This window comes from Pipistrellus hanaki, assembly GCF_964339955.1.
Source record: "Pipistrellus hanaki genome assembly, chromosome: 15".
NCBI lineage: Eukaryota > Metazoa > Chordata > Mammalia > Chiroptera > Vespertilionidae > Pipistrellus > Pipistrellus hanaki.
In genome coordinates, this window is record NC_140517.1 from 47,192,305 (window position 1) to 47,261,901 (window position 69,597).

At 53.3% G+C, this 69,597-nt stretch overlaps 4 protein-coding genes across 4 annotated transcripts; all 4 read right to left on the reverse strand.

Annotated features, from left to right (window-relative positions):
* Positions 1-11,068: 11,068 nt before the first annotated feature.
* On the reverse strand, positions 11,069-16,518 carry LOC311633896 (kallikrein-9-like; the record flags this gene model as incomplete). The annotated part of the gene is made up of 5 exons (XM_084906902.1): positions 11,069-11,221; positions 11,541-11,677; positions 13,779-14,011; positions 16,052-16,220; positions 16,407-16,518. 5 exons carry the CDS (start codon positions 16,516-16,518, stop codon positions 11,069-11,071), a joined length of 804 nt encoding a protein of 267 aa, XP_084763028.1.
* A 3,785-nt stretch (positions 16,519-20,303) lies between these two features.
* On the reverse strand, positions 20,304-26,340 carry KLK10 (kallikrein related peptidase 10). Its single transcript, XM_084905348.1, has 6 exons — positions 26,242-26,340; positions 25,643-25,759; positions 24,704-24,884; positions 23,415-23,689; positions 22,871-23,004; positions 20,304-20,918 (listed from the first exon to the last, which is right to left on the reverse strand). Exons 2-6 carry the CDS (start codon positions 25,743-25,745, stop codon positions 20,766-20,768), a joined length of 846 nt encoding a protein of 281 aa, XP_084761474.1. The 5' UTR covers positions 25,746-25,759; positions 26,242-26,340; the 3' UTR covers positions 20,304-20,765.
* Positions 26,341-29,320: 2,980 nt separating this feature from the next.
* On the reverse strand, positions 29,321-43,021 carry LOC311633897 (transmembrane protease serine 9-like; the record flags this gene model as incomplete). Its single annotated transcript, XM_084906903.1, has 13 exons — positions 42,872-43,021; positions 42,567-42,622; positions 41,660-41,819; positions 40,497-40,756; positions 38,897-39,030; positions 37,762-37,899; positions 37,543-37,598; positions 36,276-36,531; positions 34,470-34,551; positions 33,666-33,822; positions 32,208-32,473; positions 31,215-31,351; positions 29,321-29,473 (listed from the first exon to the last, which is right to left on the reverse strand). Exons 1-13 carry the CDS (start codon positions 42,898-42,900, stop codon positions 29,321-29,323), a joined length of 1,884 nt encoding a protein of 627 aa, XP_084763029.1. The 5' UTR covers positions 42,901-43,021.
* Positions 43,022-55,336: 12,315 nt separating this feature from the next.
* LOC311633480 (kallikrein-13-like) lies at positions 55,337-65,423 on the reverse strand. Its single transcript, XM_084906228.1, has 6 exons — positions 65,375-65,423; positions 64,763-64,828; positions 61,876-62,065; positions 61,149-61,417; positions 58,962-59,098; positions 55,337-56,326 (listed from the first exon to the last, which is right to left on the reverse strand). The coding sequence occupies exons 2-6, from the start codon at positions 64,818-64,820 to the stop codon at positions 56,138-56,140; spliced, it is 843 nt and encodes a 280-aa protein (XP_084762354.1). The 5' UTR covers positions 64,821-64,828; positions 65,375-65,423; the 3' UTR covers positions 55,337-56,137.
* Positions 65,424-69,597: the final 4,174 nt, after the last annotated feature.

Sequence of the window (69,597 nt, forward strand, 5' to 3'; positions counted from 1 at the left end):
CATGACCTCCAGGTACGGGATCTGCATGCAGGATGGTGAGTGGCCTGAACAAGGAAATGGGTGAGGAGAGGGTCCCTAAGGCAGGCTCTGGAGTCTTGCAGGACCCTTGACCAGGAGCGCTGCCCAGAAATCAGGTTGCAGGTGGGAGAAGAACAAGGACTCAGAGGCAAGGAGCCACACTGGAGACGGGATGTGGCTGAGGGGGGGGGGACAGGGAATGATCTCACTCCTTTGTGAATATAATGAACAGCATCAACTGATGAACAGGGACAGATCCAGAGGCAGAGAAGCATCGATCCGACTGCCAGACCTCAGAGGGAAGCTCGGGGAGGGTGGGCGAAAGGAGGAGATATCAACCAAAGGACTTGTAGGCATGCATATAAGCCTAACCAACGGGCACGAACACAGGGGGTGGGGGGGGGGTGAGGGCATGAGCAGGGGGGGAGGGGGTGGTGAGTTGGTTTGGGGGTCAATGGAGGGATGAGGACACATACCTTAGTCAACAAAGAAATTTTAAAATATATATATTTTATTGATTTTTTACAGAGAGGAAAGGCGAGGGATGGAGAGTTAGAAACACCGATGAAAGGGAAACACCCATCAGCTGCCTTCTGCACACTCCCTACTGGGGATGTGCCTGCAACCAAGGTATGTGCCCTTGACCAGAATCGAACTTAGGACCCTTCAGTCCGAAGGTTGATGCTCTATCCATTGAGCCAAACTGGTTAGGGCATCAATAAAGAAAATTAAAAAAAAAAAAAAAAAAAAAAAAGAATCAATGGAGGTGAGGGAAGTGGATAGGGGGACATCTGTAATACTTTCAACAATAAAGATACATTAAAAAAAAGAAGAAGAAGAAGAAAGAAAGAAAAAATAGGGGAAGGAGACAGAGACACAGAAAGATCCAGAGAGAGAGAGAGAGAGACACTGACTCAGACTGAAAGAAGCAGAGACCACAAAGATGTCTGAGAAATACGATCCCAACTAGGTTGACACACACTTGCCATAACCTACTCCCTTCCTCACATCCTCACACCACAAGGGCCCCAGAGGCCCCCCTGCCTGGAACCAGCACTTTCCCTCTCTCTTATTGTCCCCAGATCCTGGCTACGTGCGGAGAACATTCTCTTGTTGTTCTTTTTCTCATCCACCTCCTCCCTTCAGTTGCCCTTCCCATCACCCCAATCTTGCTGCCTCTCTTCCTCTCCTTCATCACCTGATGGGCAGCCCAGGAAGGGCCAAGCCCAGGTCTGATTAATCTCTGTTTCCCCAGAATCGCCCAGTTCAGGATATGTTAATTGAATGAGGGAATGCCTTTCTCAATATCCTTCTTTTCCTAGTGAACTCCTCCTCATCCTTCAAGACCCAACCTAAATACCACCTCCTTTAGGGAGTCCTCTGTGATTTCTCCAGGCATGCGGTGAAGCCACCCACTGCCCATACTATCACGGGAGGGCATCAAGGAACGCGGAAGGCCGATGGACCTTGGGTGTGAGCAGGGCTAACGCCAAGCACCATTGGTCTGTTGAGATAGTGGCTGCTCTCGAAGCAATTTTTGGACCTAATAGCCTCAAAGGTCTTGCTGATCTTTACTGATCTTTATTGATCTTAGAGATGGTGTGTCTGCTACCTGTTTGCTGCTTTAACTGAGGGCAAGATAAAAAGCAGATAAAGCCAGGGTTCGGTGTGCCTCTTCAAGAGAGAGATCTCCATGTCTCCCCCTCACCCCCACGCCCTCTAAATTCATATTTCTTGTTCAGTGTTTTCATTTGTGCGTCGGCTCCTTCTTCAGATCCTGAACACCCTGCCACACAGGCAAAGTCCATCTTTTCCTCCCCTGAGCACTCACCACCTCTTCTCCTGGCCACGAGCCTGATTGACAAGCTGGGTCTGGGCTCCCTTGGAATGCATCTTCACAAGGACGTCACCGTCTGGAACATGAATTCTGGACCTGGACCACCTGGATCTGAATCTTGGAGCTGTCAATCACGAGGTGTGTGAACTTGAGCAGGTCTATGGACCTCTCTCGGCCGAGGTCGAAGGGGGATTGATTCACACGTGTGAGGACCATATGGGCACATTGTGAGTATTACCCGCCTAAGTCTGTCCGTCTCCTACAGAGCCCTGCCCTGCCCCCAGGACTGCAGTGGTCTTAACTTCCTCCCCAGATGAGCAGGTTTTGAGGATTGAATACCCACTGGGTGCCTGAATACCCACTATGTGCTAAGAGTCAGACTAACTGCTTTAAGAACTATGCATTCTTGTCTTGACAGCTGCCTGTATGGACTGTTTACTCTGTACCTGGCAGTTAGATAAGCATTACATGTACTAGTATATACTATCTCATTTACTTCTCACAAGAGTCTTTTTCATCTCAATGTCACAGGAAGTGGGGATGGGAATTAAGGTAGAGCCGTCAAGGAATGTGGTCCACGCTACACAATAAGTGACAGGAATCCATTTCCTTCTAGAAATGGCGAACTCCTCCTTATCCTTTAAAACCGCATGCAGCCCTAGCCGCTTCGTCCCATACAGCAAAGGGTTGCCTGTTCAATTCCCAGTCTGGACACATATGGTTGGGTTTTGAGTTCAATCCCAGGTCGGGGCGTGTAAAGGAGGCAACTAATTGATGTTTCTCTCTTACATCAATGTTTCTCTCCCTCTCTCTCTCAAATCAGTAAAAACATACCCTAGAGTGAGGATTAAAAGAAGCAGCAACTCATGCAATGCCTCCTCATCTGAGAAGACACCCCTGACTCCTTTAAGAAGAGACCTGGCCACCTGGCCAGTGTGGGTCAGTGGTTGAGCATCAACCTAGGAACCAGGAGGTCATGGTTCAATTCCTGGTTAGGGCACATACCCAAGTTGTGGGCTCCATCCCCAGTAGGAGGTGTGCAGGAAGCAGCTGATCAATGATTCACATCGTCGATATTTCTATCTCTCCCTCACCCTTCCTCTCTGAAATCAATTACCTATAGTAATAAAGGCATAATATGCTAATTAGACTGGACGTCCTTCTGGACGAAGCTGGGGCTGCGAGAGAAGCCCGGGTCCCAGATGCTAAAAGGAAGCCATGCTGGCAGCCGGGAGAAGGAAGGCCTACTCTTGCACAAATTTTGTGCATTAGGACTCTAGTATATATACTGAGTGGCCAGATTATTATGATCTCTGAACTCATAGGAATCTGGCCACTCAGTGTGTGTGTGTGTGTCTGTGTGTGTGTGTGTGTGTATTAGAGGCCTATGAATTTATGCATGGGTGGGATCCAGCCAGCCTGGCCAGGGGGAGAGGTTGGCCAGCCTGCCTGCTGGTCAAACTCCTGGTCGAGGGGACAATTTGCATATAAGACTTTTATGATATAGGATATACACTGAGTGGCCGCATTATTATGCACTCAGAGATCATCATCATCTGGCTACTCAGTGTGTATATGAGTCATTGCCTGGCCGATGTTGCTCAGTGGTTGAGCATTTTCCTATGAACCAGAAGGTCATAGTTTGATTCCTGGTTGGGGCACATGCCTAGGTTGCAGGCTTGATCCCCATTAGGGGGCAGGCAAAAGGCAGCCGATTAATGATTCTCATCGTTGATGTTTCTATCAGTCTTTCCTTCTCCCTTCCTCTCTGAAATCAATAACAATACATCAACCTATGAACCAGGAGGTCTTGGTTCAATTTCGATCAGGTCACATGCCCGGGTTGCAGGCTCAACACCTAGTGCAGGGTGTACAGGAGGCAGCCTATCAATGTATCTCTCTCTCTCTCTCTCTCTCTCTCTCTCTCTCTCTCTCTCTCTCTCTCTCTACTTTCCTCTCTAAAATCAATAAAAATATATTTTAAAAAATGTATCGAGTGGCTTCTGTGTACCAGGTACCGTACGAGGTGCTTAGAAAAGCACAGTGAATACATCAGACTCCCTGCCCTCATGGACGGGGTGAGAGGAGGAAGGAGTGCAGATCTTCAGGGAGTAAACAAATAAATGAGATCGTTTCTGCTATGAAAAGTGCTCCAAAAATTAATAAATCAATAAACAAAGCCATAGATTGGTGACTTGGGGGGCAGGGGAGAGAGAACCCCTTTCACCAGGGCAATCCTGGAGGGCCTCTCTGAGGAGGGCTACCGCATGCCAAGAATGTAAGCTTTGCCTGTCTCCCTGACCTGAGAGTAGCAGCTCCTTGAGGGTTAGGGCCCAGTCATCCCTAGGAACCTGATATGGGACAGGGTTCCATAAACTCTCGGGACATGACTAAAGAAAAGGGTGAATTGCCTTGCAAAATGAATCCAAGTGTTCGAGTCCCCGCCCATGTTGCTTCTGATCCTCCCAGAACAAACGCAGCGGATGCTTCATTATTGTTTCCTGGGTGTGCTCACGGGAGCGGGGGAGGAGTCTGTGCAAGGGGCTGTGCACCTGTCATCCGTGGAGGGGGCAGACACGGTGTGGTCACCGCCGTGTTCCCAGCCCAGCCCTGGCCTGCCATCCAGTAAATGCTCAATAAATTGGAGTTTGGATGGGGACACAGGGACCCCCTGTGCTGGATGGAAAATTCCTGTTGTGCCAAAACCGGTTTGGCTCAGTGGATAGAGCGTCGGCCTGCCGACTCAAGGGTCCCAGGTTTGATTCCAGTCAAGGGCATGTACCTTGGTTGCGGGCACATCCCCAGTAGGGGGGTGTGCAAGAGGCAGCTGATCGATGTTTCTCTCTCATCGATGTTTCTAACTCTCTATCCCTCTCTCTTCCTCTCTGTAAAAAATCAATTTATATATATATATATATATATGAACCAGAAGGTCATAGTTTGCAGGCTTGACATATATATATATATATATATATATATATATATATATATATATATATATATATATATATATGAAATTCCTGTTGCTCCTAGGTGCAGATGGTGTTTCTGCTCCAAACGCCAGGCTAAGTGGAGATTTGTTAGGCTTTCCTGGACTCAGTATCATACCCCCCCCCGCCCCCACTCCCACGCCTGGCATAGGAACATTTACCCAGAGACATTTTCCAAGAGATTTCCAAGAGAGAAATGAACTGATCAATGATTCTCTCTCATCATTGATGTTTCTCTCCCTTCCGCTCTGAAACCACCAAAAATATTTCTTTCCAAAGTCTCTTACAATGTCAATATGTTTGCTAACAAATCACGAAATATGGTTGAGAGTTGACCTACGAACCAGAAGGTCGCGGTTTGGTTTGTGGTTGGGGCACATGCAGGCTTGATCGGGGGAGGCACAAAAGGCAGCCAATGATTCTCATCACTGATGGTTTTATCTGTCTCTTCTTCTCCCTTCCTCTCTGAAATTAATAACCATGGTTTCTGTCATAGCAGGAACTATCTCATTCATTTGTTCACTCCCTCATGATCTGTGTCCCCTTCTGTTTTTTTCTTTTAATATATTTTATTGATTTTTTACAGAGAGGAAGGGAGAGGGATAGAGAGCTAGAAACATCGATGAGAGAGAAACATTGATCAGCTGCCTCCTGCACACGCCCCACCGGGGATGTGCCTGCAACCAAGGTACATACATGCCCCCGACCGGAATCGAACCTGGGACCCCTCAGTCTGCAGACTGATGCTCTATCCACTGAGCCAAACCATTTTCGGCCCTTCTGGTTTTTTTTTTGTTTTGTTTTTTGTGTTTTTTTTTCCAAGCAGAATCTCAAAGCCGTTGTAGGTCAGGGGTCTGGAGGACTGAGCTGGACTTGGGTAATGGGCAGTGAATGAGGGGTGGGAATGGAGGCCTGGTGAGCTTGCGATGGCAGCACTCAGTTGGTGAGGGGAATGCCATTGGATTTCACAAGCACACGGAACCATTCTCCCCCCAATCTCAGTGGGCTTCTTTGCGGGAGTGGAACCACAGAGGTGAGGAGAGTTCCTCTGGCCTTGGAGGAGGGTACGGAGGCAGGGTGAGGTCTCCTGGGTTCGTGGCCCCAGGAAGGCCAGTGACTGGCACCCTGTGACTCAGAGCCAGCCCAGCGCCTGAGGTACAGGCCCAACTGGTATTGGGTGGGCCCGGACAGGGGAAACCGTGGGAGGGAAGGAGGAAGTGGTTCAGGGATGCTTCAAGGAACTTCCTGCGGGGGGGTGAGAGGGGTAGGACGTGGGCTGTTCCCACCAGCTCTGGCGTGTGTGAGGGGGGTGGATGGGGGACCACCCTGTGCTTTTCTCCCCGGGACACAGGGTCCCACATGTCGTCACCAGGAGCTGTTTGCAGATCACAAAGTTATGGGAGAACTACGTGGGTGGGATTTGAAAGATGAGACAGGGGGGGCGGAGAACCAGGACACAGGCTTTATTGGAGGAGAAGGACCCTGCCGGGCTGCCTTCCAGAGGGAGAGAGAACACACGTGCAGGGGTGAAGGCGCCTTTTGAGGGGAGGAATGGGAAGGGGTGGGGCTTAGGGTACTCGGCACGCGCTGATTGGTGGTTTCATACAAGGCACATGATTAGGCACTTAGATACTTAGGAATCAGGAGCTTAGGGTATTTGGTGGCTTAATGTATAGTTCATGTAAGGTGCCTGGTTAGGTGCTCAGGAATGTCCAGGCTGCAGGTGCAGGTTATGTCATACTCCACCCATCAGTTGGGGGAAGAAAGGATCTAACAGGATTCACCCAGTGCTCATGGGAAGACTTGGGATGGTATCAGAGCTTTCTATGACTCGCTCGGGGATAAGGAGTGGTATCCAAAGTTCCGTCTCTCTTAAACCCGTCCTGGAGAATGTCCGGCCAGGGCTTCCATAGAGCGAGAAGGGAGGAAAACTACTAGTAAAGGTGAGTCACCAGTAGTCCCTAGGCTGGCAAACACATTTTGTGATTTCTTAGCAAACGTATGGGCCTTTCAAGAGACTTTGGGAAAATGTTTTTATTGACTTCAGAGGCAAAAGGGAGAGAAACATCAATGATGAGAGAGGATCTCTGATCAACTGCCTCCTGCACGCCTTGCACTGAGGATCAAGCCCGCCACCCCGGGCACGTGCCCTGACCCTGGGAATTGACCCTTGACCTCCTAGTTCCTAGGTTGATGCTCAACCACTGAGCCACAACGGGAGGACTTCAGAGAGCTATTTTAATGGAGACGGAAAATTTACCCATTCAGTGAACCACAGGTGACTTGAGTTAAACTGATTGGCTTAGATAAGTTTCATTTCTCAGAATTTGTATTTTAACCCTTTGTACGCCTCAAGCATCTGTAAATGTTTTAAAACCGTTTTGTTGTTTTTTTCCATGAGAATTTCCAACGGAAAAAATATGAAAAAACACCCATATTGTGAGTAATATATTTATTTTTATAATATTCATTGCACATTGACTTTTTAAAATTAAATTCATAATACCGTGGCATGTGGGGATGGTTTCCGTGTTGGATGCGTGGCAGTTAACCGGTGAACAGATTATTAAGATAAGCTTATTGGAAACTAGATATTATCATTACAAAGGCAGACAGTTTCTTTGTTGTTTTTTGCTTTTTCCTCAATCCGTGGCGGTCTCGCTTCCTGACACGTCCTCAAAATTTTGGGCTCCGATAAGCCCATAAAATTTGCGTATAGGTTTGGGCCAAGTTTTGCTGATGGGGATGAGGTTGAGGTGGGGGTGGGGCATGTTGGTCGTGGGGGTGATGGCTGATGGGGGGACTGGAGGGTTTGGGGATGAGAGCGGACCCTCTGCTCCCCCATCACCTCCCTCTGCTCATTCCCCCCATCTGAGGCCCTCCCCATGCAGGCCCTACCTGGCAGGGGTCCTGGCCTTGGTCCAGGCCCGCGCACATCATGTTGCTGGTGACCACGCCCGGGTAGAAGACCTCACACTCCCGGGGGCTCAGGATGGTGACCCTGGAGCAGCTCAGGCCCTTGTTGTACCTCACTGATGGGAGAGAACAATGGGTTCTCCTGGATCCAACCCCAGTGCTCCGGGGCCTGGAGTCCACACACCCAGACTGTTCCCATCCCAGGTCCCAGGCCCCCAGCTCCTCCTCCCTCAGACCCAGCGGTCCAGGCCCCCAGTCCCTCCTCCCTCAGACCCAGGGGTCCAGGCCCCCAGCCCTCCTCCCTCAGGCCCAGGGGTCCAGACCCCAGCCCCTCCTCCCTCAGACCCAGGGGTCCAGCCCCCAGCCACTCCTCCCTCAGACCCGGGAGGTGGGGCCCCTCAGCTTCTCAGACCCAGGCCCCCAGCTCTCTTCTCTCAAACGTCCTCTGTTAAAGACTCAGACCCCAGTTTCTCTTCCCTGATGGGAAAGTCCATTTCACTCTTTCCTCAGGCCTAACCCACCTCAGGCCAAGCATCCATTCGGGTTTTTAATATATTTTATTGATTTTTTTACAGAGAGAAAGGGACAGGGAGAGAGAGTTAGACACATCGAAGAGAGAGAAACATCCATCAGTTGTCTCCTGCACACCTCCTAATGGGGATGTACATGCCCTTGACCGGAACTGAACCTGGGACCTTTCAGTCCGCAGGCCGACGCTCTATCCACTGAGCCAAACCGGTTAGGGCCATTCGCGGTTTTTGAACACATGGTTTTTGTTGATTTTAGAGAGAAAACAAGGGCGAGGGAGAAAGAGAGAAACGTCCATCAGCTGCCTCCTGCTCGCCCCCTACTGGGGATGCAGCCCAGAACCTGGACCTGAATCCTGAAGGGAATTGAACTGGTGACCTTTTGGTGCGTGGCCCCACGCTCAACCACCAGAGCCACACCAGCCAGGGCTGCTCACTTTTTTTTTTTTTTTACAGTGAGGGTCTGTGAGGACCCCGCTGTGACATCTATGAAGACACCAGGACACAACAGCTGAATGCCTGGAGCCAAGCTGCCTTCCAAGGTGCAAATGGGCCTTAAACTCTGCCCCCCCAGCACCTTGGTCTTCTGAGCCCACCAGTGCCTGACAGCAGGAGGGAGAGGGGTGGATCGCCACCCCCGGGGGTGGATGAGAGAGGAGACGGGCAGGAAACCCCACAAAGGCTCACACAGACCACGGGTGCCCTCGGGCCCTCCTCACCTGCACAGACTTCCAGCAGCGAGAGTGGGAACATCCAGGAGCCTATGGCAGCAGCAGGAGGCGGGCGGTGGGTGGGTGTCCCATGCTGAGGCCTGGGGGAGGGAGAGCATAGGAGCCTGAAATCCTAGTAGGGTCTTGGGATTGGGAGGGGAGAGGAACAGAGCCTTTTCTGAAGGGGCTGAGTTAGAAGGGGGCGGGGGGCCGCAGATTCCTGAATCCGAAGAGAGAGGAGGGGAGGGTGTCTGGGATTTTTAAGTGACCAAGGAGAAGGGAGCTAGTATCCCGGATGCCTCCTGAATCTCAGGGAAGCAGAGCCTGGGGCTCAGATTCCCAGGTCGGGTCCGGAAGGAAAACGGGATCTCAGGTTCAAGCCCTGGGCCTGAAGGAGGGTCCAGAGGCCAGGGGGGCGGGGTCACCTGCTGGGTTCATCTGATTCTGACCCAGAGGAAGAGGAGGCCCCAGGAGCTCAGCTCTCTGCCTGCTTCAGGGATCTGGAGCCTTTTAACTGGGAATCCCCGCCTCCTCCAGCCCTGGGCTGGCAGAACGCCCCTGGGCTGCAGTGAGGAGGGGCTGAGGGAGGAGGGGCTGGATTCTTGGGGTCCAGAGGCAAGGGAGAGGAGCTCAGAGCTGTGACTCCTGGGTCTGACACAGAAAGGACTGGGGGCTCAGACGTCTGTCTGGGTCTGGAAGAGGCCAGGGCTTGGGGGCGTTGAACCCTGGGCCTGAGAAGAGAAGGAGGAGGATGTGGGAACTCCTGCATACAAGGATGAGAGGGCTTGGGGCCTGGGCTTTGGGACTGGGGGAGGACAGGGGGGCTGCTGCCGGGAATAACCCCAAATAGAAGAAGTACAAGTCTTCTTGGTCAGGAACCTGAGGGTGGATCAGCCTTGCCCGCCGTGCCCTGAGAGGTCTGGCCTGGGCAGGCAGGTTTGGGAGGCACCATGACCTGGCTTCCCCTTCCCCTGGGGGTGACGGGACCAGCCTGACGGAACCCGGGAGGCTTGCTGCAACAGGGCTGATGGGGAAAGATCTCAGGCAGGACCCACTGAGGGCTCAGGGGAAATTAATTTAATACTAGAGGTGCGGGATGGGGGCCGGGGAGGAACTGTGGGAGGGCTCCAGGGCTTGTCCAGCCTATCTTGCCCATCCCCATCAGCTGGACCCCAGATACAAGCTAACCTACCCATCTGAGCGTCTTCCCCTGGTGGTCAGTGCACGTCATAGCGATTGGTCCAACGGTGGAACAGTCGGAAACTTAGTATATTAGGCTTTATTATATAGGATTCTTACTGATAGTAGGACAGATAGTCCCCATCATCCCCCCTCCCCCATTGGCCTCCTCTGGTAACCTTTCCCTATGGTTCCTCCAACACCCTCTCCTTGCCCTTCCTCCGTCCCACGACCCAGGCAGAAAGCAGAAAGGGCTCCATGCCTTTATTGCAAAGCCATCCAAGGGATCTGAAGACATCCAGACCCTCCCCCTCAATTCCTCCCAGATGGTCCAGGGCAGGATGCAAACTCAGGACATGCCTAAAAGCAGGGCTGTGAGGGGCGGGGCCAGACCCTCCCTGCTCGAGCCAATGGGGGAAAGCTATAGCCTTCCTGACATCATGGGGGGCGGGGACTCTGATGATAGAGGAGGGGCCACAAGGGCTGGAGTCCAGCGGAGGCCTCTCATTGGGCAATGTTCTGAGGGGGCGGGGATATTTGGTGGGTGGCCAGCCTGGGGCGGAGCCACCAGGTGATGCTATGCCCCAGGGTGGTGCCAGTCCTTGCTGATGCAGAGCCTGCACAGAGGATAGAAGTGTCTTTCAGATCCATTCCCGAGGGGGCAGAGCCTGAGGAACCAGAAGGCTTCTCCAGGACAGCTGAGGGCACTGGTGGAGGAGACCCCTGAGGCTGGGACCCCTTTATCCTACACCCCCTTATCCTGCACCCCCCTCCGCCTCTGGTCATCCTAGGCATGACCCTTATTCTTATTTTTTATTTTAATTTCTTTATTGATTAAGGTATCACATATTTGTCCTCAGCCCCCCATTCCAATCCCCCTTCCCTCAGGGCTCAGTGTTTTTTCATCGTCTTTCTGATCCACTTCACGTAGTGGCAAACGCTACTGTAGACGGCGGGATGCTGTGGTCGGGAGCAGAGCCCAGAGCCCCCAGACACCACCCCAGCCAGAGTCCCATTGCAAACCAGCGGGCCCCCAGAGTCGCCCTGTGGGTGGGAGAAAAGAGAGGAACTGTTAGGCCAGGCTTATCACTAGCATGCCATTGCACAGACCCCCCAGACATCCAGCTCTCCAGGCCCTCCTCTCTCAGACCCAGGAGGAAAAGCTCGCAGCCTTCACCCCTCCCTTGGACCTAGCATTCTGGGGCCCTAGTATCCTCTTCCCCCAGGACTTGGAGCTCAGACCCCCTAACCCATCCCCTTGTTTAGATCCAGAAATCCTGGTGCTGGCCCCACCGTCCTCTCCCAGGACCCAGAGTCTTAGCAGAATCCCCATCCTCCACCTCCTCCCCAGAGTAGACCTCACCAGGCAGGAGCCGCGGCCCCCCTCCCACAGGCCAGCACAGAGAGTGCGCTTGAAGATGTGGTCTGGGTATGCCCACCGGCAGAGTCTGGGCTCCAGGATGCTGATGTTGGCACACTGCAGTGTGAGTGGGTACTCCACTGTGGGGGAAGGAGGTCACAGAGGGTCAGCAACTATACTCATCTCACTCAGCTCACAACCCCTTTCTTCTAAAAAGAAATTTTGGGAAAAAAAATTGATTTCAGAAGGAAGGAAGAGGGAGAGAAAGAGAGAGAGACATCAATGAAGAGAGAGAATCATTGATCAGCTGTCTCCTGCATGCCCCCTACTGGAATTGAGCTGCAACCTGGGCATGAGCCCTTGACCAGAATGGAGCCCAGGACCTTTCAGTCTGCAGGCTGAGGCTCTATCCACTAAGCCAAACTGGCTAGGGCTGCACATACAACCCCTTCCTTAAGGAGGATCCATGGAGCCACAGCATCTGCTTCTCCAAGAAAGGAGAGACAGCGACAAAGAGAATCGTAGCCTGAAACAGAAACAGACATTTCTGAAGAGGGAGAGAGACGCACACAGAGAGACAAGAGACAAGAAGAGATGCGTATATAATTTACACAGAGAAAAACAGAGACCTTGGCAGGAGCTAGAGACCTTTTAAGGGGGAAAAAAATTATCAGCCTAACTGGTTTGGCTCCGTGGATAGAGCGTTGGTCTGGAGACTCAAGGGTCCAAGGTTTGATTCCGGTCAAGGGCATGTACATTGGTTGCGGCCACATCCCCAGTGGGGGGGTGTGCAGGAGGCAGCTGATGGATGTTTCCCTCTCATCGATGTTTCTAACTCTCTCTCCCTCTCCCTTCCTCTCTGTAAAAAAAATCAATAAAATATATATTTTAAAAATTCTCAAAGGAGGCCATGCAGAAACAGAAATGGGTCCAGGGATACTCAGTGAGAAGGCCCTGAATTAAAGGGGAGGAGACGCTCATAGGGAGAGGTTCATTAGTACAGAGAGAGAGAAAGATTTAGAGCAGCGGTTCTCAACCTATGGGTCGAGACCCCTTTGGAAGTCAAACGATCCTTTCACAGGGGTCACCTAAGACCATAGGAAAACACAGATACTTACATTATGATTCATAACAGTAGCAAAATTACAGTTATGAAGTAGCAACGAGAATAATTTTATGGTTGGGGGTCACCACAACGTGAGGAACTGTGTTAAAGGGTGGCGGCATTAGGAAGGTTGAGAACCACTGATTCAGAGGTACTAGGTAGAGGAGAAGGAGTTACGGCACATAGAGATAGACGTGGATATAAACACACATATATCAATATATATTGTATAATGCCTGGGTGCCAACTCAATACATGCAGGGGCTTGGTGGGTAAATAGAAGTGGGGTGCCAGGCACCATTGTGGTTCAGTCTGCAGGGGCCACCTCCACTCTCTCTCTCCAGCAATGGTCAATCTCTGGGAAATGTGGGTCCAGCATTGCCCGTTCTTTCCAAGTGAATCCAAAAACTCGGCTTTTCTGTAACATCTCCCGGGTTTCAGATGCTGGCAGCAACAAATTCAGACGTGATTTTTCAAGACTCTCGGAAAACCAGCACTAATGTGGGAAGCCAAATGTGGCTAACAGGTCCTTGATTTCTGACTCTGAGAATAGAAGGCCTTATCTAGATTCTCAGATACATGTATTCTTTCACATTTAAACACCCTGAAATCAGGAGGTGTCTTCCAGTAAGTGGGGTATCATAAGGGTCAGTGGAACCCCTCTCTCCCATTTTCAGTGAAGTAATGATGCACCTTGTAATTCACTAGAGGCCCATTGCACGAAGATTTGTGCAATAGGCCTTCCTTCCCCTGGCTGAGGGCACTGGTTTTCCTCTGGCACCCGGGACCCAGGCCTCCATTCTGGCTGCAGCGGGGAAGCCAAGTCTCTTCAGTCTTCAGTCTTCTTTAATCTTCAGTCTTCGCTCTGCACCTGTGCATGCAAATTAACCCACCATCTTTGTTGTGTTAATTTGCATACTCACTCCCGATTGGCTGGTGGGCGTTGTGGATGTACGGTCAATTTTGCATCTTTCTCTTTTATTAGTGTGGGTAGCATCTTAGATTTGATGGAATATAAGGGTGGAGAGATAGATTAATAGATAGAGGGTAGACATGAAAAGGCAGAGACAGAGAAGGAGGAGGGATTTGGACCTCAGCGTGAGACGTAAGGGAGTGTCTCATGGCCAAGGCTGTACCTATGGGGCTGGACACGGCCCCCCAGCCCGAGATGAGGCACTGGGTGCCCGGGGAGACGCAGGTCTGGCTGATGTTGAGGGGCTGCACGGCAGGTCCCAGGCGTGCCTTCCTGGGCAGGCGGATCAGCATGACGTCATCCCCGGGGTGGGGGAAGAAGTCCGTGACCCGGAACAGCTGCTCTGGGCCCTCCCTTTTCTGGAGGTGGTGCTCCCCGAGGCGGACCCACAGATACCTGCTGGGACAGACCTCAGGTGTTGTGTTGCTTTCCACAAGGTGTAGATATCCTCTCTGGATCCCCATCCTATGTGCAACCCAAGAGTGCTGTGTGATTTTAGGCAAGGCACACACCCTCTCTGGGCTCCTGATCTCCCAATCCATCCCTTTGTCTGCCTCTGCTGTTGTAGTTCTCTGTCAAAAGCTCACATCATTTCCTAAATCCATGCCAACGGAGCCACCTTCTTCATTGCCCCACCTGCAGCCTTGCTGGTGATCTGGGTTCCCTGGCACCGTGTAGGCACCCAGGGACTCCACCTACCACACAAAAACAGCCCCACCCCTGGTGGTTCTGTGGGAAGTGGCTGGTTGGTGGGGTATGGAAAATCCCCAACTTTGGGGTCAACTGTGGCCTCGGGCTTTTCCTGACTGCCATACAGCTAACCCCTCAATGCATTTCCTTCTGAGGTTTGATCCCATGTTTTCTCACTGCAGTTTTAGTTCACGTCTTCTCCTCTGGGTTTATGTTCTGGACAACAGGGGACCTTCTGGTGGTCTACACAGCCAACCCCCAACCTCTGACCTTTCACGTGAGGAACCAGACTAATGTCTGAGAACTCCAAGTTTGAGAAGGGTGAAGTTATTTCTATCTCTGTGCTGGAGCTCTGTGTCTGAGAAATTAGCCTTTTCCCCATCACCCAAACTCATCCTTGCCTCTCAATCCCTTCTACCTCCATATCTCTTCATCTTTGGGGCTGAAATCTCAACTTTGCTCTCCTAGCCTGGTGTACAGACCTTGAGCTGAAAGAGGCCCCATCATGGAGCAATGCATGATGGGAAATTCCCACATAGCATCCTGTAGCAGCACCTGCTCTTCATTCCTGGAGGGAAGAACAGGGTAGGCAGCCCCTTTCCAGAGAGATGCAGACAGGATTTCTGCCTCAGGTCCATTCTGGGATTCCATTAAAATGCCCGGGACTCTAGGATTCTAACCCCTTAGGAATCTACAAATTCTAGAATTCTATGAGGCTCAAGTTCTAGAATGTCATGAGTCCAAGATTGTACTGTTCTAGATTTCTCTCTAGATGAAAACTCTGGGATTTTAAAATTATCTGAATTAAACCTAGGATTTAATGAGCCTAGAATGTTAACATTTTGGGACAACCCGGTGAGAATATCATCATACTAGAATTCTATGAATCTATTGATTTTGGAAATTGAAAAATACAAGGTTCAAATAATCGGAGACTCTAGAATTCCCTGAATTAAAAGTGTGGAGGTTTTAAGAATCTGGAATGATAGCACTCTAGGATATTAAATGCGACAAATTCTAAACATTTATGAATATAACCTCCTAGAATTTCCTTGTTTCAAGATTCCGGAATGTTACAAATCACAGTATTCTAGGGCTCTGTGCATCTGTAGTCGATGAATTAGCCTGAATACGATTCTAGTGTTGCTCTATCCAGTACAACTAGTTCAAATTAAGATGTGTCATACGTGTAAAATGCACGTCCGCTTTCAAAGGCTTACCCCATAAACAGTAAACAATGACGTTCGTAGATATTTGGTACTGATTACATGTTAAAATAATATTGAGTAAAATAATGAGTACGTAGGTAAATCCATTATCAAAATGAAATCTTCTTGTTTTTCTTTTACTTTTTGCAACGTATCTACTAGACACGTGAAACTTAAATGGCTAGCGTTAGATTTCCTTGGCAGCGCTGCTCTGGACTTCTACGATTCTAGAATTCTCTGAGGCTCCTGTAGAACCCCGTGGATCCAAGACTTTAGGAGTCTGAGGTTCTGGATTACCCTGGGCCAGAGTTGAAGATTCAAAGAAGAGTGTAAATTTCCAGTCTTTGACCCTTAGAACCAGATTATTTGAGATTAGAATTGAGAAAAAGTTGACTCTTGGTCATTCCGAGTTCAACTTCCAGGAGCAGAAATAGAGGCTCAGCCCTCCTTGTCCACCACTCCCTCCCTCCCCTACCAGAGGCCCTTGCCCCCCTCACCTTCTCTGATCCCCGGCGCCCTCCCCAGAACTGTCACTCACGGCCTTTGGCAGTGGGCAGCTGTGAGCAGCCAGCGGTCACTGATGAGAGTCGCCCCGCACAGTAAGCGGTAGGGGTTGCCCGTGACATAGAAGAGGCCTGCCTGCCAGGGCTGCGAGTTGGGGTGGCATTCCTGAGCCCCAATGGCTCTGGTGTCTGCCCGGCTGTTCCCTGTGGGAAGTGGAGGAGAGGGGAGGTAGAGGGAGTCAGTGAACAGCAAGATGGAAGGGCTGGGGAGAGAAGCAGAGATGCCTAGAGGGCAGGCACAGGAGGCTGGGGTGTGCAGGGCCACGTGGAGAGGCTGCCGGGGCCCTGGAGAGTCAGCAGGATGGACAGGGTGGACGGCAGGAGCCTCACCTGCCAGCAGAGAAAGCAGAGCACAGACAAACCCCAGCTTCATGACCTCTGGGTGCCTGGGTCCTGGCGTCCGGCTCTGCTGTCCCTGCTTCTTTATGGTTAGCCATGTCATCGCCTTCCTCCTCCCTGGGGCCACCCTGTGATTAATTGGGGTTGGGAAATGTGGCTGGGGGTGGAGGAAGCCCTGGGGCCTGGACTGGATGCCTTGAGAAGGAGGCTGGGCAGGGGGATCCCCTGTTAGCAAGAGCTGATTGCCTGCCTGCTAGATCGGGGCTTGAATACTTGGGGGGAGGGGGGGAGGGGTGAGGACATAGAACCCTCCTGGGTGTTAGGACCATCAAATCTAAGATGCTACCCACACTAATAAAAGAGAAAGATGTAAATTGACCTTACCTCCCTGATGCTCACCAGCCAATCAGGAGTGAGTATGCAAATTAACTCCCCATGACCTCCAGGTACAGGATCCTCATGCAGGATGGTCAGTGGCCTGAAGGAGGCAGAGGGTGATGAGGAAGGTGCCTAAGGCGGGCTCTGGAGTCTTGCAGGACCCGGGACCAGGAGAGCTGCACAGAAATCAGGCTGCAGGTGGGAGAAGAACCAGGACTCAGAGGCAAGGAGCCACACCGGAGACGGGATGTGGCGGAGGTGGGGACAGAGAAAGAAATCATAGGGAGAGGGTGACAGAGGCACAGAAAGATCCAGAGAGAGAGAGAGAGAGAGAGAGAGAGAGAGAGAGAGAGAGAGACTCTGACTCAGACTGAAAGAAGCAGAGACCACAAAGATGTCTGAGAAATACGGTCCCAACTAGGTTGACACACACTTGCCATAACCTACTCCCTTCCTCACATCCTCACACCACATGGCCCTGGGTGACCCCCCTGCCTGGAACCAGTACTTTCCCTCTCTCTTATTGTCCCCAGATCCTGGCTACGTGCGGAGAACATTCTCTTGTTCTTTTTCTCATCCATCTCCTCCCCTCAGTTGTCCTTCCCATCACCCCAATCTTGCTGCATCTCCCCCACACCTTCTCATCTGATGGGCAGCCCATGAAGGGCCAAGCCCAGGTCTGACTCATCTCTGTTTCCCCAGAATCACTCAGTTCACGCTCGGCTCCCGGGAGGTTTCAGAATATGTTAATTGAATGAGTGGATGCTTTATTTTATTTTATTTTATTTTATTTTATTTTATTTTATTTTATTTTATTTTATTAGAGGCCTGGTGCACCAAATTTGTGCACAGGGCATGTGTGTGTGTGTGTGTGTGTGTGTGTGTGTGTGTGTGTGTGTGTGGAGGGGGGGGCGGGTGTCCCTCAGCCCAACCTGCACCCTCTCCAATCTGAGACTCCTTGTGGGATGTTTGACTACCCATTTAGGCCCAGGATCAGGTCTAAATTGGTAGTTGGACATCCCTCTCAAAATTTAGGAAGGCCAGCGCTCCCAACCACTTGCCTGCCTGCCTTTCTGATTGCCCCTAACTGCTCCCTTGCCAGCTGGATATCCCCTAACTGTCCTCCCCTGCAGGCCTGGTTGCCTCCAACTGTCCTCCCCTGCAGGTTTGGGTCTCCCCCCCGCCCCACAACTGTCCTCCACTACAGGCCTGGTTTCCCCCAACTGCCCTCCTTTCAGGCCTGGTCCCTCCCAACTGCCCTCCCCTACCGACCATCTTGTGTCCACATGAGAGCAGCCATATTTGACCACATGGGGGCAGCCATCTTGTGTGTTGGAGTGATGGTCAATTGCATATCACTCTTTTATTAGATAGTATTGTTTAAGGTATCACAATTAGTAGTACATATATCTCATTTTCTTTTTCCCCATTGACCGCCTCCCAGCCTCTCCTACTCCCTCCCTGCACTTGCCCTCCCCCTTTCCCCTGGTGTTTTGTGTCCATTGGTGTGCTTATATGCATGCATACAAGTCCTTCAAGTTGATCTCTTCCCCCTTCCCCCAACCTTCCCCTGACTTCCCGCTGTAGTTTGGTAGTCTGTTCGATGCTTCTTAGCCTCTGCTGTATCTGTTTTTGTTCAACAGTTTATAATGTCCTTTATATTCCACAAATGATTGAGATCATGTGGTAGTTATTTTTCACTGCCTGGCTTATTTCACTTAGCATAATGCTTTCCGGTTCCATCCACGCTGTTGCCAGTGGTAAGAATGCCTTCTTTATTTTTACAGCAGCGTTTCTTAAGACCCTTCTTTTCCTGGGGAAACTTGACCTCATCCTTCGAGACCCAACCTAAATACCACCTCCCACAGGAAGTCTCCTGTGATTTCTCCAGGCAGAGTCCATCTCTTCCTCCCCTGAGCACTCACCACCTCTTCCCCCGGCCACGAGCCTGATTGAGAAGCTGGGTCTGGGCTCCCTTTGAATGCATCCTCACAAGGAAGTCACCGTCTGGAGTATGAATTCTGGACCTGGACTACCTGGATCCGAATCTCGATGCTGTCACTCATAAGATGTGTGAACTTGAGCAGGTCTATGGACCTCTCTCAGCCGAGGTCGTAGGGGCATTGATTCACACGTGTGAGGAGAGTGTCTGGCACATTGCGAGTATTACCCGCCTATATCTGTCCATCTCCTACAGAGCCCTGTCCTGCCCCCAGGACTGCAGTGCTCTTAGCTCCCTCCCCAGACGAGCAGGTTTTGAGAGCAAGGACTGAATACCCACTGTGTGCCTGAATACCCACTATGTGCTAAGAGTCAGACTAGCTGCTTTAAGAACATCTTGACAGCTGCCTTTGTGGACTGTTTACTCTGTACCTGGCAGTTAGATAAGCTCTGCATCTCAACGTCACAGGAAGGGCGTGGAAACTGAGGTAGAGAGTTCAAGTAATTTGCTCAGCGTAGTAAGTGACCCATATGCATGCCCCGTCACAGGTGAACTCCTCCTTATCCCTTAAAACCCAGCGCAATGCCTCCTCCTCCTCTGAGAAGACTTCCCTGACTCCTTGGAGAAGAGACCTAGGCTGCTCCTTGGGGACCACTGTCCCTCTTTCTGTTACAGCATTGATAAATTGGTGTTATTATTATTTTTTTCGTTCAAGAGTGTACTGAGTAGCTTTTGTGTGCCAGGCACTGTACCAGGAGCTTAGGAAAACCACAGTGAAGCCCTAGCCAATTTGGCTCCGGGGATAGAACATTGGCCTGTGGACTGAAGGGTTCCAGGTTCGATTCCAGTCAAGGGCATGTATATTGGTCGTGGGCACATCCCCAGTAGAGGGTGTGCAGGAGGCAGCTGATGTATGTTTCCCTCTCATCTATGTTTCTAACTCTCTATCCCTCTCCCTTCCTCTCTGTAAAAAATCAATAGTATATATTTTAAAAAATAAAGAAATTTAAAAAATTGTTCCCCTACATTTCAGAGGGAGGCCCCTTTTTGGGAACTTAGCGATTAAGGTGAGGAGCATTCCCCTGGCCCCAAAGGCTGGGGTGGAGATGGGGTGATGTCTCTTGTGTCCCAGTGGCCCCAGGAAGACAAACAAGGTACCAAATGGCTAAAAGCAGGGCTAGCCCTAACGGGTATGGCTCAGGTGATAGAGCGTTGGCTTGTGGACTGAAGGGTCCCTTCCTCTCTGTAAAAATCAATAAAATATAGTTAAAAAAATAATAAAAGCCAGGCCAGCTCCTGCTGTCCAGGACCGACTGGTGTTGGTTGGACCCAGGTGTGGGACATAATGGGAGGAGGGAAGGAGATGGTTGGGAGGGTGGGGAGGTGTTTCACAGAACTTCTGAGGGGAGTGGGCCATGTGACGTTCCCATCAGCCCTGAGGAATGGGGACACCTGGGGTGTGTGTGTGGGTGGGTGGGGGGTGTGTGGAAAGAATAGGATTGGGGACCACCCCTGTGCTTTTCTCTCCACAACCCAGAGTCACACACGTTGTCACCAGGACCTGTTCACGGATCATACCGCCGCCACATGCTGTGTCATGCTTTATTGAGAATGACCATCGTGATCTACACACGGACACACATGCTGTGTCCCGGTCTCCTCACAACACGTCTACGAGGTAGGCACTTCTTTGTCTTCATGTCCCAGGTGGACACGGGAGCCCAGAGAGGTTTCTGGCTTGCCCGAGGTCACACAGCAGAGAAGCAGATAACCTCTCAGAGGCTGGCTTCCTGGCTCTCTCTCTCTCTCTCTCTCTCTCTCTCTCTCTCTCTCTCTCTCTCTCTCTCTCTCTCGAGCTCCCGCTTCCTGCACTCCAGTGGGGAGGAGGAGGAGGAGGAAAGAGGAGAGGATGGGTGGCAGAGCTTTGGGTGGGGCGAGGGGGGACCATCCAGCGACCATACAGGGAGGATGTGAGACGCGGAAGGAGTCTCGGGTCAGGAAGGATGTGAGATGGGGAGGGAGCAGCAGGGTCAGTTGGAGCGGATGGTTTTCTCGATCCAGGAGGTGTATTTGCAGATCTGCGTGTAGACGGCCGGGTGCTGGGCCGAGCCGCAGGGGTAAACGCCCCAGGAAAGGATGCCCTGCAGGGTCTCATCGCAGACCAGGGGACCCCCGGAGTCACTCTGGGGGGAGAAGAGGGAGGAGAGGTCGGATACATACACCAGTGTGAGGGAGACTGCGGTCGTGGTGGGGGAGAAAGAGGCTAGGATAGAGAGGAGGTTGGGGTGGGGCTGGCACTGGGTAGAAAGTGGGGTGGGGCCCTAGCAGGTTTGGCTCCGTGGCTGGAGCATGGGCCTGTGGACTGAAAGGTCCTGGGTTCAATTCCAGTCAAGGGCACGTGCCCGGGTTGCAGGCTTGATCCCCAGGAGGGGGCGTGCAGGAGGCAGCCGCTCAATGATTCTCTGATTCTTTCCCATCGTTGCTGTTTCTCTCTCTTCCTCTCCCTTCCTGTCTGAAATCAATGTATACACTGAGTGACCACATTATGATGATCTCTGAACGCATTCTGGCCACTCAGTGTCTATCCTATATAATAAAAGGCTAATATGCAAATTGTCCCCTCGACCAGGAGTTCAACCAGCAGGCAGGCTGGCCAACCGCCCATGTCCCCTCCCCATGGCCAGGCTGGCCGGACCCCACCCATGCATAAATGCATGCACCGGGCCTATATATGTGTCTATATATATACATGCGTTCAAAGATCATAATAATCTGGCCACTCAATGTATATATATTTTTAAAAATAAAGTGGGGTGGGAAGGCGTGGCTTTGATCGTGGGCTATGGATGTTGGATCCAGAAGTGAGAATGGAGGTGTGATGGAGCTGAGATTCTAGCTCCTGACAGGGAAGGGGGTGGAGACAAAATTATATAGAGAGATGGGGTGGGGAGTTAGGATTGGCTTGGGGATGGGGATGAAGTTCAGGATGGCCTGGGAAGGGGGCAGGCCTGGGGTCAGCACTGGATGTAAGAAGATGGGCCTGGTTTGGCTCTAGCCGCTAGAGCATCGGCCTGTGGACCGAAGGGTCCCGGGTTCGATTCCGGTCAAGAGCGCATGCCTGGGTTGCGGGCTCGATCCCCAGTAGGGGGCGTGCAAGAGGCAGCCAGTCAGTGATTCTGTCTCACCATGGATGTTTCCATCTCTCTCTCCCTCTCTCTCCCTGAAATCAATAAAAAATTTATTTTAGAAAAAGATGGGCTTGCCGAAACTGGTTTGGCTCAGTGGATAGAGTGTCGGGCTGCCAACTGAAAGGTCCCAGGTTCGATTCCTGTCAAGGGCATGTATATTGGTTGCGGGCACAACCCTGGTAGGGGGTGTGCAGGAGGCAGCTGATCGATGTTTCTCTCTCATCAATGTTTCTAGCTCTCTATCCCTCTCCCTTCCTCTCTGTAAAAAATCAATAAAATATATTTAAAAAATAAATTAAATTAAAATTAAAAAAAGATGGGCTCAAGGAGGTAGGGTAGGGCGTGAGGACGTGCATGAAAAGGGGGCTGTGGCATAAACCTGACCAGCTCAGGGGTGGCTATAGGGCAGGCCGACCGACACAAAGACTGCAAGAAACCTCATAGGATGGGCGGATCGCCAGTTGCTAACTGGGCAGGCCATCGCGGGTGGTCGTGTCCCAGGCCTTCAGCTTCCTTAGCAAAGAAAGACACCCATCTTCACCTTCCTCAAAGCCTGCCCATCCTTCTCATGCATCTACAATAAGGTGACCAGACGTCCCGCAGTCCCGATTTTTAACAATTTGTCCCGCATCCCGTGGTGTTTTAAAAAAGTCCCGATTTCCATGGCGGTCTCCCTTTCTGGCATGTCCTCAAAGTTTTGGCTCCGATAACCCATAAAATTTGCAAATAGGTTTGGACCACGTTTCGTTGACAGGGATGAGGCTGAGGTGGGGGTGGGGCGTGTGGGGCGTGGGGATGATGAGGGCCTGGGGGGTTGGGGATGAGGGCGGACCCTCTGCTCCCCCATCACCTCCCTCTGTTCACTTCCCCCTCAGACCCAGGAGCCAGGACTCCAGCCCCTCCTCCCTCAGACTCAGGGGTCCAGGCCCTCCCCGCCCAGGCCCTACCTGGCAGGGGTCCTGGCCCTGGTCCAGGCCCGCACACATCATGTTGCTGGTGACCACGCCCGGGTAGAAGACCTCACACTCCCGGGGGCTCAGGATGGTGACCCCGGAGCAGCTCAGGCCCTTGTTGTACCTCACTGATGGGAGAGAACAATGGGTTCTCCCGGGTCCAGCCCCAGTGCTCCCAGGCCCGGAGTCCACACACCCAGACTGTTCCCATCCCAGGCCCCAGCCCCTCCTCCGTCAGACCCAGGAGTCCAGGCCCCCAGCCCCTCCTCCCTCAGACCCAGGGGTCCAGGCCCCCAGCCCCTCCTCCCTCAGACCCAGGGGTCCAGGCCCCCAGCCCCTCCTCCCTCAGACCCAGGGGTCCAACCCCTCCTCCATCAGATCCAGGAGTCCAACCCCTCCTCCCTCAGACCCAGGAGTCCCTGCTCCCAGCCCCTCCTCCCTCAGACCCAGGAGTCCAGGCCCCCGGCCCCTCCTCCCTCAGACCCAGGAGCCCCGCCCCAGGCCCCTCTTGCCCAGGATAAAGGGCCCCAGCTCTTGCCTCTCCGGTGGGCCGTTGTGCCCCAGCCAGCCACCTGGCACTGGTCGCCAGGCTGGGCGCAGCGGTAGGGCATGCGCAGGGTCTGAATTCGCTGCCCGAGCACGGCCGGCCGGGCCAGCTTCAGCAGCATGAGGTCGTGCTCATCCGTGCGCCTGGGCAGGATGGGGCCTGAGCCGTGCTGGTACTTGGGGTGCACGATGGCGCGCGTGGTTCTGCGCAGCTGCTCGCCCTGCAGGAGCAGCAGGTGGTCGTCCCCAACGCGAGCCCACAGCGGCCTGGGGAGAGAAGAGCCACAGGGAGGCAGAGCCTCTGTGAGACGGAAACAGGACTCTGAGTCCCTGGGAAAGAGGCACACAGGCAGTGGGCTGGACGCCTGGGTCTGAGGGAGGAGGGACTGGGGGCTGGACGCCTGGGTCTGAGGGAGGAGGGGCTGGGGGCCTGGACCCCTGGGTCTGAGGGAGGAGGGACTGGGGGCCTGGACCCCTGGGTCTGAGGGAGGAGGGGCTGGGGGCCTGGACCCCTGGGTCTGAGGGAGGAGGGGCTGGGGGCCTGGACACCTGGGTCTGAGGGAGGAGGGACTGGGGGTCTGGACCCCTGGGTCTGAGGGAGGAGGGGCTGAGGGCAGGGACACCTGGGTCTGAGGGAGGAGGGACTGGGGGCCTGGACCCCTGGGTCTGAGGGAGGAGGGGCTCAGGGCCTGGACCCCTGGGTCTGAGGGGGGAGGGGCTGGGGGCCTGGACCCCTGGGTCTGAGGGAGGAGGGGCTGGGGGCCTGGGCTCCTGGGTCTGAGGGAGGAGGGGCTGGGGGCCTGGACCCCTGGGTCTGAGGGGGGAGGGGCTGGGGGCCTGGACCCCTGGGTCTGAGGGAGGAGGGGCTGCGGGCCTGGACTCCTGGGTCTGAGGAAGGAGGAGTGAGTCGAAGAAAAGAACTGGGGACATGGGAGGGTCCCTGACCCCACCTTTCTGCCTCCCTCCACAGGGATTCATGAAATGAACAATTTCTTTTAGTGCTAAATCATTGGCCGCTGTCTGCTGCATGCATCTCTCTACACCTGAATGGAACCGGGTGGGAAGGACTCTGGTGCAGGGAGGTGATGGATGGGCCCCAAGATGCCGAGGACCGCACTGCCCCCTGGCGGCCACTGCGCAGCCCAGCTCGGCCTGACCCCGCGCGCAGCCGGGACAGCACCAGACCCTCCAATGCACCCCGGGCTCCCCCCCCCCCCCGCCCCTCCCTCGGGTCTGCCTCCACCGCCACCCCCGCGCCGTCCCGGGGAGCCCGCTCCCTACCGGTTGGCCCCGCAGTGCGCGGCCGTGAGCACCCAGCTCGGGGCCACCAGGACCCCGGCGCAGTGGAACGCGAGGCCGCGGAACAGGGACACCTGCCAGGGCTGCGAGCCGCGCTCACACGGGGCGCTGGCGGCTTGGAGCTCCAGAGCCGTGGCGTTCTGGGGGGGCACCGCCCCTGCAGCTGGGGGGTGGGGAGGGAAAGGAGGGGGCGATCAGAGCAGCCGGCGGCTCAGGGCGGGCAAGGGCTGGGTCTGGGGTCCGAGCCGCGGCCAGGACGGGACGGAGCAGGGGGTGGGGGGTGTCTAGAGGGGGCGCAGGCAGAACCCGGGAGAAAGTGGAAATTGGGGGGCGCGGGGAATGCGGGGGTGACGCGGGAACCCTGATGGAAGTGACGGGAAGGAAAGGGACGTGGAAGGGGAAGGAGGCGGGGGCGGGCGGATGGAGACAGGGCACCCGGCGGGTTGGGATGGGTCTGGAGGGGCAGGGAGGGGCGGAGGGGGCGGGGCTCCGACCCGGGTAGCGCGGGTTGCGGGGTATAAGGCGTGGGAATAGCGAATCGGGCAGGAGCGGGCGGGGGGGGGGGGGGGGCGCTAAGGCCAGACTGGGGACCCAACAGGGCGGAGGGAGGAGGGGGACCGGGACCGGACAGAGCCAGGGTGAGGGGACTGGAGGAGCGCACCCCACCTGGGGAAATTGGGGGCGAGGAGAGGGCGCGGGAAGGAAAGGGGGTGGGGGCATCCCCGGCAGAGCTAGACCTGGGGGCGCTGCTGGGGCTGGGGGCAGGGGCCTGCTCGGGACGGCTGGCTGCGCGCGGGGTCCCTGGCCCGGGTGGGAGCGGATGCAGGGGTGCAGGTGGGCGGGCCGGAGCGGATGCGGGGTGGGCGGTGAGAGCTCCCTCTCCCGCCGCCCCGTCCCGGTGCCTCCTGACCCCCGCCTCACCCCACAGTTGCGCCATCAGCAGCGGCAGCAGCAGCAGCAGCTGGGCCGGGGCCCGGGCGCCCGGGGAGGCGGGGAGGTGGAGGTGCAGGTGCTGGGGTCTCATGGCCAGGACCTGGGCTGGGGGTGGGGGGTTTGGGGAGGAGGCTGGTTAAAACAGGTTCCCTAACAAAGACCCTCATCCCCATTCCGCCTCCCATAACCTCAGCCTGCCCCTTATCCCCCCAGCCTGCCCCCCATAACCCCAGCCTGCCCCCCATCCCTCTTAGCCTGCCCCCATCCCCCCCAGCCTGCCCCCATCCCCCCAGCCTGCTCCCCACCCCCCCAGCCTGCCCCCCACCCTCCCAGTCTGCCCTCCATCCCCCCAGCCTGCCCCCCATAACCCAAGGGGCAGGCGGAGGGGCCATTCGGCTTGGACAGCGGTCATGGGCACAATTATCTTAATGATGCTCCTCCTGCGCCTCGGGGAGCACCCTCCTGGCGGGGCTGCCCTGCACCTCCTTCCCCGTGAGGCTAGGGGGTCTGGAGGGAAACCAGGCTCCAGCAGGGCTCTGGCCCAGGGTTCGGGGTCCCAAACCAGAGTGGGGTGCACCTGAGCTTACCTGGTTGTCGTGAAGGAGGAGGAGGAGGAGGAGGAGAAGGAGAAGGAGGAGGTGGTGACCCAGAACTGTTCCTGCTGGTCCTGTGGGCTGCTGGATCCTCTGCCCAGGGACCCCTGGCCTGGCCTTCCCTTTTAACCTCCGAGAGCCCGGAAACTTCCCCACCCTGCCCCCGGGCCTGGCCCCCTCCCTTTCCCTCTCCCTAATTATTCCGTGGGCGCGGCTGGCATTCCACCTGGGCCTCAGATTCCTGCTCTGGGAGGGGCCGGGACACGGGCTTCTCCCACCGCCCCAAACACCCCCTTTTTTGGGGGTCCTGGCTTCCTTGGGGGTGTCCCCCGGTCTCCTTGTTCCAAGGAGTCTTTCTCACATGGGGAGAGAGGGTGGCCTGGGAGCGCGGGTTCGAGAGGAGTGACAGAGAGCAGGAGAAGAGAAAACACACGAGGAGACACAGACCTGGGGACAATAAACAAACAGGGAGACCTGGGAAAAAAATAAATAAACAGGGAAACGCATACCTGGGTGACCACGTCAGAAAAGCCAGCAGGTGGCCGGGGAGAGAGGGAGGCAGAGATAAGAGAGGCTTGAAGGACAGCGTAGGAGCTACAGAGACAGACACTCAAAAGGATCAAAACAGGAAAAGGAAAATGGGGAGACAGAGGGCGAGGAGGTGGAGACAAGGCCCAGAGGGGTGCTCTGTGCTGGAGTCCAGCCCCATCCCCCATTTCCCCCATCCCCTGCCCCGAAGCCAGAGCGCTGGTTGGTCTGTGCCTTAGTGACAGAGCCCGTGTGCTGCGGGAGGGAGGGAGGCAGGCGGGCACTCTCGGTCATCCCCATGTGTGGTCCCTTCATGCCTTCCTGACAGGCAGGCCGGTGAATCACCACCAGAGGCTGCTAGGGGTGTCCACAGCCCCGCAGCCAGCTTTCATCCCCATGTGTGGTCCCTTCACGCCTTCCTGACAGGCAGGCCGGTGAATCACCACCAGAGGCTGCGAGGGGTGTCCACAGCCCCGCAGCCAGCTTCCTCCTTTCGGGGTGAGGGCTGGGAGGCTCCGAGAGAGGGCCGTGACTCAGGGGAGGTTACCAGCGAGTCCGCCTAACAACCGGGAGGCCCCTGTTCCGGCTCCCGGCGCTTCCTCCTGGTGCCGGCCACCTCCCTCCCCTGCCAGGAGAGCAGAACCCTGGGAAAGAGCCCAGTAGCGCTGGGCTGTTGATCCAGCAGCTTCTCCAGCTCCAGAGGAGCGAGTTCCTTCCGCTCTGCTCAGCGTCCTTCAGGCGAACTTCCTGTGGCCACAAGGTGCTCCGTGGGTGCTGCCCACCCAGGCGGCCACCGGCCACCCGTCCGGCGTGTCCCGTGGGACGGAAGAATGGCATTTCTGGTTTCATGTGATTTTCATGTAGAGTCACACCCGGCCGGCGTGGCTCAGTGGTCGCTGGTTCGATTCCCAGTCAGGACACATGCCCAGGCTGCAGGCTCCATCCCCATCCCCATATGGGGCCCTGTAGGGGGCACCCGATCAGTGTCTCTCTCTCTCTCTCTCTTTCTCAAGGATGTTTCCAGCTCCCTCGCTTCCCAACTCTCTAAAAATCCACGAAAACGAAACTGGTTTGGCTCAGTGGATAGAGCGACAGCCTGCGGACTGAAAGGTCCCGGGTTCGATTCCAGTCAAGGGCATGTACCTTGGTTGCGGGCACATCCCCGGTAGGGGTTGTGCAAGAGGCAGCTTATCCATGTTTCTCTATTATCGATGTTTCTAACTCTCTATCCCTCTCTCTTCCTCTCTGTAAAAAAAAATCGATAAAATATATTAAAAAAGAAAACTTATTTTTTTAAAGCCGCATGTGGTTAGTGGCCAACGCAGTGGTCTGCAAACTCATGAGTCCACAGAGCCACATATCCACAGTGCAACGACTGGAATTCCTTTGGAGAGCCAATTTTTTAAAACGTAAACTTCTTCTAACGCCGCTTCATCAGCATAGACCGCCCAGGCCGTGGTGTTTTGTGGAAGAGCCACACTCAAGGGGCCAAAGAGCCGGTTTGCCGACCACAGGGCTAACGTATTGGCTTGCGACCTCTTACGGAGGTTGGAAACGAAGCAACTAGAGCTCCCTTTTGCCCAGTGTTCACTGTGGGTACACAGACCCGCCTCAGGTGCTGGGGTCCGAGGCGTAAGCGTGGTGTGACAGCTAAGGAGACAGAGGCAGTAGGGCTCCATGAGGAAATCACCCCGGTTTCAGACTCCCGGCTTTTCTACTTACTGGCCGTGTGACCATGAGCCAGTGACTTCATTTCACTGTGCCTCAGTCTCCTCATCTGCAAAATAGGTGTAATAATCTATAATAATAAAAGTGTGATGTGCTAATTAGAACTGACAGCCAAACGACCCTTCAGACGTCATTCTGGATGGCCTTCCAGACGAAGCCACAGCAGCGGTGGGCCGAGGCAGAGGCGGTTAGGGGTGATCAGGCAGGCAGGCAGACAGGCAGGCAAGCAGGAGCCAGCAGTCCTGGATTGCAAGAGGGATGTCCGATTGCGAGAGGGTGAAGGCTGGGCTGAGGGACCCCCTCCCATGCATGAATTTCATGCACCGGGCCTCTAGTAGTAGTAGTAGTAGTAGTAGTAGTAGTAATAATAATAATAATAATAATAATAATAATAGCTAGACCCCCTTAGGCGTTGGTGCAGGGTTATGTTCATTTGTACATGTAAAAGCCCTTGGACCGGGGTCTGGCACCCAGTTAAGCACTCAGGAGAGCCATCCATGTCCTAGATCTTTATTGAAATCGTGTGCCAGGAACTGTCTTTGGGATGAGGGGGGGGGGGATACATACAACCATGAACCAAACAGCTACCCCGTCATCACTCCCAGAGTCCCACATTCATGAATTCCGGTCTCGTTCGCTCGGACAAGCTGCTTATTGTGCGTCGGCATCGATCCGGCCGAGGAAGCCCGGAGGACGAGGGAAGGGGTCCGGACCCAGACCCAGGCTTCGTGAGGAGCAGAAGGAACAGGCGGCACATCACCACGCACACACACACACGGAAGGGATGTGGGGGGTGAGGCTGGCGAGCTGGTGCCAGCTAGTTGTTCTTCATCGTCTCGTGAATCCAGTCCACGTATTTGCAGACCTTGGTGTAGACGCCGGGCTTCCTGCTGACGGCACATGGGTCCTGGCCCCACGAGATGATGCCTTGGAGAGACCCATTGCAGACCATGGGGCCTCCGGAGTCACCCTGGGGACCGGGAGAGAGAAAACCCGTCAGCGGGAATGAGGGGCCTCGGGGGAGGGGAAGGTGCTGGGTGCGGGATCAGGGAGAGGTGGGGGGATGGGGTGGGGTTCGCGTGTTGGAGACTGTGAAATGTAACAATATTAGAATAGTAGATGTGCCAGAAGAGGCAAGAAAGGGAGAAATGAATAAAGAAGGTGTTTAAAGAAATTAAGGTAGAAAACTTCCCTAACCTGGTAAAAGAAAAAGTCACACAAGTTCAGCAGGCACAGAGAACCCCAAGCAAGAAGAACCCAAACAGACCCAAGCCAAGACACATCATAATTAAAATCCCAACAATTAGAGAGAATCTTTTTTAAAAAAATATATATTTTATTGATTTTTAACAGAGAGGAAGAGAGAGAGATAGAGAGCTAGAAATGTCGATGAGAGAAAAACATTGGCCAGCTGCCTCTTGCACACCCCCTACCGGGGATGTGCCAGAAACCAATGTACATGCCCTTGACCGGAATCGAATCTGGGACCTTTCAGTTCGCAGACCAATGCTCTACCCACTGAGCCAAACTGGCTTCGGCGCAAAGAGAGAATCTTAAAGGCAGCAAGAGAAAAGAAAACTGTTACCTACAAAGGAGTTCCCATAAGGCTGGCACATGATTTCTCATCAGAAACTCTACAGGCCAGAAGGGAATGGCATGAAGTACTCAAGGTAATGGAAAGCAAGGATTTGAGACCAAGATCACTATATCCAGCATCCAAATAGACGGTCAAATAAAGATCATGGAGGAAGGGGTTGGGGATGAGGGTGGAGTTATGGGTGAGAGCAAAGATGGGGTTGGGGGTAGAAAATGGAGTTGGGGTCCGACTGGCATGGCTCAGTGGTTGAGCATCCATCGACGAACCAGGAGGTCACGGTTCTATTCCCAGGTGGTGGGCTCGATGCCCGGTGTGGGGTGTGCAGGAGGCAGCCCATCCATGGTTCTCTCTCATCACTGATATTTCTCTCCCTCTCTCTTTCTCCCTTCCTTCCTCTCTGAAATCAATAAAAGCATACTTAAAGAAATAAAAGCATACTTAAACCTAACCAGTTTAGCTCAATGGATAGAGCATCCGCCTGCGGACTCAAGGGTCCCAGGTTCGATTCCGGTCAAGGGCATGTACTTTGGTTGAGGGCACATCCCCAGCAGAAGGTGTGCAGGAGGCAGCTGATCGATGTTTCTAACTCCATCCCTCTCCGTAAAAAAAAAAAAAAAAAAAAAAAAAAAAAAAATATATATATATATATATTTTAAAAAAGCATATTTAAAGAAAAAGAAAACCCAAAAACTGGTTTGGCTCAGTGGATATAGCATCGGCCTGCAGACTGAAAGGTCCCAGGTTCGATTCCGGTCAAGGGCATATACCTTGGTTGCGGGCACATCCCCAGTAGGGGGTGTGCAGGAGGCAGCTGATCAATGTCTCTCTCTCTCATCGATGCTTCTAACTCTCTATCCCTCTCTCTTCCTCTCTGTAAAAAAATTAATAAAATATATATTTAAAAAAAAAAAAAGAAAATGGATTTCGGGATGGTTGGGATGAGCATAGGGAGATGGATTTGGGGCTACAGAGGGCATGAGCAGAGGGTGAGGGTAAAGCTAGGATGGGACTGGGAGAGGGGAAGGTGCAGGGGGTGCCGTTAGGGGAGAGGTGGGGGTGGCGGGTGCCCATGAAGACACGGCGGAGGCCGGAGACCCAGGCCCTGCCCTCTGACCTGGCATGAGTCCTTGCCTTCCTCCCGCACGCTGGCGCACACCATGGTGTCCGTGATGTTGCCCGGGTAGGCGTTCTCACACTCCCTGTGGTCGATGATGGTGATGTTGGCACATCGCAAGCTGTGGGGCAGGTGCACTGTGGAAACGGCAGGGAGGGGTGTGGAACACGAGAGCCGCCTGGCTCCATGCCCTGTCCCTGTGCTCTCTGACAGCCCGCAGTCATGTCCTCGCTGCTCTAGACACAGGACCTCTGGTGGGTGAGTGGGTGTGAGTGGGTTCTCATTTTATTTTATTATTATTATTTTTTTAAATATATTTCATCGACTTTTTACAGAGAGAAAGAGAGAAGGATAGAGGGTTAGAAACATCAATGAGAGAGAATCATCGCTCAGCTGCCTCCTGCACGCCCCCTACTGGAGATGTGCTCTCAACCACGCTACATAACCCTTGATCAGAATCGAACCTGGAACCTTTCAGTCCGCAGGCCTGACGCTCTATCCACTGAGCCAAACTGGTTTTGGCGGTTTCTCATCTTATAGAGAAAACCAAGGTTGACAGAGGTGAGGCCGCTTGCCTACGGTCCTAGGGCAAACAGCAAGTGTGGGCCTGGGACTGCACCTCTGTCTGAGTCGAAGGCCCCAAACACCTGTCTCCAGCCCATTCCTAGGCCCTGACTTCCCACGCCTCCTTCCACCTGATCCCACCTGATCCCACCTAAAGGTAGCCCCCTCTTGGATCACTAGGACCCATGCGGGCCCCAACTCCATGTTTCACCCTAAGCCCCATCTTTGTTCTCACCCATAATTCCAGCCTCATCCCCAACCCCCTCCTCCCTCATCCCCAACCCCCTCTGTGAACCCCACCCCAAAAGGTAGGGCCCTCTTTGATCACTAAGACTCTTCTGGTCTCTCCCCCACCTTCCTCAGTGGTGACCCCTCCCCCCTGCACCCCCACGCCCCCCGCCCCTCCCCCCAGCCCCGTGGAGCTCCTACACTGGGGGCTGGAGGTGGTGCCCCAGCCGGAGATGAGGCAGCGGGTGCCCGCGGCCACGCAGCGGGAGGACAGCCGGAGGGGCCGCACGGCCCAGGTGATGACGGCCGGGGACGCCATCTTCACCAGCATGATGTCATTGCGGTGGTCCTTGTTGGGGACGCTGTTGTTGAAGTCGGGGTGCGGGAAGGACTCGGTGGCCCTCCGGGTCTGCTCCCAGCCGTCATGCCGCTGCAGGCTGTGCATCCCCAGGTGCACTATGTACTGGCTGAGGGGGGAGAGGGGGCAGTCAGAGGTGGGAGGAGGAGGAGAGATGGGAGGTGGGGCCAGAGGCATGGGGTTTGGCCGGGGGGAGCAGGGGGGCGGGGGATTGCAGGGGGAGAGACAGAGGGGAGTGAAGGACCACACCTTCACTTCCAACCTCACCCTTGGGTAAGGTGCCCAGATTTTAACATTGGTAAAGCGGGACACCATTGATTGGGGAGGGGGGGAAGGGGAGAATTCTTGATGAAAAACTTGGTCTCTATGGAGCAACAAAAATTTTCATAGAATGCAAAAATGGTATTGTAATATATATATTTTTTAAAAATTCAACATAAGTACAATTTATAAATATAATAAATAAAAAACATTGTGTATAGTGTTATTTTATCCTTTGGCATATTTCTCATTTGAGTGAATTCTAACAACTGGTCAACAAGGCGAACTTTGATAAGCAGTTCTCGGTAGTCAGTCCTCAACAGTTACTTGTCAAGATTAAAGTTTAACATTATAAAATTAACAAAAATAGCCGAAACCGGTTTGGCTCAATGGATAGAGCGTCGGCCTGCGGACTGAAAGGTCCCGGATTCGATTCCGGTCAAGGGCATGTACCTTGGTTGCGGGCACATCCCCAGTAGGGGGTGTGCAAGAGGCAGCTGATCAATGACTCTCTCTCATCGATGTTTCTATCTCCCTCCTCTCTGTACAAAATCAATAAAATATATTTTTTTAAAAAATTAACAAAAATAACATAACAACTCCTGTCCTGGCTAAATAGCCACATGGCCGCCGAAAACCGTATATTCCCTTCCCGTTCTTCCGCCATTCCCTAGCTTGTCGTGCATTCTTTCCAAAAAATCGGGATTTTTTTTTTTTAAACTTTGCGGGACGCGGGACAAATTGTTAAGAATCGGGACTGTCCCGCCAAAAGCAGCACATCTGGTCACCTTACCCCTGGGTCCCGTCGGAGCCCCCTTCCAAAGTACATCCCCACCCAGCACCCAGCACCGGCCCCATCCCCAACCCCATCCCAGTTCCAATGCCGGCCATTCTTCCTGCCCCAATCCCCAGGGGCTCCCCATCACCAAGGCCTCTGTACCCATCTCCCCCCAACCTTTCTCACCCCATGCACATGCTCCCCGCCTCCACCAAGCCCCTCTCCAGCCCCCTCCCGGCCCCGCCCCAGCCCCCGCACCCACGGCTTGAGGCAGTGAGCCGCTGTCAGGAGCCATTTGGGGGCGACGAGGGTTGCCCCGCAGAGCATGCGGGTCTTCTGGTACAGAACCACCTGCCAGGGCTGGGAATGAGGAGGACACTCGTACCCCTTGATGATCCTCGTCTCTCCCCCTACATGCCCTGGAGGGGGTGGGGGCAAAAGAGGGGGCTCAGGCATGAGAGGACTCCCAGGACAGCGGGATGGGGGGCGGTGTCTGGGCCCCCTCCACCCCACCTGGTGTCCCGCTGAGATGCACTGTTTGGACAGGCCGGGCCTTGGATGATTGACATGGCAGTTGGCCAATAGCCACTGTCCTAAGCTCTTTGCCTCCCACTCCAGCCCGGAGGCCCTGGCCCCACCCCTGGGGCCCTCCTGGACCTCTCCCCATTCTAGCACATAAAGGGAGTGACAGCCGAAACCGGTTTGGCTCAGTGTTATAGAGCGCCGGCCTGTGGACTGAAGGGTCCCTGGTTCGATTCCCAGTCAAGGGCATGTATTGCGGGCACATCCCCAGTAGGGGGTGTGCAGGAGACAGCTGATGGATGTTTCTCTCTCATCGGATAGAGTTTCTAACTCTCTATCCCTCTCTCTTCCTCTCTGTAAAAAATAAAATCAATAAAATATATTTTAAAAATTAAATAAAGGGGGTGACCAAGGTCTCATTCTGGCTCATAGACCCATGCGGATGCCCTCTGGGTTATTCTAGACAGGGAGAGGGTTGGGGGTGGGGGACCCCTGGAGGTTGGAGTAGGAGAGGTCCCTTGCCCTTCCCCATCGCCCACCGTACCTGTCACCAGAGCAAGCAGGAGTAATGGCAGAATCGTCATGGCCTGGCAAGGGGGGGAGAGGACGGCAGGCCCCAGGTACTTCTGGAAGCAAGGAGGGAGCCCATGGAGGGACTGCGGGCTGGTTCCTGCCCGTCCCCCTCTCCCTCGCCTGCCCTGACAGCCCCCAGGGGAGAAACAGCAGGGCGAGAAGGATCCCCTCGGTCTGTCCCTCACAGCACCCCGGCCTTGTCATGAATCTCTGGAGGTGGCCTTGGAGGGGCCAGATCTCAGATAGCAGCTGCTGGCGGCCCCAGGAGGCTTTGCCTGGTTTCACCTTGACCTCTGAACCCCCCAAGGTTCCCTTTGTAGGATTTGAAGACATAGGCTGGGTCCTCTGGCCTTCTGGGTCCTCTGCACCCCACCCTCCTTCTCCCTGCCCACCGGAGAGCTGGCCGGGCCCCAACAGCTTGGGGCAGGAGGGAAAAGGGACCTGGTACCATTCAGGAACCACCCTCAGGGGGACATGAACCCTTCACAGGCTTTCCTGGGGGTGCAGGGTGGGGGTCCTTGGCCAGAGATGATGTTTGGGGACCCTGCCCTGCTGCACCCTAGACTCTTGGAAGGGCCCTGGACGGAGCTGGGAGGGGCTGGTCCCAGGAAGAGCCCATGTCCTCAGCTGCCCTGGCCAACGGGGGCAGAGGTGGAGGGCCGGACTCAGGGACAGAGGCTGGGACAGAGGCCAGAAGTCACGGAGGAGGTTGGCGGTGGCGGCCGGTGGGAGAGGCAGAGAGAGAAACATAGAGGCCCTCCTCCCCGCCTCCCCCTGCCCGGTCCCCAAGCCTAGGACAGAGCAGAGGGAGAAACAGTGGCCAAACCAGGAGGCCTGGTGCTCCCTGTCTGCCTGGTACCACCTGGATGCCGGGCCTTCTTTCCCCTCCCAGACTCACAGGCTCTGGAGCTGGGGCTCCGGGGACCCGCGGTGGCGGTGGTGGCGGTGGTGGTGGTGGTGGCAGCTGTGACAGGCTGGGGCAGGCTGGCAGCCGTAGGGGGTGGCCCGGATGACTGGGCCTCCCAGCCCTGCCTTACTGCCTTGGGGGCGGGGTGTATGTCAGGGGGGGGCCCTACCCAGACGAGGCGCAGGGCCTGGACGACAATGCCGCCCGCCTGCCTGCCTCTGTCACCTCCTAAGCCCCTCTTCTCTCTGCTGGCTGCTCAGGGTTCCTCCGGCCAGCCAGTCCATCCACCTGCCCACCTGCCTCCCGCCTGCCTCCTGTCCTGTGGCTCCGAGTCTCTCTCCCCTCCCCCGTCGCCGGCCGCCTCTCTGTAATTCTGTCGTCTCTCCGGTGTCTATGGCTTTCTGTCTCCCTCAGTCCCTGTTTGCATCTCCCAGGCTATGTCCTTGGAGCCTGTCTCTGGCTGCCTCCTCCCTCCCTCCCACTGTCCGTCTTTCCCTTCCCCTCCCTCTGCCTCCTAACCCTCTTCTGCCTCATCTCCTCCTGGGCCCGCCCCTCCCTCCCCGCAGCTCGAGCCCCCATGGGCCCCTGGCCTCCTTTGGGCCCCTCCCTTTCTCCATTCCCAGGCAAGGGGGAACTGGGGCGTCCCAGAGGCGGGGCTGTTGCCAGGCGCAGGGGCAGGACAGGAGGGTGGGGGAGGCAGGTCGGGGCCTGTGGGAGTCAAGGCCCGAGAATGGGAAAATGAGGGCTCCTCTGTGCCCCCTCCCCCTTCCCTCTGTGCCCATCCCACCCCCTTCTCTCCATGCCACCGAGTCTGAGTCCATGGGGAACCCCCTAGCCCCAGGGGCCTCGGCATCCAGCTGTGGCACTTACTGGCTGTGTGACCTGGGTCCGACGCCTTCCCAGACCCCAGCCACCTCGGTTTCCGGGTGAGCAGAGTCGAGAGACAATCCCCGACGTCTCCGGGCTTGTGTTTATCGGGCCGATCTGCTTCCTGTCGTGCCCTCCCCGCTCCTCTAACCAGATGCGGAGCAGGATTGCCAGGTAGGCCTGGGTGCTGCCAGCAGCCAGCCCTGGCCCCGGACCGCGGCTCTGCCTCTGGCTTAGCGTGCTGACGTGGGACCGGGGACTCCACCCCGGCGAGGCTCAGTTTCTTCATCTGTGACCCGGAGGGGTGTGTGTGTGTGTGTGTGTGTGTGTGTGTGTGTGGAGTGGGGGACAGGACGGCCCTGCCTTGGGGGGGTTGGGATGAGGAGTTCGAGAGAGCCAAGGACAGAAGGTTCTCTCTCAGCCCGTGTTCCCACGGCTGTCAGGATCACACCTCAAATTCCTCTTCCAGACAAGTTCTCCCTGCACCTCCCGGAAAGGCCTTGAGGACAGACCCCAAGGGGCTGGGCAGGACACATTCAAAGACATAGGCTGGGTCCCCTGGCCTTCCAGGGCTGCCTGCACCCCGCCCTCTAAAACAAACCCACATGCCACGTGCAGTCGTTAAATAATAGAACGTGTGGCCCTCGCCGGTGTGGCTCGGTGGATAGAGCCTTGGCCTGCGGGGCTGAAGGGTCTCAGGTTCGATGCCGGTCAAAGGCATGTGCCTTGGTTGCGGGAGGCAGCTGATCGATGTTTCTCTCTCATCATTGAGGTTTCTAACTCTCTATCCCTCTCCCTTCCTCTCTGTTAAAAAAAAAAAATCAATAAAATATATATTTTAAAAAATAATAGAACGTGTGCTCGACTCCAGCAGAAGCAAGTTGCCATTGGCTGGTTGGGGAGGATATTACATTTTATGGGCGTTTAATTCAGTGGTCACGGATTTTGATTTCACAGTTGTGGTTTGCTATTTTGCAACCAGTAAGTCCCTCCCCACCTCCCTTTTTTTTCAGGTCCTTAAGCGTATGAGCCCTTGGAAAGCTTATAAGGGCTTGGTTCCTGTTCCTGTGGTGTCCGAAAAGGTCCCTTATTTTTATTGTTATAAGTAACTTGTTCTTCTCCATTCCTGTGGGAAAACCCTCCGCATTGGAGATCCCCATTGCTACACCAGTGAGGAGAGGAAGGAAGGAGCCCTCCCTACAGGCAGACAGTCAGACAGACAGACACACACCACCCCTGGGCGAGTCGTATTTATTCCGAGGGGTCCCACACTCCCTCCTCCCCGAACCGAGGGTCTTCGGAGGGGGCTGGCTGGAGGTGGGAGTTCTGGGGAGGAGATGTCCCAGACCAAGAAGAGTGAGAGCTGGGGATTGACGATGGAGGGGGGGGGGGGCGGGAAATTGGCCCCTCCGGGGGGTCAGAGGGGCCCCCCAAGCCGAGGAGCGGGGGAGGGGGGAGGTAGAGGGAGCCCTCAGTTGTCCTTGATGACCCCCAGGATCCAGTCCACATATTTGCAGATGTTGGTGTAGACCCCCGGGATGCCTTCTTGGCCGCAGGGCCCCACGGACCCCCAGGACACCAGGCCCTGAAGGACGCCTCCGCACACCAGGGGGCCGCCGGAGTCACCCTGGATGGAGAAGGGGGGGAAAGGAGCAAAGGCCTGAACAGGGGAGCAATCCTGTTGCATTTGTCCTCTCCCCAGCCCATGTCTGGGTCTTGAGGACAGTGCTTCCAAACCTGGTGGCCAGAGAAAGAGCATGGCCCAGTGCCGGAGGGACAAGAGCCAGGACTGACAACAGGGAAGAACACACTGTTCCCAGACTCAGGGAAGGTGGGCGGGTCTCCACGCAGGGTAGAGAACAATGGCAGGGGCCCTGACAAATGAGGGAAGAGGGTGTGGGCACCCACAACCAATCGGAGCAAAGGAGGGCGGGACTCCATAAACAGTCCTCTGAAGGGCAGGAGGCTGGGGCCCTTGGCCAGTGGGGTGGGGCAGGCCTTCTCTCTGGAGGACCCAAGAGGGCAAGGTAAGCAGAATGTGAGGCTGAGAACTCCCCAAAGGGTAGAGAGTCCCCTTAAGAACAATGGCAAGGGCCCTGACCAATGAGGGAAGAGGGTGTGGGCACCAACAACCAATCGCAGCAAAGGAGGGCGGGACTCCATAAAGAGCTCTCTGAAGGGCAGTAGGCTGGGGCCCTGGCTGGTTGGGTGGGGCAGGCCTCCTCTCTGGAGGACCCAAGAGGACAAGGTAAGCAGAATGTGAGGCTGAGAGCACCATCACCCCCTTTCCTGCCTCCATCCTGGAATCTCTCACCTGAGCCAGTATCAACCGAAGAAGGAGGAAGGTGTGGGGAAGACTCAGAACTGGGGAGGGAGTAGGTTACCTACCTGAGCGCCCCACATCCTGCTGCTCCTTCACTCTCCCCCATTTCCCTCTCTTCTCTCTGCCCACCCGCCCTCTCTCTGTCCTCCGTTCCCTGGCTCTTCCTCCTGTTCTGTCCCCCTCCCTCCTGCTGGGCCTCCCCTCTTCCTGACCTCATCTCTCTCCCCTACCCCCTTTCCCTGACTCACCCTCCCCATGTCCCCCTCCTCCGCCCCCTGCTCCCCATCCCTGCACTGCTTACCTGGCAGGCATCCTTTCCCATATTGCCGCCCGCACACACCATATTGTCTGTGATTCTCCCGGGGAACACGGCTCGGCAAATGGTGCTGGAGACGATGGAGATGTTGAGGCACTGCAGCTTGTCTGGGAATGGGCCTGGGGGAGGAAAATGGATGCTGCTGGTCCCTCCTCTCGAGGAAGCTCGGTCCACAACCACGCCCTATCCCCTCCCTGTGACCTCCCCTGGAACCCTCCAACCTCCAGGCTTCAGATGGATGACTTGACACCATCATGACCTTTGACCCCAGCCTATTGGAGTTCCGGGACCTTTAACCTCTAACATCGAGTGTCCTAACGCTAGACCCTCTGTGTGCCTCTGACCACAGATACCGTGAATCTGGACCTGGCCTCCTCTCATTTCAGGTGCTGTGTGACCTTCGACCTTCAGGCTTATTATCATCTTTTGATTCCCAACTTGGACCTTATGTCTTCTATCTCCTGACCCTGTATTCCCGGTCTTCACCTTACAGTTCAGCCTCAGTTCTGCTTCCTCTAAGTCACTGGTCTCTACTCCAGGGTGACCTCTGGTCCGAGGTTATTTGAACCCTGACTCCCTGACCTGCCTCCACACTCTACACACTGTGGCTTTTGGTCCCAGACCGATGACCTCTAATCTCCATACTGAGACTGTGGCCAGCTTCTGCAACATGTGGGTCCTATGGCCTCAACTCTTCAATGACGTTGACCAACCCCTGATCCTATTTTTATACTGGAGGCCCAGTGCACAAGATTCATGCATGGGGGCAAGGGAGGGTGTCCCTCAGCCCAGCCTGCGCCCTCTCCAATCTGGGACCCCTCGAGGGATGTTCGAGTGCCCATTTAGGCCCTCTCACAATCCAGAACTGCTGGCTCCCAACTGCTCGCCTGCCTGCCTTCCTGATTAACCCTAACCGCTTCTGCCTGCCAGCCTGATCACCCCCTAACCACTCCCCTGCCAGCCTGATTGATGCCTAACTGCTCCCCTGCCAGCCTGGTCACCCCTAACTGCCCTCCCCTGCAGGCCTGATCATTTCTAACTATCCTCCCCTGCAGGCCTGGTCACCCCTAACTGCCCTCCCCTACAGGCCTGGTTCCTCCCAGCTGCTCTCCACTGCAGGCTTGATCGCCCCCAACTGCCCTACCTAGAAGGCCCAGTCCCTCCCAACTACTCTCCCCTGCTGGCCATCTTGTAGTGGCCATCTTGTGTCCACATGGGGGCAGCCACCTTGTGTGTTGGAGTGGACAGTCAATCTGCACATTACTCTTTTATTAGATAGGATATGACTTTTGCTCCAGTCAGATGATCCCCGACAGCACAGCACTCTGACCTCTGACCTCCAACCACACCTTCCCTGACCCAGGGCTTCTGACTCCATATCCAACCCCTTAAGCCACTTAGACACTCAAGGCCTGACCCACCATGATCTCCAGCCCCAAACTATCATCCTGCCGCTGGACCCTTTAACCACCCTTCCCCCTGAGATGGTGTGACTGCTGACCTCTCACCCGACACCCAGACTTTTGCCCATTTTGACTCCCCCCCCCACCCACCCCCCCCCGCAGCCACCCCAGGGCCGGCTTACTCCACGGCCGGTTGGTGGTGCCCCAGCCGGAGATGTGGCACTCGGTGCCAGCGGCGGCGCAGGAGGTGGGCAGGGCCAGGGGCTGGACGCTGCGGGTCAGGCGGGCGGGGGTGCCCAGCCTCAGGAGCCGCAGGTCGTGCTCGTGGCTCCTCTGCGCGCCCTTGTAGCCGGGGTGGGTCACGGAGAAGTAGCTGCGCCGGATCTGCTCGGTCCAGTCCAGGTGGCTGAGGCTGTGCTCCCCCAGGCGCACCCAGTACCTGCTGGGGGGTCACGTACGGTGGCTCAATAGGCTCAGCTCTCCTGCCTCCGGCTCATCATCATCTCCGTCCCTCATTCGTTCACCCTTGTTCTCTAAGGTGCTGGCTCTCAGCCCCCTTGGTCTCTATCTCCATCACCCCGGTCCCCCACCCCATGCTCCTGCATCTGTGTTCGCTTCTGATTCTCTCTCTTTTTAAAAAAAAATATATATTTTTTTTATTGATTTGTTACAGAGAGGAAGAGAGAGGGATAGAGAGTTAGAAACATCGATGAGAGAGAATCATCAATCAGCTGCCTCTTGCACACCCCCTACTGGGGATATGCCCACAACCAACATACATGCCCTTGACTGGAATCGAACCTGGGACCTTTTAGTCCACAGACCGACACTCTATCCACTGAGCCAAACCGGTTTCAGCTCTTTTTTTTTTTTTTAATTTCTTTATTGATTAAGGTATCACATATCTGTCCTCAACCCCCCCATTCCAATCCCCCACCCCTCCCCATTCATGCCCCCTCCCCCCTACTGCCCTTGACCACTGGTTAGGCTCATATGTGTGCACACAAGTCCTTTGGTCGATCTCTCCCTTTTATCCCCACCCTCCCTTTGAGGTCCAACAGTCTGACCCATGGCTTCTTGTCTCTGGGTCTGTTCCTGTTCATCAGTCTATGTTGTTCACCATTTCCCCTAGATGAGTGAGATCATGTCCTACTGGAAATATACTTCTAAGAATCAAAAATGTGCCGAAACCAGTTTGGCTCAGTGGATAGAGTGTCCCAGGTTCCAATTCCAGTCAGGGGCATGTACCTTGGTTGCAGGACCATCTCCTTTCTCCCTGACACTCCCTCCCCATCGCCCTCCTCGGCCCCCTCCAGGAGGGAGCCAGACTGGGGGAGGGGCTTACCTGCCGCTGCAGTGGGCAGCCGTGAGGACCCACCTCCGGTCAATGAGGACCCCCCCACAGCGCAGGTTGGCACCTTCAAACAGCCCCACCTGCCAGGGCTGCGAGTGAGGGTTGCACTCTGTGCCGTTATAAATCTTCTCCGAGGCCCCGTGGCCGAGCCCTGAGGACGGGGGTATGGGCCAGAGAGAGGGTGTCAGAGACCCGCACAGGCTGTGAGTCAGAGACAGGAAGGGAGAGACACGAAGATGCTGAGACACACAGAGAGAGAAGGAGGCGAGAGGAAGACCAAGCCAGGCACAGGGAGACATCTCAGGATGGAGAGCAAAAGACAGTGCTACCCCCAAGGGATACAGAGAGGAAGAGGGAAACAGAGGTGCTGATAGATGATAGATAGATGATAGGTAGATAGACAGATGATAGACAGGTGATTCATAGATGATAGATAGATAGATGATAGATAGATGATTCATAGATGATAGATAGATAGATAGGTGATAGATAAATAGATGATAAGTAGATGATAGGTAGATTAATGGTAGCTAGCTAGACAGATGATAGATAGATGATAGACAGATAGATGATTCATTGATAAATGATAGACAGATAGATGATTCATAGATAAACAGATGATAGATGATAGACAGATGATAGATGATAGATATGTGATAGATGATAGATGATAGACAGATAGATAGATGATTCATAGACAGACAGATAGATAGATAGATGATAGAGAACTGAGACTGTGTGCAGGAAGAGATAAAGGGGAGATGGATGAAAAGATGCGGGCAGGGTGAGAGGGCCCTGGGATGGGAGCTGGAGGTGAATGGAGGCCAGAGCTGAGAAGGAGAGATGGGGGTCCCCTCTTGAGGGAGGGAGGGACTCGCCTTCCTCCTGGGGAACTCACCAATAACACACAGGAGCACAAGAATGCTGGGCCCCATGGCTGACCACCTCCAGGTTCTGGGAAAGGGTGGTGGATTCTCAGAAATGGCTCTGTCCTTGTCCTCCCTCCCTACCCCTCTCTCTCCCTCCCTCAATCCCTTCCTCTCTCCCCCTCCTTCCTTCTCTCTCTCTCCCCATTCCCTACCCCCCTCTCTCCCTTCCCCCTTCCCCCCCCCTCTTCCTCCTCCCTCATCCTTCCAAGGTCAGCTCCATACACAGGGAATGCCCCCTTCCCCTCTCTCCCCGCCTCCCGCTGTCCCCCTTCACCTTGTCTCTCTGCCTGCTGGGTGCTCCATGTGGCCTTGACCGGTCCAGCCTGCCCGTGTCTGTTATCTCTGTCAGCCTACCTGCCTGTGTTGTCACCTGCGGCCAGTCAGTGCTCCCCTGTCCACCTGGCTTCTCAGCCACCTGGCATGCCTCCCCTCCGCCAGCCCGCCTGTCCCTCTGCCCTGGACTGGCGGCGGGCACAGCTTTTAACTCTCTTCCTCCCAGCCCATTCCATTTCCTGGTTGAGGGAAGGGGACCAGGAAGCCACGGGGTGGGGCGCCCAGTAATCCCCAACAGCGCTTCCTCACGCTGCTGGCATGTAAGTAATGGGGTGTCACGGCTGGTTCCCTGGAGAAGGGGAGCTGGGGACAGGTTCGGGCGGGCTCCGGGGGACAGACCCCACCCCAAGCCGTCTCCTCTCTTCTCCGAGCTGGCCATCAGCTCCCCCGCCCCTTCCAGCTGGCGGCTCCAGGTGATGTGGAAGCTGGGTTCTAATCCCAACCCCAGTGACACCCAGGCTCAGGGAGGGCGGGCAGTGCGCAGGGCCCCGGGCCCCTCCCCACACTGTGCAGGGAGAGAGCAGGAGGGTGGATGTGAGAGGCAGGAGGGCCGAGGCAGACAGGAGCTGGAGGAGAGAGAAGGGGAGGGGAAGGAAGGGATTTCACAAGAGGTGACGGAAGGGACAGGAGACGGTTTCCACCCTGGGTTCTGTGGAAGTCCGATTCTAACCGAATTTTTTAACTTTTTATTTATTGGTTTGAGAGAGAGAGAGAGAGAGAGAGAGAGAGAGAGAGAGAGAGAGAGAGAGAGAGAGAGAGAGATCATTCATTGTATTTAGGTATTCACTGGTTGATTCTTCTATGTGCTCTGACCAGGGATCCAGCCGGCAGCTTTGGTATCTGGACGATGCTCTAACCCAGTGTTTCCCAACCTTCTCTCATGATGAGAATCACCTGGTGGAGTTGTTAAACCACAGATTCCTGAATCCCAACTAAGAAGTGCTAAACTAGAATTTTTGGGAACATATAGGTAAAATTGTATACTTAACTAGTGCTCTAACACAGATGTTATATACAGAGCATTAAGTTAGGTATGCAATTTTACCTATATGTTCTCAAAAATTCTAGTTTAGCACTTCTTAGCTGGGATTCAGGAATCTGTAGTCTAACAACTCCACCAGGTGATTCTCATCATGAGAGAAGTTTGGGAAACACTGATCTAACCCATTGAGCTACCCAGCCAGGGCTTGTAAGTGATTTTTTTTTTTAATTCAGGCTCCTGAGCCTGACCCTAGAGATTCTTTTGAAATACATTTTATTGATTTCAGAGAGGAGAGAGAGAGAGAGAAAGAGAGAGAGAGAGAGAGAGAGAGAGAGAGAGAGAGAGAGAGAGAGAAACATCAATAAGGAGAGAATCATTGATTGGCTGCCTCCTGCTTGCCCCCTATTAGGGATCCAGCCCACAACCTGGGCATGTGCCCTTGGCTGGAATCGAACCTGAGACCCTTCAGTCCCCAGGCCAAAGCTCTATCTCCTGAGCCCAAGCTCGGGTTTTTATATAAGACCCCATTTATATGAAATATCCAAAATGGGCAAATCCACAGGGACAGGAAGCAGATCCATGGCGGCCTGGGGCTGAGGGGAGTGGGGCTGAGGAGTGATTGCTCGATGGTGGTTCTGTTTGACACGCAGACGTGCGGCTTCTGGCTGCAGCCACGCCCGCTGGAGGCTCGGGGAGCGGGGGCGGGCCTGCAGCTGCGAGCACCTTTGCCAACGCCCCCAGAAGGCCCTCAGGGCTCTCCAGTCCCTGTGCCTCCCACGTAACCGTCGGGCTCCCTTTTGGCCCAGAGAGCACTTGGCCACCCCAACACCTGGCCATGGATGTGGAAACAGGCGCCACTCGATGAAGTCACACATACACACAGTTGGTCAGTGGCAGAACCGGTGTCCGAACCCAGGCAGACTCTCTCAGGCATCCCCAATCCGTACCCAAATACGAGAGGCCCGGTGCATGAATTCGTGCGCGGGTGGCATTCCTTGGCCTGGCCAGCTATTGGGGCCAATCAGGAGGTTGGCTGTGGGAGTGCACGGACCACCAGGGGGTAGCTCCTGCATTGAGCAGCTGCCCCCTGGTGGTCAGTGCATCATCATAGCGACTGGTCAACTGGTCATTCGGTTATCTAGTTGTAACGGTCGCTTAGGCTTTTGTATACACTGAGTGGCCAGGTTATTATGACCACCTGATAGTTTGTAGGCAAATGAGCCGTACACGGCATGGTAGGGGATATGGAAGCCAAAGGCCTGTTCGAACACCTTTGCTGTCTGCAGTTACCGAGATAAAACATCTCCAATTCGCACAGGAACACAAGGATGGGACAGTCGAGCATTGGAAAAAAGTCATTTGGTCCGATGAATCACGTTTCCAGTTGCATCATGCAGATGGCAGAGTGAGAATTTTGGGGAAACAGCATGAAAGCATGCACCCCACATGCATGAGTACAACACTTCAAGCTAGTAAGGGCAGTATTATGGTTTGGGGCATGTTTTCCTGGCATGATTTGGGCCCTTGAATTCATGTGGAACAACGTCTGAATAGCACAACATACCTAAGTATCGTTGCTGATCAAGTTCATCCTATCATGTTAATGGCATATCCCAATGGAGATGGCTTCTTCCAACGAGACCATGCCAAAGGTGCTCGTATTGTGCAGGAGTGGTTTCAAGAGCACGAGGGAGACTTTGCCTTGCTTAGGTGGCCCCCATCACCAGATCTCCATCCAATGGAGCGTTTGTAGGACGAAGTTAAAAGAGCCATCAGGCAGCTGGTTCCACAACCATCCAATCTCACAGACCAGACAGTGCTATCCATCAGGCATGGTGTTTCCTCACATCACCTTTCAACATCTCGTGGAGTCCATGACAAGAAGAATCACCACAGTATTGAAGGCAAATTGTGGCCCAACGAAGTATTGATGGGGCGGTCATAATAATCTGGCCACTCCGTGTGTGTGTGTGTGTGTGTGTGTGTGTTGCATTTTAATTTTTTCAATTTTAATTTTTCAATTACAGTTAATTGTCCATCAGTCAGTGACTAGATAAAGAAGATGTGATACGTTTACACAATGGAGAATATTACTTGGCCACGAAAGAGAATGAAGACATCATTTGTGACAACATGGGTGGACCTGAAGTGTATGGTGCTAAGTGAAATAAGTCAGAGAAAGTTAATTACTTTATTGTAAGAATGTACGGAGCTGACTTTGATGACAGGATCTTTTTTTTTTCTTCCCTTTAGATGTAAAGAAATATCACCTACAACTTTTTTTTAAAAAGTATATATTTTATTGCTTTTTTGCAGAGAGCAAGGGGGAGGAACAGAGTCAGAAATATTAGTGAGAGAGAAACATTGACCAGCTGCCTCCTGCACACCCCTACTGGGGATGTGCCTGCAACCAATGTACATGCCCTTGACCGGAATTGAATCTGGGACCCTTCAGTCCACAGGCCAATGCTCTTATCCACTGAGCCAAACCGGTCAGGGCTTGATGCTACCACTTTATCTTTTTGTCTATCTCCCCACCTCTCTCACTCGATTCTCTGCTCATTCACTTATTCAGTCAGTCACTCTACAAACATTCTGAGGTGCCTACATGCCTGATGCTCTGCTGGGTGATGCTGGGACCACAGAGTTAATCAGAACTAAGCTCCACTGACTACCCTGTCTTCCTACCATCCCTCCCAGCAAACCTTCTCTGTGGAGGTCTCCTCACTGCGGGTCCCCTGAAGCCATGCTCTCCTCTCCCTAGGTTTCCACAGACGCCCGTGTTGAGCAACCCAGCGGGCACCGGCCTGTCCTGTCCCTGCTCAGGTTTTCCGCAGCATTCCCCAGGCTGGCGGCTCCCCTCATGGCTTCCGGACGCCACGCATTCCTGATTTTCCTCCTCCTTTGTTGGCTCTGCTTCCTGTTCTTCTGCATGAATAGGGCCTTTTTTTTTTTTTTTTTTCCTGCACAGGTGTCTGGACAAACAAGGGTGTTGTTCTCAGGCCCCAGTGCTAAGCCTGCATACACCTGACAATTTCACCTGCTGTTGGATCACAAATCAGTGAGCTGGACAAGACACCTTAATGAGCCAATTAGTCAGGAGTCATCTTTATTGCATGCAGGTTCACAGCAGATTACCTCTGCCAAATTCCAGATGCCCAAAGGAGGAAGCATTCTCTCTCTCTCTCTCTCTCTCTCTCTCTCTCTCTCTCTCTCTTTTAAAAAATATATTTTATTGATTTTTTACAGAGAGGAAGAGAGAGGGATAGAGAGCTAGAAACATCAATGAGAAACATCGACCAGCTGCCCCCTGCACACCCCCTACAGGGGATGTGCCCACAACCAAGGTACATGCCCTTGACTGGAATCGAACCTGGGACCTTTCAGTCCACAGACCAATGCTCTATCCACTGAGCCAAACCGGTTTTGGTGGAAGCATTCTCTTTCTATGTCTTTTCAGGTCCTCATGGAAGTTACTTTCACAGACAACCTGTAACCTTGAGTACATGCCATATCTAACCAACACCTGCCATATCGACACAGACAACTTGTAACCTTGAGTACATAGCTATATAGATACCTGCAACCTTGGATGAGCAAGTGCGTGGCATGAGAATGTAGGAATTATTATCTGTGAATCAACCCCTTTAGATGGCTGGATGGCTACCTGACAAGGTCAGACAGTTGTGTTTGTCTTTTCTATGATTTGAGCTAAAAACAAAGTTATTTTACAATCTAAAAAATGACAGCGTTGACCTACAGAATGAGAGGCTAAGAATAACAGAGTAGTTCCAACAGCAGTTTTCCCAGAGGAGGGACCACTCTGCTTCCCTGCCACCTGTGTCACTGGTGGTCTGTTGCCTCCAACGGCTTCCTGAACAACCCCGACCAAACTCACCTTCTGTCCCCGTCGACCTGCGAGCCAGACCTCTATCGGCTGCCTCCAGCAACGCCCCCCTACGGGGGATGGAGCCCACGACCCAGGCATGTTCCCTGCCCAGGAATCGAACCCACAACCTTTCATTGCACGGGGCGATGCCTGGCCAACGAGCCACACCGGCCAGGGCTCTGAATTCGTTCCTAACCAGAACTCGGGTAGTGAGGCCCAGTCTGACTCCCACAGCCTAACACCTGGTAGTGTTTCACCACCAGCAGGTCTGAGATGTGTTGCCAGCCCCCGTTCTGTCTGGGCGGGGTCCCCACCATCCACGCCGTCCCCTGGTTCAGAGCCTCAGGAGACCAAGGCTGCCAGGGCCAGAGCCAGCTGCCTGGATGACAACCAGGTATTATGAGGGGGGGTGGGGGGAGAGAGAGAGAGAGAGAGAGAGAGAGAGAGAGAGAGAGAGAGAGAGAGAGAGGAGAAGAAGAAGAAGAAGAAGAAGAAGAAGAAGAAGAAGAAGAAGAAGAAGAAGGGAAGGGAAGGGAAGGGAAGGGAAGGGAAGGGAAGGGAAGGGAAGGGAAGGGAAGGGAAGGGAAGGGAAGGGAAGGGAAGGGAAGGGAAGGGAAGGGAAGAGAAGAGAAAGAGGGAAGAGAGAAGAGAAAGAGGGAAGAGAGAGAGAGGAGAGATGCAAGGGGGTAGAAGGGAGGTGGCTACCTAGATCCGTCCTGTGGAACAGAAAATGACACACCTGAGCTAGAGACTGCCCACACCATTTTATTGATTTCAAAGAGGAAGGGAGGAGAGATAGAAAGAAGCATCAATGAATGATGAGGGAGAACCATTGATCGGCTGCCTCCTGCACACCCACCGCTGGGGACTGAGCCCACAACCCCGGCATATGCGGAGTTGAACCTGGGATCCGTCAGTACACAGGCCAATGCTCTATCCACTGAGCCAAACCACCTGGGGCCAAGTTTCCTTTATTTCTGCTGAGACATCCATGCAGCTCCCAGGACTGCCTCAACTACCTGCTCTCTCCCTGTCCCTGAAATCTGTCTCCTGAGCTCCCGGAGTTCCCATCCCTTTTGCTTCCAAAAAACCCTCCCACAACCTGTCTGCTTCTTGCATCTTATCATTGAACTTGTTAAAATCAAAGCTTGATTTTGATTTTTAGGGGGGGGGAGGGGAGGGGAGGGGAGGGGAGAGGAGAGAAGAAGAGAGGAGAGGAGAGGAGAGGAGAGGAGAGGAGAGGAGAGGAGAGGAGAGGAGAGGAGAGGAGAGGAGAAAGGAGAAGAGAAAGAGGGAAGAGAGAGAGAGGAGAGATCTGAGGGTGGTGGGTCCCCTGTGACATTATCTATATATATAAAAGCTTAAGCGACCATTATGACCAGTCGCTATGATTCGCACTGACCACCAGTGTTGGAGACCAGGTGTAAGCTGACATTGTTGGTCCTTGCACCCAGAGGGACTACCAAGGCTGGTCCCCTACCCACACAGTTTCCTCAGTCTTGCTTGGATGGCGGTTATCAGTGGAATGAGAGCAACCTTTGTAGAATGAGAGCAACCTTTCATGGCTTACCAAGAAGTCTGTAACTATTCACTGAGATTTGCTGTACTGAGAATCTGCCTGATGTGCTGTATCGAGAATGTGTCCTTCTGCTTTGTCTCTCCCTTAGAGATTAAGAGGAGCAGAGAGTACATTCCTCCCAACAGACCTCCTATTCAGTGTTTTGCGTATAAAAGGCATTATGCCATTAATAAAGCTGCTGCAGTCAGTTGATGGCTCACAACCCTCCCCACCCCGCTTTTCTGTCTTTCTTTCTTTTCTAAATCCCCACCTCTCTACCTCAGCCCGGTTCACCTGTCAGACTGGCCCTGACACACGACGGGGCAGATGCTCAATGCAGGAGCTTCCCCCAAGTGGCCAGTGCACTCCCACAGCCAAACTCCCGTGGCTGGCCAACCTCCCACAGTCCCTCGCCCCAATTGGGACTGGGCGAGACGGCCCCGATCAGCCCCTATCGCCAGCCAGGTGGAGGAACCAAACCCGTGCACAAATTTGTGCACCGGGCCTCTAGTAATTTATAATAAGAGATATATGTTTGGTTTTCATTCCCAACTCTGGCACCCTTTGCAAGCATGTCAAACGGGCATTCAGTCCACAGCTAGTATTTTTGGGGCCCAGCCAATACAACGGTAGGTAAGAAACATTCTCATAAAAAATTTCGTAACGTTATCTTTACAATGTCCTGTTCATATACTTAACTATTAATAACAAACTACAGCTAATGACCGATGACGATGATCGTGTTGCATTTATTTCTCTTACGCGCCTTCTGCACAGGCACACCATTTCTCTCCACTAACACCAGCAGCAAATATTCTGGTATCCGGGAGCCATGTCATTAGCCTTGGACTGACTTGATTGGTGTGCGCAACAGGAAATAATTCCTTTCGAAACAGAAAAATAGGTTTATTTGCACGACGCTCATTCATCTGTGCCGTTATTCAGTGTCTGGTTAGGTTCATGTTCAAGAAGAAATATTAACTTTTATGAAAATGTTCCATTATTGCCAAAACCGGTTTGGCTAGGTGGACAGAGCGTCAGCCTGGGGACTGATGGGTCCCGGATTCAATTCCAGTCAAGGGCACATGTTCAGGTTGCAGGCTAGATCCCCAGTATGAGGCATGCAGGAGGCAGCCAATCAATGATTCTCTCTCATCATTGATGCTTTTGTCTCTCTTCCTCTCTGAAATCAGTAAAAATATATATTTTTTTAAAAACGAAGAAGTGCCAAAACCAGTTTGGCTCAGTGGATAGAGTGTCGGCCTGCGGACTCAAGGGTCTCAGGTTTAATTCTGGTCAAGGGCATGTACCTTGGTTGCAGGCACATCCCCAGTGGGGGGTGTGCAGGGGCAGCTGATCGATGTTTCTCTCTCATCAGTGTTTCTATCCCTCTCCCTTCCTCTCTGTAAAAAGTCAATAAAATATATTTTAAAATTTTTTTTTCAATTGTTGACCTGTTGATACTTGGCTCTGTTGGCTAATGAGTTTGCCGACCACTGGTCTAGGGGGACACTTCTGTAAATGGGGTGGGGGAGGGGCTTATCTCTCCCCAGTGGGGGCCTGGGGAGCGTGAAAAGGGCCTTCATGCTGGGCTAGTTAGTGTCTGCCAGTGCTGCCATCCCTCGGACACCCCCCCTCCCTGTGTTCAGTCTCTTTCCCAGGGCCTTCCACCAGCTTCCCAAACCCTCTCCGCCCAGGTCTCCATGGTGATGACAATGTCCCCGGGCAGGAACTGGAAACGATGCCTTGGTTTCGAAATCCTGGGAGAGGGAGGGGAAGGAACAGCTGAGACGCCTGGAAGCTTGGCCACCTGGCTGGCTTTCCTGGTGTCAAAGGTGTGGGCAGCCTTCAGCTCAGGTGTGTCATTTTCTGCAACACAGGACGGGTCTGGGTGGCCACCTCTCTCTCCCCTCACCCCCATCTCTCCTCTCTCTCTCCCTCCTTCACCCCCCCCTCTCTTACACACACACACACACACACACACATACACACACACACACACACACACGCCCTGGCTGTTACGCAGGTGGCTGGCTCTGGCCCTGGCAGCCTTGGAGACACGGCATCATAACAACTACACCAACAGGAGCAGCAGTGCTGAGGACACCTGCCACTCAGCGAGCACTCACTCGGCACCCGGTGTTCTTCCCGGCGCTGCTCACATGTCCACCCCGAGGGCCTCCCCGAGAGCCTCTGAGGCACGTGCTGTGTAAGAGTGTCAGCGACTCTCGTTAGTTTGTTCTTTATCCTCCGATGGGGAGAGTGGAACTGGTGATTCATTGTGCAAGGGCCTTCCAGATCCCCTCATTTTATTCCCGTGTATCCCCATTCCCTTCTGCTATTTTTTTTTTTAAGGGTTCTACTTTTTTTTTTTTTTAAGTCTGCCATTTTATTTTATTTTATTTTATTTTATTTTATTTTATTTTATTTTATTTTATTTTATGTTTTATTGGTTTTTTTTACAGAGAGGAAGGCGGGGAGAGGGATAGAAAGCTAGAAACATTGACCAGCTGCCTCTTGCCACCCGCTACTGGGGATGTGCCCGCAACCAAGGTACAAGCCCTTGACTGGAATCAAACCTGGGACCTTTCAGTCCGCAGGCAGACGCTCTATCCACTGAGCCAAACCGGTTTCGGCTCCTTCTGCTATTTTTAAAAATGGATTGAGAGAGGGGGAGGGAGGGAGACACAGGACTTGCTGTTCCACTTAGGCATTCACGGTTTGACTCTGGTATGTGCCCCGACCGGGAGTGGGGGTGGGGGTGTCAAACCCACCACCGCGGTGCATTGGGACCAAACCCCTGCGCGACCCGTCCAGGACTGCTGTTCTCTTTATCGCTGTGTATCTTCTGCCTTTATCTCCGTTGTGTATCCTTTGCTATTTTTACTGTTGTGTATCTTTGCTACTCTCTTTATTATTGTTTCCTTTGCGATTATCCTTGTTGTTGTTCATCCTTGCCATTGTCTCTGTTATGGTGTCTCTTTTGTTATTGTATTTATTAGCTTTAAAAAAATATTAAGATGAGACTGAGGCTGAGGGAAGCAATCTCTATGTTTTCTGATTAAAAAAAAAAAAAAAAAAAACAAGAACAAGAACAAAAACAAAACCCCAACAACAGCAGAAAAACAGTTGCTCAGTTGGTTAGAGCATCCCCCTTATCCGCCAAGATTGAGGGTTCGATCCCAGATCACAGCACAGACAAGCATCAACCAATGAAGAAATAAACAAGTGGAACAATGGATGTTTCTCTCGGTAAAATCAAGATTTTTTGTTTCTTTTTTTTTTTTGTAAAATCAGTTAAAAAACGATTCAAAATGAACAAAAAAAACAAAAACAAAACAAAAACACCTACCATTAAAAAAAAAATTAATGGCTGGCGTGGCTCAGTTGTTGAGCGTCAGCTTAGGAATCAGGAGGTCATGGTTCCATTCCCAGTCAGGTTGTGAGCTCGATCGATCTCCAGTCGGGGGCGTACTGGAGGCAGCTGACCAATGATTTTTTCTCATCACTGATGATGTTTCTCTCCCCCTCTCCCTCTTCCTTCCTCTCTGAAACCAATAAAAATATATTTTTAAAAACTTAAGATGATGCTGAAACCGGTTTGGCTCAGTGGATAGAGCGTCGGCCTGTCGACTGAAGGGTCCCAGGTTCGATTCCGGTCAAGGGCATGTACATTGGTTGCAGGCACATCCCCGGTGTGCAAGAGGCAACTGGTTGATGTTTCTCTCTCATCGACGTTTCTAGGTCTCTATTTCTCTCCCTTCCTCTCTGTAAAAAATCAATAAAATATATATTTTTAAAAAATGTAAGGTGAAACTCGCACATAAAAAGAACCACTTCAGGTGAACAGTGCATTGGCATTTACTTTCTCAATGTAGACTTTATTAGTATACTAGAGGCCTGATGCACGAAGATTCATGCAAAAATGGGCCTTCCTTCCTCTGGCTGCCAGCACCGCCTTTGCTCCCACTGGAGCTGCCTTTTCACCTTCCCATGCTGCCCAGGGGCTCAGAGCAGCGGGGGTGGTGCCAAACACCTCTGTCATTGCATGGCGACAACACAAGCATCCCGGCCTGCTCCCAGCTGTTCAGCACTTGCATATGCAAATTAACCCACAATCTTTGTTGGGCAAATTTGCATACTCACTCCTGATTGGCTGGTGTGCGTCATGAAGGTAGTGTCAATTTGCATCTTACTTTTATTAGTGTAGATTAGGGGTGTCAAACTCAATCAGAGAAGGGGCCAAAATCTAAAATCCAGCCTAAATCGCGGGCCGAATGGTTTACTGAACAGTCATAAACTGACAATGTCATAAACTGACAGCGGAGTGCAGTGATGACAGCGCGGTGCGGGCCACATTGCAAGGCCTGGCGGGCTGGATTTGGCCCGCGGGCCTTGTGTTTGACACATGTGGTGTAGATGCTATAACAGCTTGCATGTAGTTTTATGTGCAGCATTTTCTTCCCAGACCATCCTCTTTAAAATAGCAGCTCCAGCTGTAGCTGGTTTGGCTCAGTAGATCAAGTGTTGGCCTGCAGACTGAAGGGTTCTGGGTTCAGTTTTGGTTTCCAGCTCAATCCCCAGTGTGGGGCTTGCAGGAGGCAGCTGACCAATGCTTCTCTCTCATCATTGATGTTTCTGTCTCTCCCTTCCTCTCTGAATATATATATCATATATATCTATATGTCTATAGATAGATAGATAGATAGATAGATAGATATTAGCAGCTTCATGCATTCCATCATAACTTTCTATCCTTCCACCCTGTTTTTATTTATTTATTATTATTTTTTTTTAATCAGAGAGAAAGGGATAGAAACATCAGCAATGAGAGAATCATTGATCGGCTGCCTCTTGCATGCTCCCCACTGGGGATTGAGCCCACAACCTGGGCATGTGCCCTTGACCAGAATCAAACCAGGGACCTTTCAGTCTGGAGGTCTATGCTCTATCCACTGAGCCAAACTGGCTAGGGCCCACCCTTTTTTTTTTTTTTTGTCTTTCTTGCCACCTGACCGTCTATTTCTTGATTCACCTTCTTTATCATGCAACTCCCCACAAGAAAACAAGTAAGCTCTACAAGAGCAGAGGTTTCTGTCTGTTTAATTCACCGTGTCTACAAACGCGCCTGGCTTCGGAGAGGCGTTGACATGTAAATAAACAAACTGTATTTGCCGATACCCAGTGCCAGCACCGAATAGACGTGTACAGGGAGAAACAGATGCAACACCTTTCGGACACTTGGCAGAGGGGTTGCTGTTGCCACCCAGAGTGACATTTTCTAGGGAACTGTGCCAATAATGGCGGGGAGTCCTCAGTCCTTATCCTCAAAGCAGCGCTCTGAGGAAAGAGGAGGAGTCCTGTCTCACAGGGGAGAAGAGGCGGTGAGTTCCAGGACTTGTTCAAAGCAGGGACCCCAGTGGCCCGAGCATTCGATCCTTGTGTGCTGAGGTCATGGGCAAAGAGGAGACCCCAGCAGGGGGCACTCAATGAGGGTGTCCCTGGAGGAGACAGATGGACAGGATCTGTGATGGACAGTAGGGTTTGGGCATGGAGACTGCCCCCCCTGGGGATACTGAACCCCGTCACTCTATATTCCAGCATGGGCTCGGGGATTGAGAGAGAGGGAATATTGCCAGGGGGTCAGATATTGACAGCATGTGGGAGGTAGGCAGGGATGGGACATTTGGGAGGTCCAGAACCATGTGAGAACAGACCATTGGGAGGGTCCAGTGTTAGCTGCGATGTCATGCAGAAGGGCATCACACCAGAGATGCTGGGCACGAGAGTATGTTGTCGGAATGAAATGTCATGGGGAGTCTAGAACCTTCTTGAGCACGAAACATAGAAGGATCTAGTGGCAAGGAAAAGACCTTGTATGCATACATGCATAACCCATGGACACCGACAATGGGATGGTGAAGGCCTGGGGCAGGAGGTGGGGGTGGCCTGGAGGGGGTCCATGGGGTGGGGGGAAAGGAAACCTAGGTAATACTTTCAACAATAATTATTTTTTACAAGCACAGAAAAATCCTATGGAATCAAAGGCTAATATGCAAATCAGCCAAATGGTGGAACGGCAGGTTGCGATGATGCACACTGACCACCAGGGGGCAGGTGCTCAATGCAGGAGCTGCCCCTGGTGGTCCGTGCATTCCCACAGGGGGAGTGCTGCTCAGCCAGAAGCCGGGCTCCTGTTTGGTGAGTGCATAGGCGATGGCAGGAGCCTCTCCCACCTCCGTGGCAGTCGGACATCCCGAGGGCTCCTGGACTGTAAATAGGACACAGGCCAGGCTGAGGGACCCCACCCTGAGTGCACAGATTTCATGCACCGGGCCTCTAGTCTAAAATAAAATATTGGCAATGAGTACGTATCCAGAGGGGTGTGGGATATTTACAAGAATGGTGCATTCATGGGACATGGACCATCGCTGGGATGGGATGGAGGTACCTAAGGATCCCACAGACAGAACTTTTGGATGGTGATCTGGGTTGAAGCAGAAACAGTTGGGAGACCCAGAACGTATCTTGGTTGGGACTCTCGGGGGAACTGGGGAGTCTCAGGGGTACAACGTCTGGTAGACCGTGATGCCAACAGGGGCCGAGTGCTTTTGAGACACTGAATGTCATCTGGGGTGTGGCATTCTGGGAACACGGATCACTGGGTCAAGTGCAACGCTCTGGCAGGGGCGGGGATGGGGTGGGGGAGAGACCTGGGCAAACTGTGGAAGGAGGGCTTCGAGGGCGTGCAGAGGAGGTGGGTCAGGCAACCCGACTTTTATTGTGGGCCCTTCGTCCACTCCTGCTCTCGGGGCCTCTGTCCTCGGATGGTTTCCTGGATCCACGAAATGTACTGAGAGACGCGGGTGTAGACTCCGGGCCGGTTGGGCTGCCCGCAGGGGAAGTCTCCCCAGGAGATGATCCCGTGGAGCTTTCCGTTGCAGACCAGGGGGCCTCCCGAGTCGCCCTGAGTGGGGGAGACAGAAAAAAAAAAGGGGGTGTGTGTCCTTGCAGGGGCCTTGTGGGGCGAGAGTGAAAGATGGAGCAAGGCAGACATGGAGGCAGAGAGAGACAGAGGGCTATGGGGAGACAGTGAGTAGCAAAGACAGGGAGGAACAGATAGAAAGACAGACTCAAAAACAAAAACAGCCCTGACCGATTTTGCTCAGTGGATAGAGCCTTGGCCTGGGGACTCAGGATCCCAGGTTCAATTCTGGTCAAGGGCCTGTACCTTGGTTGTGGGCACATCCCCAGTAGAGGGTGTGCAGGAGGCAGCTGATCGATGTTTCTCTCTCATTGATGTTTCCAACTCTCCCTTCATCTCTGTAAAAAAAAAAAAAAAAAAAAATCAATAAAATATATATTTTTAAAAATTAAAAAACACAAACAAAAAAAAACAACTCAAAAACAATACAGAATCCAAAACAAACAAAGATAAACTCAGAGGGACAGAGAATGAGAGACAAGTCTGCCCCCCCCCCCCCTCCCCTCGCCCCATCTCAGTGAGAGAGAGACACTGAGACAGGGGGAGACTTCTGTGTGTCTCCGTTTTTTTGTTTTGTTCCCATTTCATGAAAATGGTGAAAGTTTACCCCACACACCCATCCTTCTTTCTCCTGACCCCCAACCTGCTCTGGCTTTATGGTGTCTTCACGCCATCTTACTATTGAGCTAACCCGGTCACATCTGGGTTGACTTTTCCTCATGTCCGGGACACATGTTATTACTACCAATAAGGCTCTCACCATTGATTCATTATCACACCCTTTCCCATGGAGCCAAGCCTCCACTTAAGAAGCGTCCTCTAGCCCAGCCAGCAGGGCTCAATGGTTGATCATCGACTTATGAACCAGGGAACAGGGTTCAATGCCCGGTCGTGGCTCATGCCCCTCGGTTGCGGGCTTAGTCCCCCATGTGGGACCTGCAGGAGGCAAACGATCAATAACTCTTTCTCATCATTGATGTTTCTCTCTCTCTCTTTCTCTCTCTCTCTCCCTTTGCATTCCTCTCTAAAATCTGTAATATGCTAATTAGACCAGACATCCTTCCAGACAACCTATTGGATGAAGCTGCAAGGGAAGCCCAGGTCTGGGTGCCAGAAGGAATCTGGTGTCAGCAGCCAGGGTAAGGAAGGCCTACTCTTGCACAAATTTTGTGCATTGGGCCACTAGTCCTCCTATCTAATAAAAGGTTAATATGCAAATTAACCATCCTCCATCACACAGATGGTGGTGCCCAGTCCTTTCAGCTCCACCAGAATCCCCCAGTCCTCAGGGAGAGGCCACTGAGAGTGGACAGCATGAGCGGCCTGGCAGAATGCTTGCTTCGTCACCACGGCGACTAGGCAAGCTTTCTGCACCTGGCCGTGGATGGGCCTCTGGGCCATAGAGAGCCTCTGGGTAATGGGTGTGGAGCGACCAGGCCCTGCAGAAGAGATACTGATGCACGGATTCGTGCACAGGGCTACCAGTCCCATCTAATAAAAAGAGTAATATGCAAATTGACCATCACTCCAACACACAAGGTGACTGCCACCATGTGGACACAAGATGGCCACCAAAAGATGGCCAGTAGGGGAGGGCAGTTGGGAAGGACCAGGCCTGCAAAGGAGGGCAGTTAAAGGTGACCAGGCCTGTAGGGGACTGCAGTTAGGGGCAATCGGGCTGGCAGGGGAGCAATTAGGCATCAATCAGGCTGGCAGGGGAGTGGTTAGGGGGTGATCAGGCTGGCAGGCAGGCGAGCAGTTGGGAGTCAGCAGTCCTGGATTGTGAGAAGAATGTCCTACTAGGATCGGGCCTAAACAAGCAGTCGGACATCCCTTGAGAGGTCCCAGATTGGAGAGTGTGTAGGTTCGGCTAAGGGACACACACCCCCGTGCACGAATTTCATGTACCGGGCCTCTAGGTACAATAGAGAAGAAGCCTCCTCTATTTTACCTAGCTGTCATTTTTGCCCATGTAATATCCATTTTACCTTATTTTGTTAACAACATTCTGATTTTTTTTTTTTTTTCATGTGTGGAATGGCCCCCGTCCCCTAGTCCCTGTCCTTCCCAGCTCCCACCGTGAGTCATGTGACTCTGACTTGGTCCATCAGAGAATCCCACAGCTTGAGCCCGATGGAGGTTCTAGGACACATGACATCCGTCAGTGCCCTGCTCAAGATGTTCCTATGAACCTTACCTCTATTACACGTGCCCCTGGATCGATCCGTGCCTGAACCAGGGACCTCGGGGCTTTCCAGCTTTAAAAGCCAGTGTTTGCTTACGGCAGTTTGAATTGGGTTTGTTTGTTGCTTTTCTGTTTGTGGGTTGTTTTTTTTGTCAATTGCAACCAAAAGAATCCTAACGTGTATGCATGTCAACATCAGAATCTTGCAGCCACTGTCAGCCACAGCTGGGGCTTACGATGAGGTCTATTTGCCATCCCATGGGTACTCCCTTTTGCCTTAACCTTCTACTCGAGGGGACGTCTCACCTTACACAGACTAGTTCCCCAAAGGCTAGAAGCAAATCCTTCCCCTGCAGCATCCGTCCCCACCTCCATTCTGGCTTGACACCCTGGCCCATGGCAGCCCCCCACCCCAGCCCCACGCTCCCTCACCTCACAGGAGTCCTTGCCGCCCTCTCGGGAGCCGGCGCACACCATGTTGCGGGTGATCCTCCCCGGGTAGGCCTGCCGACACTCCTCATCTGAGCGCAGCTGGATGTTGGCACACTGTAAGGTTTGTGGGAAACTCACTGGGGAGGAGAGAGAGAAGGTCTGGGGATAGCTGTCTTGGACAGGCTGTGAGGCAGGAGTTTGATAGGACAGTTGGCAGAAAAGGGATATGGGAAGAGGGAGATGGGGGAGAACGTGATGGGAGAGACAGAAACGTGGAGAGAAATTGGGGAGGGGTGTCACGGAAAAGGAAAGTAGAGGGAGAGATGGTCCGAGAACTGAGTGTGAAGAGACGCAGATGAAGAGGGAGAGGAGAACTGATGCATGAAGACAAGAGAGAGTGGGGAGAACTAGGAAGACAGAGGAGGTGAGAGGGAATGGGGGATGGGGAAACCACAGGAGAAGTGGCAAGAATTACAGGATAATAGGGAAGGGGTGGGAGAGAGATGGGGCATGCTGGGCGGAAAGACACAGAATTGAAGATGGGAGAGTACGGGGATGGCTCAGGACTCTGCCACTGTAGATCAACTTTATATATATTATACACACACACACACACACACACACACACACACACTGAGTGGCCAGATTATTATGCATTCATAGATCATAATAATCTGGCCACTCAGTGTATATCCTATATAATAAAAGGCTAATATGCAAATTGTCCCCTTGACCAGCAGGCAGGCAGGCCAACCACCCATGTCCCCTCCCCATAGCCAGGCTGGCTGAACCCCACCCATGCACAAATTCATGCACTGGGCCTCTAATACATATATATATACTGAGTGGCTAGATTATCATGCATTCAGAGATCATAATAATCTGGCCTCTCAGTGTGTGTTTGTGTATATATATTTATAATATATATATAATATATATATATAATATATACACACACATACATATATAACATTTATACACAAAGGATAAAGCAGTTTTCATTTTATTATATTTAATTACTATATACCTACCATAATATACAATTTACATACAAATATGTTTAAATAAATGCATAAATATAAAATTATATTTTGGAAACCTAAATTTTTATAATTTGCATATTGATATACAGATGTATGATGTATATTTTAATTTTAAAATGTTTTTGTTTTTTTAGAGAGAGAAAGGGAGAGGGAGAGATAGAAACATTGATGAGAAAAACATCAACATCAATCAGCTGCCTCCTGCATGTTCCCTACTGGGGATCCAGTCTGAAACCCTGGCATGTGCCCTGATTGGGAATTGAACCAGCAACCTCCTGGTACATGGACTGACGCTCAGCCGCTGAGCCACGCCAGCCAGGCATATAATGTATATTTCTATAAACATGCACATAATATGTAGACTCTATGAAGTTGTATATATTTATAAATTTTTATAAAGACATATAACTGTATAGTATATGACTTATAACCGTATATAACTTTATAAATTTATATAAAAGATATCTGTAACATAACGTTATATATTTATAAATTTATATTTATGTAAAAGATATGCATAACTTTATACATTACGTTATCTGTAATACACATACGTAAGTGTATGTTCTTCTTGTTTCTTTAGAACCATATATTTTTTTTATTTTCGTTTTTATATAAAAAGGAATCTCGCTGTGGCCAGGTAGCTCAGTTGGTCAGAGCATCCTCCTGATTTGCCAAGGTTGTGGGTTCGATCTTCGGTCAGGGCACATACCAGAAGCAACCAACGAATGCATTCAACAAGTGGGACAACAAAACCAATTTGTCTCTCTCTCTCTCTTCTTTCTCTCTAAAAATCAACAACAGCTGAGACTGGTTTGGCTCAGTGGATAGAGTGTCTGCCTGCGGACTGAAAGGTCCCAAGTTCAATTCCGGTCAAGGGCATGTACCTTGGTTGCGGGCACATCCCCAGTGGAGGGTGTGCAGGAGGCAGCTGACCTAGGATTCTCTCTCATCGATGTTTCTAACTCTCTATCCCTCTCTCTTCCTCTCTGTAATAAAAATCAATAAAATATTTTTTTAAATAAAATAAAAATCAACAACAAATTTTTATAAAGTGAATCCTCCTCCAACCTACTGTCCTGCCTCTGCCCACGTGTCCCCCCCCCCCCCCGCCACCTGTGAGACTGCCTGTGTGGGTACGTACCCCGGGGGCTGATGGTGGTGCCCCAGCCGGACACCCGGCAGCAGGTGCCCGCCGGGAGGCAGTCGCTGTGCGAGAGAGGCAGGACGCGGATGTGGCTGGAGAGACGGACGGGCGACTGCAGCTCCAGCAGCATGATGTCGTGGTCGTGGTTCAGGTGGGTGGGGCTGCTGTGGTACTGAGGGTGGGGGATGGAGCGGGCGACCTCCCGCACCTGCTCGCCGGCCTCCGCGTGCCCCAGGGCGTGCTTGCCCAGGGAGACTGTGTATCCCCTGTGGGGGCAGAAACAGGGTGCTTAGAGAAGATATGTCCCTCCCTAACCCCTCCCAGCTCCATCACACCTTCTCCATCTTCTCCCCCATCAACTCCAATCCCATCTGAATCCTCTACGACTCAGTGTTTCCCAAACTTTTGAAATATGTGTACCCCTTCTATAATTTTCGTTAACGCTGAGTACCCCTCGTACTCATGAGAACGTAGAATTAGGCGCAGCTAAGCGCGGTGCAGTGTATGTCCCCACCAAACTCTTCCTGTACCCCTGGGTGTACGCGTTACCACACTTTGGGAAACACTGCCAAGGCCATTCCCGTCCCCAACCCCCTAACTCCACCCAAACCCCATTCTCGCCCGCTCACCTCCAAACCGGAAAGGACTTCAACCTCATCCTCAAAGGCAAACTCCACCCAGTCCCATTACCATCCCACCCCCGTCCTCCCCAGCCTCCACGTACTCCTTCAGACAGTGGGCTGCAGTCAGGACCCATCGGGGATGGACAAGGACTGCCCCGCAGAGCAGCCGCCCCTGAACCAGCAGGGCTGCCTGCCAGGGCTGAGAGTGGGGAGGGCAGGTGTAGCCGCCGGGGAGAAACCCATTGGTCCCGTTGGTGCTGTTGATGATCTTGGGGTACTCCTGAGAGAGGCCTGGGAGAGGAGAGGGGATGTCAGAGGCCCGGGGTTCCGGCAGAGGAGGCCTGGAGGTGCAGTTCTCGAGTTTGGGGAGAGGGTCAGCATTAGCTCTTGGTGACCAGGAACAGACGAGTCATCTCTCAAGCTCTGGGAGATGACTCGGGGCAAAGAGATGACAACGTCCTTTTCCACAGAAGTGTCATCTCCTCCACGGGGCCGGGGGTGGGGAGGAGGGAGGGATAGGGGGAAGGAGGGTAGAAGGGTTCACGGAATGAAGATGTTTCTGATAAGCTTTCTCCCCACCTGCATTTTCTCTCTCATTCCACCACGGGGATGGATTTCAAGAGGTAGAAGTGAGATGGACCTCCACAACCTAGGCAGCATCCATCCCTACCTCCATCCATCCATCCATCCATCCATCCATTTGTCCATCCATTCATCCATCCATCCACCAATCTATCCATCCATCCATCCATCCATCCATCCATTCCTCCTCCATCAATCCATCCAACCATTCATCTATCCATCCATCCATCAATCCATCCAACCATTCATCTATCCATCCATCCATCCATCCCTTCATCCCTCCCTCTCTCCATACATCCATTTGTCCATCCCTTCATCCATCCATCCACCCACCCATTCTTCTATCCCTTCATCCATCCATCCATCCATCCATCCATCCCTCCATCCCTCCCTCCCTCCATCCATTTGTCCATCCCTTCATCCACCCATCCACCCATCCTTCCATCCATTCATCCATTTCTCCCTCCCTCCCTCCATCCATCCATCCCTTCACCATCCATCCAACCATTCGTCCACCCATCCCTTCCTCCATCCATCCATCCATCCCTTCATTCATCCATCCATTTGTCCATTTGTCCATCCCTTCATCTATCTACCCATCTGTCCATCCATGCATTTGTCCATCCATTCATTTGTCCATCTGTCCATCCCTTCATCTATCCACCCATCTCTCCATCCATGCATCTGTCCATCAATCTGTTCATCCATCTGTCCACCCATCCACCCATATGTCCATCCATCCATCCACCTATCCATTGTCCATCCATCTGTCCATCCACTCATCCGTCCATCCATTCCTTCACCCATCCACTCATCTGTCCATCCATGCATCCATGCATCTATCTTTTCAACATCTTATTTACTGGGTTCCTCTATGGCTTCAAATACCATCCATAGGCTAACTACTCCCCAGTTCAAAGTTTGCAGGATTCTGAATCATCTGACCTTTGTTAGTCTCCTCGAGCCCATCCCTCACCTCTCTCCTCTTCACTCACTCTGTTCCAGTTTCGTAGATCTGTTCTCAAACCGACCAGGGCCTTGGCACTTGCTGCTTTCTCTTTCTCGACAGTTCTTTCTCCAGGCCTACCAAATTCAATATGGTGGCACTAGCTGGCGTGGCTATTTAAATTTAGACTCCTCAAAACGAAACTTAAAAACTCAGTTCTTGCCCTGGCCAGTGTGGCTCAGTGGGGAAGTGGACGCCCTGCACCAAGGGTGGCAGGTTCAATTCCCATCAAAGGCACACACCTGGGGCCTACAATAACGAAGATGGATTTCAGGATGTGGGGGAGGGGACTGGGCAGGCACGGGTTAGAACCCTGCTGCTGTCTAGGGCTGGCCCCTCCTGTTGGAGGCTTGGGTTTTCCAGCTGCGAAACTGGAGTAATTATAGCTCAGGTCTCTCCTAAGGCTGTTGAGGATTCCACAAGCCAATGCATGTGGAGCTCTGATCCTAGGGCGTGGCCCCCAGAAGGGGCTGGGAGTGTTGCCAAAGGACACCAGGCACCCAAACCAAGCCTGCTGCCAGGTGCTCCTGGCCCCCTCCCTCCACTGGGACTTAGCTCCAGGGTCTAGTCCTTTTGGGGGGGTAGGGAGGAGGAGGCTTCCAGACAGTGAGCTGCCATACCTAGCCTCCTGGCTTGATCCTTAAAAGCCATCCCCTCCTGCAACAATTGCAGCTGGTGATTGACTAATCATGTGGGTAATTTGTTGGGATGAGGTCTGCAGCCGAACCCACGGGGCTCTGGGGTCACCCCAAGGATGAGAGGAAGAACTGGGAGGTTCTGAGAATGGACAGAGAACACAACTAATAAGGTCCTGGTGACCACGATGACCAACCAACCAACCAACCAACCGACCTTCCACCTCTTCCATCTGCCGGCCATCAGCACAGACGGGCGCTAGCTACCTCATTTCATTTTAATATTCGCAGTAACCCTTGATGGGCAAAAGTGCATTTGCAGTGAGGAGTGCTATGCAAAGCACGATATTGCTATTATTATCATTATTGATTATTATTATTAATTAAGGATTGCATTCTTTCCCATGCGAACAACGGTAACCCTACGTTTGCCCAGCCCCGCCTGCCCCCATTTTACAGATGGAACCACCGAAGCACAAAGAAGCGAAGTCACTTTGCTCCTAGGGGCAGCGTGAAGACTTGAACCCGTGTCTAGGAGGCCAGGAGGCCTGGAATGGGGGAGGGGATGGAGGGGGAAGGCTGCTAGGGACAGGAGGGAGACTGACCTCAGCCCTGAAACCAGGTCACTCCGGGATTAAGCAGGAAGTTTTTGGGGCTGTCCCCAGAGGACCCTGCCCGGAGTGGGAGGTGGGGGGCAGGGCTCGCGGCTTCCCCTCCCCCCATTGTCTGCAGCAGCCACCCCACCCCCGCCCCCGCCATTCTTACCACTTGACGAGGTGAAGGCCGTGGTCAGGAAGGCGATCACACTGGCCAGGGGCCACATGGCAGCTCCTGGGTTTGGGGGGGCGGAGGGGATGGGCAGGGCTGGGGGCAGGGCGGGCCGAGCCTGAGAACTGGGAAGGCAGGTGTGAAAGGGCCGCCCCCAAACCCCCATCTCTGACCCCTGAGCTTCCCAGGTGCAAACCCGCCTGCCCTCTGGAGAACCCTGGCCCTCCTCCTGCTCCCCAAATTCATCGGGGGGCGGGGATGGGGGTGGGGACGTGCACCCTAGGGCACTGGCTTTGCCAGACCTGGACCCCAGGTAGCCAGCCAGTCCCTCCACCCTGCCCTGCAAGCTGGGCCCTCGGTGCACGCTCCAGCCCCTCTCCTCGGCCCCGGCTTCCCCTCCTCCCGGGGTTGGTTCCCACACCTGCTCTCACCCTGAGCTTATCTCCCTGCGCCTGCAGCTCCCGGTCTCTGCAGATTCCTATCTGCACCTGAGCCTCAGGTCTCTCTCGCCACCTCCCTGACTCAGCTAGGCTCCCTCTGTCCCCCCTTCATTTGCCCCACCCTCCCCTCCAAGGCCCCAGCCCCTGCCCCAAGGCGCCCGCACCTTACCTGGGCGAGGGGCCCCGGGAGGAGAGAGCTTCTGCGGCCGCCAGCTGCCTCCAACTTCAGCCCCGACCCATGCCTTTTAACCCCTGACGCCCTCCCTCCCCCGGCGCCTTCAGCATTTCCCGGTCACTGGCCTACCCCTCTCCACCCCCGATGGCTCAGCAGGCTGTGCCAGGCACCCCCCAGCCTGGGCTTGGCCTCACGCTTGGGGCGGAGCTTTTGGGACAGACTGGGACCCAGAGGTGGCTCCTCCCAGGGCCCAGCTGAACCCACAGTGAACTCTGAGGAAGGCAGGACACCCACCTAGGCGGAAGGAGAAAGCCCATAGGCCTTCCTTCCCCAAAACCACCCCAAATCCTTTCCCGGTAACATAGCTCGCGTGCCAACCTCCCGCTCCATCCCTGAGCACCCTATCAATAGACACCAGCAATCAGCAACCTCCCACACGCTTCCCCCCTAAGGCTATTTCCACCCTATTTCCATTCCCCAGCCGAATTCCAGCCCCTGGCCTATCCCTCCAAACCAGTGCCCTCCACAGCTTTATCTCAAGACATCACAGTACAACACATCTAAATTTCAGTCCTTGGCCTGGATGCTAGCCCCAACTCCATCTCCAGCCCTTTTTCTAAAAATAAAAAAATAATAATAATAAAAAATACCACAGGGATGCCCAAGCATATTCTACCAACTGTCTGCCCTTCCCGCTCCCCCTCACCCCAACCATGAGTCACAACAAGGGAATTAGTTCTTCAGGTGGGGTGATGGACAGTCAACTGTCCTTAAATGAGGATGGGGGCAGGGATGGGGCCCCGGAAAGCAATCTTTTGGGTAAGTGGCCTTTGGGGGAGCAGGGTCAGCTGGGGTGAGGGAGGCCATGGGTGTGGAGTTGGAGAGGGAAGAGGAAGGAGGAAGAGGCTGTGTGGGGGAATGAGTGGGAGTCTCCTGGAATTGTGACTGGGTAGGGCTGGGCGTTAATCCCGGAGGGTGGAGGAGGCAGGATGAGGGATTAGGGTGGACCAAGGTGGGGCCAGAATTTGGAAGAAAGCCAGGGAATGGGGGCCTCCCCCGATGAAGTCTGGAGAGGGTAAGTAGTGTCAGGTGAGGGATCAGGGGTTGAGGAGGACGGAGGGAGTGTTAACATCAAAACTGGTGTGGCCGTATAGGGGGAGAGTTTAAATTTGGGTCAAATTTAAATATAGGGATCAAATCTAGTATCAAAAAATATTTTTAAGTGTTTATTTATTGACTTTAGAGAGAGAAGAGAAGGAAGATGTGTGAGAGAGAGAGAGAGAGAGATTGATTTGCTGTTCCACTTATTCACATGTGCTCTGACCAGGGGTTGAGCCCACAACCTTGATGCAGAGTTCACAGTCCTCTGACCAACTGAGCTACCTGGCCAGGGCTTAATTATATATATATATATATATATATATATATATATATATATATATATATATATATATATCTTTATTAATTTCAGAGAGGGAGAGAGAGATCGAAACATTAATGATGAGAGGGAATCATTGATCGGCTGCCTCCTGCATACCCCCTACTGAGGATCAAGCCCACAACCTGGGCATGTACCCTTGGCTGGAATCGAACTGTTATGCCCAGACTTTGTGATCCCCAAGGACCACCAGGGAGCCGAGTCCGATGCAATAAACAAAAGAGCCTTTTCCATGCTAGCATGGGCTCTGTCCCACTCACGCCGGCAGTATGGCGGAAGAGAGCGAATTTCGCCCAGTCCAGGGGTTTTACTCCGGTCGGTGGTGATGTCACTGCCTCGGCTAACCCTGATTGGTTGGGTGAGGGCTAGGGATAACTCCGCCCTGCAGGGCGGAGTCGGGAGCTCATCCTCGCCCCGCCCTGCCCTCTCAGAACCTGGGACCCTTCAGTCCGAAGGCCAATGCTCTATCCATTGATCCAAACCTGCTCGAACTAAAATAGAATTTATTTATTTATTTATTTTTTAAAAAGATCAAACTATAACTCTCCTACATATATAAATTGAACGCATGTTTAATATTTTATTTTGGCTCATTACTAAGCGATACAACCATCCAAAGAACCATAAAGCATGCTGAAGTGAATGTATACATAGACATAAGCTGTCTTATTCCACATGATGGGGAGAAGGGAAGTTGCACTTCCACCTGGTAAGACTCATTTGCGTGGTTGTGGACAGGAGTGATTTGCATTGCGATCAGCTGTCCCTAATCGACAGCGTTGTAAAGCGACTCAAAGACAGGAAAAGAAGCAGGGACCCCAGCAATCAGTGGGCCCAGCTAGCTTTCCACCGAAGACACCCATTTGCCTTCACAATATCCACGTCTTTCACAGTCTTCCCATGCACCCAGGGAGGAAAATTTTCGGTCATGGTTAGGCTGGGTCTGATGACAGCATTGGGAATGCAAGTGGAATTTGGGGGAAAGAAGGGAGACGTGGTGAAGATGTGGCTGGAGTCAGTTTAGGGCCATGGTCGGCAAACTCATCCGTCCACAGAGCCAGATATCAACAGGTCAACGATTGAAATGTTTTTGGAGAGTCAAAGTGTTTAAACATACACTTCTTCTAACGCCACTTCTTCAAAGTAGACTCTCCCAGGCCGTGGTGTTTTGTGGAAGAGCCACACTCAAGGGGCCAAAGAGCCACAGTTTGCCAACCACTGGTTTAGGGCCATGGTCTGCAAACTGCGGCTCATGAGCCACAGGCAACTCTTTGGCCCCGTGAGTGTGGCTCTTCCACAAAACACCACGTGCGGGCGTGGCATGCATGTACAGTGCGGTTGAAACTTCATGGCCCATTTCGCAGAAGTCGGTTTTCGGCTCTTAAAGAGACATTTCAATCGTTGTGCTGTTGATATTTGGTTCTGTGGACGAATGAGTTTGCTGACCACTGGTGTAGGGGACAGGACTGAGTTGTGGTTGGGAGGTTTCTGGCCATAAGGCTGTGAATGGAGTCCCATTGGGCGTGGGACTGGGGTTGGGGCCACCACGGAAGGTTTGGGTGGGGAGGTGTTGGAGATGCATTTGAGTTGGTGTTAGGGAGAGATCGCCATGGACAATGAGGGCTGAGGTTGAGCATCTGTGTGAGGTAGGGTGTTGGTGTGGGGTGGGCCGGGCCATGGCTTTGAACTCCTCTCCCCGGTGACTGAAAAGCAATTGTCCTTCTGCCTCGTGGAATTCCCCCACTGCACAGGGCGGGAGCCCGAGTGGAGACCGCGCTGACTCTTTCCCAGCAGAGTCGGGTTCAGTCCGGGTGGCGAGAAGGAGGATGCCGGGTCACAGGAGGTGGCTGGGCCTGTGTGGGAAGCCAGGGTACCTGTGCCCTCTTGTGGCTGCGTCCACGCTCCCATGGGAGCCCTTTCTCACCCAGGAAGGGCTGGAAGGAGCCCGGAGAGGGGGCGGCTGGACTGGCATCTGCCGAGGGGTGAGGGCAAGGTCAGTGCTGATGGTTGAACTTATGATTGGCCGTGGCTGAGGTTGGCCGGCTTGTGTTGGAAGTGAGGTAGGTCATGGACCCACGGAGGATGGGGTGGGTTCCACCCCCTCTCTCCTCGGCGGAGGTGACACATCAACTGGACCAGGTCCAGGTGTACTGTCTCACACAAGTCAGGGTCTCTCTCTCTTTCTCCACCCCGCCCCTCTTCTGGGAGTAAAGCTGCGGAAAGATGAGGAAAAGCCGAAATCAGTTTGGCTTAGTGGATAGAGCATTGGCCTGTGGACTGAAAGGTCCTGGGTTTGATTCCGGTCAAGGGCATGTACCTTGGTTGCAGGCACATCCCTGGTAGGGGGTGTACAGGAGGCAGCTGGTCGATGATTCTCTCCCATTGATGTTTCTAGCTCTCTATCCCTCTCCCTTCCTCTCTGTAAAAAAAATCAATAATATATATAGAGAGAGAGTTCACGGGACAAGGCCCCTCCATGCCTCTGTGTCTCCCGATTTGTGCGGTGGCCCCGTCACCAGCACCTACCTACGTCGCCGAGGAGGGTTAGATGAGTTAATGTCAGGAGGCGCTTGCACAAGAGCCTAATGGGACCTGGGGCCACACAGGTGCTTGCTACATCGGCAAACCTGGAGAGGCAGGCGGGCGAGGTTCCTGGAAGCCCCACCCGGGCTTGGCTTCAGAATGGGGTTCCTTGGGAGGCAGGAACTGGAAGTTCTGGTTGGAAGTGCTGATTGGGGCGAGAAAGTTGGCCCCGGCGACCAGGCCCAGAGGAGCGGCC

Excerpts from the sequence above, each read along its gene's own strand:
- KLK10 (XM_084905348.1), bottom strand. The coding sequence starts at position 25,745 with ATGAGACCCCAGCACCTGCACCTCCACCTCCCCGCCTCCCCGGGCGCC. Across the intron at positions 23,690-24,703 it reads GCGCACTGCGGGGCCAACCG|GCCGCTGTGGGCTCGCGTTG; the intron begins GTAGGGAGCGGG and ends TTCTCTCCCCAG. Across the intron at positions 20,919-22,870 it reads AGGGCCAGGACCCCTGCCAG|AGTGACTCCGGGGGTCCCCT; the intron begins GTAGGGCCTGGG and ends TTCTCCCCCCAG.
- LOC311633480 (XM_084906228.1), bottom strand. The coding sequence starts at position 64,820 with ATGTGGCCCCTGGCCAGTGTGATCGCCTTCCTGACCACGGCCTTCACC. Across the intron at positions 61,418-61,875 it reads GCAGCCCACTGTCTGAAGGA|GGGATACACAGTCTCCCTGG; the intron begins GTACGTGGAGGC and ends CTGCCCCCACAG. Across the intron at positions 56,327-58,961 it reads GCGGCAAGGACTCCTGTGAG|GGCGACTCGGGAGGCCCCCT; the intron begins GTGAGGGAGCGT and ends TCCCCCACTCAG.